Source organism: Miscanthus floridulus, chromosome 11 (genome assembly GCF_019320115.1).
Source record: "Miscanthus floridulus cultivar M001 chromosome 11, ASM1932011v1, whole genome shotgun sequence".
Classification (NCBI taxonomy): Eukaryota; Viridiplantae; Streptophyta; class Magnoliopsida; order Poales; family Poaceae; genus Miscanthus; species Miscanthus floridulus.
Genome location: NC_089590.1, coordinates 56,650,545 through 56,718,403, shown reverse-complemented (window position 1 = coordinate 56,718,403; position 67,859 = coordinate 56,650,545). Strand labels below are relative to the sequence as shown.

General features: G+C 46.3%; 2 protein-coding genes and 1 pseudogene across 2 annotated transcripts; 1 reads left to right on the top strand and 2 right to left on the bottom strand.

The window, feature by feature from the left end:
• Nucleotides 1–21,052: 21,052 nt before the first annotated feature.
• Nucleotides 21,053–39,800, bottom strand: LOC136493346 (BAG family molecular chaperone regulator 1-like; annotated as a pseudogene).
• A 12,464-nt stretch (nt 39,801–52,264) lies between these two features.
• Nucleotides 52,265–54,166, bottom strand: LOC136494787 (BAG family molecular chaperone regulator 1-like). Its single transcript, XM_066490971.1, has 2 exons — nt 53,815–54,166; nt 52,265–52,809 (listed from the first exon to the last, which is right to left on the bottom strand). The coding sequence occupies exons 1-2, from the start codon at nt 54,065–54,067 to the stop codon at nt 52,580–52,582; spliced, it is 483 nt and encodes a 160-aa protein (XP_066347068.1). The 5' UTR covers nt 54,068–54,166; the 3' UTR covers nt 52,265–52,579.
• A 2,788-nt stretch (nt 54,167–56,954) lies between these two features.
• On the top strand, nt 56,955–60,701 carry LOC136491998 (histidine--tRNA ligase, cytoplasmic-like). The gene is made up of 4 exons (XM_066488173.1): nt 56,955–57,020; nt 58,045–59,313; nt 59,435–59,614; nt 60,428–60,701. The coding sequence occupies exons 1-4, from the start codon at nt 56,955–56,957 to the stop codon at nt 60,467–60,469; spliced, it is 1,557 nt and encodes a 518-aa protein (XP_066344270.1). The 3' UTR covers nt 60,470–60,701.
• Nucleotides 60,702–67,859: the final 7,158 nt, after the last annotated feature.

The following is a 67,859-nucleotide window of genomic DNA, read 5'->3' as shown; positions in this document are numbered from 1 at the left end:
CCGAGTCAGGAGAGCCATGCGTGCTTGTCCTTCCCTTAGCCCCCACTTGAGCCTTCGCTCTTTGGCTTTCCGCTTGGGTTTTTGGCTTCTCGCTCGCCGCCGTCGGGTCTCCGGTCTTCGCAGAGCTCTTCACAGGTTGGTTTTCGCTTTGCTGTGCTTGTCTCTACTTTTATTTTTGTGTACTTGTGCTATCGTAGTGCTTTGCTCCTTTCGCTTCTTTAATATTTTTTTGGTTTTGTGGATTTTTGTATGTAACTTGCTCGGATAGATGTTAATTGAGTCATCGTCTGGCGACAATTCATCCACCAAGAGCTCATCTGACAGCTCTAGCTGAGGATCTCGCACCCATTCGCGAAGCAGGTCCAAGCGAGTGATGGCTGAATCACCGAATGCACGGGACGATTAGCGCTATAACGCGTTGCTAGGGTGGGCCAGGCCCTTCGCGTGGTGATGGTAGCGAAGAAACTGACACTGATGTGGAGATTGTGGAGGAAGGTGAAGAGGGTGAAACCGCGGGACCGGTGTCGGCCGCCATCAGGGGCCAACCGGATCTGACTCCGGTCACTTATCGTATAGGCCGTTCGCGCGTCAGCGAAGTCGATCTCGATAAGTATGTTGAGCAAGGTCTCCTAAAGGCTTCGCTTTCGGGCTTATGCAGCGCTTCGGGCCAAGAAAAGGTGCCCCGCCCGGAGCCTTATGAGGCGGTCGTTTTCCGTGATTTCTTTGAAGCTGGGCTACGGTTTCCCTGTGAGGATTTTGTGGGCGAGGTTCTGCAACTGCTTCAACCTACAGATCCATCACCTGACTCCCAATGCTTTCGTGCGGCTGGGTGTATTCGCCATGGCACTCAAGATGTTCGGGTGCGTTCTAAGTGTGAATACTTTCGCTCGCTACTACGAGACCCATCCACACAAGAAAATGGTCAAGGATAAGCACACCAAGACCGAGATGGTGGCCCACTATGGGTCCTATAATTTCGTTCCAAAAAAGACAAAGGGCACCGTGCAAACTATGCCAGCTTATCGGAATAAGTGGTCGCACTAGACCGACTATTGGTTCTATCACCGCGTGTGCACTAATGAGGAGCTAGCTGAAGGATTGATAAATGACCTGCCGAACCCACACATACTGGTCCCAGAGATGACACCAATGATGGGGTTTCGCCTGGCTGAGATTCTGGCTAATGGGCCACGCGACACTGAAGCTGCGGATGCCTTCGCATTGACCTCTCACTGATAGATCAACCGAGATCTGGTGGAGGAGTGGATAGCTTGTGACAGCCCTCCACTAAGTCGTGAAACTCAGTTTTCTGATATTGAGTGAAGGGACAGATATGTTTTTCCACATCTTGGCGTTGCACCAGCGGATGCTTTTTCGACCGATTTTAGCTTTGTCATCGGGGTTTAGCCAGATTTGATGATGCCCCAAGAAGCAACCTAGCAGGCTCATCACCTCGCATCCAGCCATGATGTCGACTAGCTTATCGATTCTTGGGAGCGGATATGGATCTTTCAGGCAACACTTGTTCAAATTAATGAAGTCAACACACATTTGCCACTTCCCGTTGAAAGCACTAGTTTGGTTTTGGTGAATTGATGAAACCCTAAGTGCTAACCTAGTTTATCAAGGTGATCATGAGATAGGTAGCACATTCCAAGTGGTGAAGCAAAATAAAGATCATGACATGATGATGGTGATGCCATGGTGATGATCAAGTGCTTGGTTTGGAAAAGAAAAAAGAGGAAAACAAAAGGTTCAAGGCAAAGGTATAAGTGGTAGGAGTTTTTTGGTTTAGTGATCGAGACACTTAGAGAGTGTGATCACATTTAGGATCGATAGCCGTACTATTAAGAGAGATGAAACTCACATCGAAATGCGGTTATCAAAGTGCCACTAGATGCTATAACTCATTGCATATGCATTTAGGATCTAGTGGAGTGCTAACACCCTTGAAAAGGTATGTGAAAATATGCTAACACACATGCACAAAGGTGATACACATTATGTTTAGCACTTGGGAGCAAGGGTTCAAAACTTCACCGGTGGAGTGTCCGCCCGTAGAGTGCGGACAGTCCAACGGTGCCACCGGAATCCTGTATAGAAAAGACAGGGTTTCACAGAGTGCACCGGACGCTGGTCACCCTGTGACCGGACTCTGACCCTACGTCCGGTCAGTAGCAGTTGTGAGCGCGCGGTCTCGGTCTCGTGACCGGACGCTCAGGTCCTGTGTCCGGTCAGTACTGACATACACTGACGTGGCATTCTGGATATTGTATAGGTCTGATGACGCTGGCATCAAGTAATCTCTGTACTTCTGCTTTTGCCGCTTCTGCTCTCTCTGTGGACATCTTCCTCATTTTTTGCTTTCTTGGTTTCGCCTCTTTTGTTACGCTTAGGTTGTGCTGGGCGAGGTCATAATTGATGCCTTGCAGATCTTTTGCTAATCAGGCGAATACGTCTTGGTTCTCGTGGAGAAAAGCTATCAGACTATCTTTCTCATCTTAGAGAGGTCGGAACCTATGTGCATGCATTTTTCTGGCACTAGTTTTGATAATGGGGCTTTTTGAGTGTCTTCGGCTGCTTCTGCCCTTGGCCCGACTACCTTCTCACTGATTGTTTCTTCGCTAGGCGGTTTCTTTGCTACTTCATTTATGAGGCTGTATCCTGGAATTGGCTTGCCCTCTATTCATCTAGACGCTGCTTAGTCTCCATGTACTGTGATTATCCTGAAAGGGGATGACATCTTCATACATAAGTAGCTTTGCTTTACCACCATTTTGAATTTGCTTAGGACTCCCCTACCGAAGATGGTAGTATATGGATAATCCATGTTGACTATGTCGAACGTTATCGTTTCAGTGCAGACCTTTTCTCCTTCTGCGAAAGAGACCGGGATTGCTTTCTTCCCTAAGGTGTCTATCTTTTTTCCACCAAAGCCGAACAATGAGTTCCAAGCTAGGTTCAAGTGTTCGCTTATCGAGGTTCATCTGCTCAAAAGGTTTGATGAAAATAATGTCGGCGGAGCTTCCGTTGTCCACGAGAATGTTATGTACAGTAAACCCAGCTATGTTTGATGTCGCTACGAAAGACTCTATGTGTGGGAAATCTCACACTTGGAAGTCACTTTCGTCGAAGGTAATTGGTACCATGGACCAAGCTGGCCTGTTGAGCGGTACCCTTGGCGAGATGGTGTGGGCTCTTCTTTCATAGTCCTTTCTGGCCCTCTTATTTTCATGCTCTTGATTTGATCCATCGGTGATTGCGAATATGTGACCTTGGGAGGGTAAGATATTTACGACTTGTTGTTCTTAGACATTTTCTTTCTTTGTAAGTTGAGGTTGGCTGGATTGCAGTTGCTCTTGCTGAACTGGCAAGGACATGGTGGCAGAATGCCCCGGGTGCTGGGCGAAATGCTGATACACCGAGAATGTCCGGCTGTTGCCAGATATACGGGTGCTGGCTATACCCGTGTGAAAAGCTAGGGTGCTAGGGAGCGTAGCTGCTTGTCGCCATGTAGTGGCTGCCGTAACCTTGATTGTTTATAATTTCGCGGCTGGTGTTATGGAACACATGGTTTGATGTTTCGCTGTCTTTTGTGCGTTTTCGCCACACACGACGCAATAGGGTGTCCTCTGGTTCCTTCCCCTTCCTCTGCCATCACGTCCACCATGGGGGCCTCATCCCCCTCGCCCGCCACGCGGAGCTTGATCGAAACTTCTATACTGTTGGTTTGTTGGTGGCCTAGGGAAAGCTTGCTCTGCTAGATTATGCTCTGGTTGTTCTTGCAAATTGTTTATTGCGCGAAATGGTCTCATGTTTCGCTATCCTGGGGTTGGTGGTGGCCTAGGGGCCCTGTCTGCTTGGCTCCACAAGTTACGTGTTGCCTTTCGCTTCTTTAGGTCGTCCTCAGACCTAGCATATTGCCTCATTATCTCGAACTGCTCTTTGACAGTTGTGGGGTAGTTTCTGGTGAAATGCGCTGCGCACTGGCCTATGTCCAACCCTTCGACAGCTGCTGTTATCATCTTTTCTTCTAGTGCATTCGGCACTTGTGCTTTGATTTGGATGAGCCTCTCTAGATAGTCGGACAAGGATTCATCATCTCACTGTATACAGTTCAGTAGGTCCCTTGTGGTTTTCGTTCCTGGGTGATATCCCTGGAATGTGGATAAGAGTTCCACTTTGACTTGGCTCCATGAGTGGATGGAGAGGGGCTTCAATGATGTGTACCAATCGTGGGTGATATCTTCAAGTGCCATAATCAGGGACTTGGTGAGAGTCTGAGCGTCTCCTCCTACTAAGGTGACTGCGGTTTCATAGCCTGCGATGAATTTTCTTGGGTTTATCTTTCCATTGAAAACTGGTATGCGTGACTTGTAGCCCAGGGGCCACAGGGTGCAACTGGAGCTCTTTTGACAAAGGTGAGGTGGAATCGTATGCATCTTCATCCTTGTCTAGCAGAATGGCATCTGGTATTATTTTGTTTCCACCTCCCCGTTCGGCTGCCTCCGCCTGCCACTGCTCCGTGCAAACCCTGGATCTCGCGCATCAGCCTTTCTCTTTCAATCTCGGCTTGACTGATCGCTCGTTGTGTTTGCTCTGTCCTGTTTTGAGCCGCTGCCTGCCTTAGCAACTATTCCTTCTCGTGCTACAGCTTGAGGATGTCCTGCTGATACTGGTCTAGTTTTTTCAGATCTTTTACCTGTTCGGTGATTTCGCCGTCTTCGTCCTCTCCCTGGTACTTCATTTTTTTCTTGGTTGAGCTGGACTTCCTGAACCACTCCTTCGGGCGTCTCCTCTCGACCGAGAGGAGGCACCGTGTTGTCTCCCACCGCCTAGGGAGCTGGTGGTTCCTGCCATTGCCACGCCATCTTACGTGAATGTCTCTGTAGCTATGAAAGCTGCCGCCTTGGATGCTTCCACCCTGTCTGTCGGTGGCTTCGGCGCTTTGTTCTTTGGTGGCATGACAAACTCGAGCGACAACCACGGTGGGTGCCAATGTTGTTCAAGGCCTAAACCTTCGAACACCGGGTCGCCGCAAGGGCTTACTGGAAAGCAGAACAACGAGCGAATAGTGGGTGAGCGAAATGAAGGAACATATTTTATTGATCTTGCTCCTCTGTGTCCCTTACATTCCCTTCATGGAAGCTATTTATACATGTCCGTAGGCCTTTCATTGGACAAGAATGCCCTTACAACTACTACACATTCGAAGAATATTCCCCGACACTCGGGGCTCGTTCGCCATTTGGAGTCACCGCCTGTCTCGGGTAGCACTGGTCCAGCGACGACCGATCGGCTCCGCCTTATGTCGCCTCTTGACCGACCGTGTGGTCCTCGCCGAGCAGAGGCTGTCGGGCCGACGAGGGTGGTGAACTCCTCCCCTGGCGAAACCTACAAAACCGATTAGACAGACCGTCAACTACCATTCGCTCCGGCGAATAGCTCAAGACAAGGCGACGTCGCTAGTCGTGCTAACCCCGACCAGGCTGCTCCCTTCGCCACTGCGAAATGACCGATCTGTGCCCGACTGCACGGCCGCCCTATTCGCCGACGCGAAAAGAGGTTGAACCGACCGCAGGTTAGGTTGGCCCATCGCCAGGGGGGAGCCCATTGTTTCGCACGGGCGAAACGAGCTCGAGGCAAACCGATGCTGCTGTTGCCGCCGCCGTCTCTTCGCCCTGGCGAAATAAGCCCCGCGGCGCAGGGCTCATTCTCCCTTGCTCCAGTGCGCTCACCGTTTCGCTATAGCGAAATGTCGGATGCGCTACCACATGTGACAGGGGGCGGCGTCCGTGGCACTAGGGGGGCGCCCAAAGGCCAGCCCTGCCCCCAACACAACTGTAGTCGCCCGTACGTGCTACGCGGCCTTCAAACTAATCAGAAAACCTACACCACTGTTTTTCTTTTCCCGCAGGGCCGTAGGAAAGTAGAGCCATAAACGCAGCCTATCCGCGTCAAGCGAGCGTCGTTGTCTCCACCCACCTTTTCCTATGCACGGTCCGCCGCGTGTCGTCGTTTTCGCATGCAATGCAACAGAGGCAGCTGAACAACCGTACAGTAGTCTAGTGTCTGCTCCCTCCGTTTAAAAAAAACGTAATTTTAGCTTTAAATCTAGACACGACATGTGTCCAGATTCATAGCTAGAATTACGTTTTTTTTCTCGATGGAGGGAGTAGATGTTTGTTCAGAGCCATCCAAATGGATCTCATGATCTCACATCATTGGTCCCGTTCGCTTGGAGGAATTTTAGAGGAATCTAGAAAAATTTATGAAAGAAAAATACTATTTTAAATAAAAAAAAACAAATCAAGGTTTAAAAACACAGCGAACGGGGCCATTATCGATCCACCGTGCCAGAGTTCATGTATATTCCGCCGCAAGACAGCACGCATCAGTGAGGGCGTCCCCAGCGGTTAGCGATTTCGCCGGCTTATATCCGACGTGGAGCAAAGATAAGATTAAAAAACTACTAGCTAGCGAGATGTTAGTCGCTTATCTCGCACAGCTGCCGAAGAATGCAAGAGTCTCTGCTCCCCCGGACCCGCTCACACTTGCTGCTCAGAGTGTCCAACTTTTTTGTTTTTTGTTCTCTCAAAAGCCAGCTCAGCTAGTGAGACGACCCGATTTGTTGGGGACGCCCTGAGCGGAATACGTGGCCTTTGAGAAGTGAGAACTGTCTGTGGTGTTATCTTCCTTTGTTAGTCGTCAATCGTGGCGACCGAGAAAAAAAAAACAGGAATGCTAAAAAACACATACCACTACCAATATCATTTTGTTACCAGCTCTCAAGTAGCAGAATCGCTTGACCGGACTTTCTTTCCTTCCTTAAATCTTTTTTCGTGAGCAAACCACCCATTTTGGCTTAGCTTCTCTAACAGCTTAAGTCATTTAGAGTTGTTTGTTTTTGTCAAACGAGTTAAAATGAAATACCTCTTCAAAAGAAGCTCTTAAAATCTGATATCACAGAAGGAGAATGCCAGATAGAGCTGAAAATATTAGTTTTTCTTAGCTCTCTGTTCTAGATCTATTATGAAAAGCTGTTTTACGAAATATTTTTTTTTCAAAATAGTTTCAACTCCATCGGTAGAGCTCTGCTTGTGGAGCAGATAGGAAATGAAACAGAGAAAATAAAAAACATGTACGCTCCAGGTGGCCACTAGACAGGTCAGCTGTGCTCCTTTTCATTGTTCTTAGTTTTTTCTAAGGCTTATACGGAAGCCGGGTTCTAAAACTGGTTAGGCTAAGTTTGTGGCAAGGTGATTTGTGCAATCGGAGTGCTCTAACTCTTTGGATGTAGAATTAATTAGATTTGCGTCAACATCTCTCTAATGGCATTGATCATATGCATGGCATGGGTGTTGCCTTCTTGATAACTCTAGATGCTCCGGTCAGGATTGAGTACTCTTTAATTCAACATGGATAACTGCAAATTTAATTGAAAAGAAAAATGTTGAGAAATGGTACAACAATAATGCAATGTGTGAGATGATGATGAAGAGGATGAATGGATGATCTACATCACTGGTGCCGTGGATGCTCTAGTGAGGATTGAGTACTCTTCAATTCAACGTGGATAGCTGCAAATTTAATTCAAAGGGAAAATGTTGAGAAATGGTACAACAATAATGCGTGAGATAATGATGAAGAGGATGATCTACATCACTGGTGTCGTCCATGCAGGTTACATGACTACTATAAGCTTGTCAAGGAGCAAATGGAACCAAGCTAAAGCTAATTGAAACCAGGGTTGAAAGTTTATTTAAATTTCCCAAATTTTGGTAATTTCAGGAGTGACCGAAAGAAAAAAATATATATATGAAATTCCGTATTACACTAACACATGTGCTATATAACTCTATGACTGTTTATGTTGCATATTCTTCTACTCAATAGTTGTGTAGTTATAAATTATGCTAAATTTTTTATTTAGATCTAAAAATTTTAGAAGAAAAATCAAAACTTCATGTTTAAGTCTTTTAAAAACTTCAATGAAATTTCGGCTGAATTTTATGAAATTCAGTAGTTTTAAGGGTGGCCGAAAAAATTCTTATACCGAAATTGAAAACCGTAAGCGAGAACGATATTAATTGGCCAGTCTTCTTTGTCAGGGATACTAAATAAAACTTACAAAATGACGCGATGGGAATCGTCATCGACTTTCTCAAAGGGGAAAATGGCACAGTTCACCAAAAAAAAAGAGAGGGGGAAATGGCTCGATGTGTTGTACACCTGTACTAGTTGCTGTAGTGGAGAAACCAGTGGCAGGTGGTTCTATGTCTCTCCGTGACTTCTGCCTATATGGGGAAAGGTGTAAGATTGTTATAACTTCACGAGGAAGCGTGGGACGCAGCTTGTTACGGTAGCATTGCTGCATTGGACGATAAACCTGATTTGTTGTGAGAAAAAAAACACTGTTACTTTGCTGAAAAAATACGGCTAATAAGCCAAACGATCAGGGTCCGTCAAGAAACTGGTGGGGGCGAACGGCCGCACCAATCCTTCGCCTCCATGGTGTGATGAGGTCGTTTTCTTTGTGTATCCTAGGCAGGCACAGTGGAACAACACTCGGCTCATAGAGCATTTCCGAGAGATAAGCTAAAAATAGATGCCAAATCCTTTAATTTAGCTATTATGTAAAATAGAAAACCACATTAAAAAGAGGAGTGCTACAACAGTGTAGGTAAATTTTTCATTGTCTATATTTAAACCTACCACATCATCAAGCTTTCAAAGATTAGGGGGTCCTGTTCGGCTTACCCTATATTCGACTTATTCGGCTTCTTTTTTTAGCGGAACAGTGTTTTTCTCTCACAACAATTCAGCTGGAACAGTGTTTTTCGGCGAGTTTCAGTCAAGTTTCAGACCAGCGAACGGGGCCTAATCGTTCGGTATTCGTCCGCCACCAAACGAGCCCGCAATGTCGCACGATAGGGCATCCAATCTGTGGCATCTCCGGCTAGCTGATAGCCAACGCGGGCTTGTGCACGAGGCCAACCAGCGTCCGGCCATTGCCAATGGCCACGCAGCTGCTTGGTACAGCAGTAGCTGGCCTTTGGCTGCTCGGTGCAAAAGCGATGGCTGCCTGAAGATGCTGTGACATCCTGAAGTTCCAGTATCTTCAGTCAAGAATGGAGAGAAGGGGCGGCTGCCTGCCGCGGTTACTGGGAACCGATGTCCGTGAGGAGGATGAGGACGTGATATCGCTGCGGCACGAACAGGGAAGTGTCCTCCGAAGCAGCCGCGCCAACGGGGAAGGACCATCCGAGGGAGTCTCGCCGTCAAGGAAGGGGCCATCCGGAGGCGCACGGACGAGGCAATGGACGTCCAAGCGAGCCGCACGGACGGGGGAGGTGACGAATGGGGAAAGAAGAAGACGTCGTATTGGCTGCACGCGGGAAACACACCCTGCCCGCGCGGAAATTACGAGGGGGGCGAGAACGAATTGACGCGGGGAAGGCAAATAGCGAGCGGCCGCGGCGTGCTATATCTAGCTAGCGAGAAACATGGGATAGGTGACCTCTTATTTTGGCTCACCAGATACAAAAGCTGTTGAGGTCTATTTCTTCCCAAAATTTCTAAAATTTGGCTCTCGACAAAGATAGCCCATCTCTTAGAGATGCTCTTACGTGTCCACATGCATCATTGTCTATTTGTCGTGTGGGCTGTGGGCCGTGCCCAGATTTATGGTCCTGCACCAAATGGATACGAGGAAAGACACTCAGCCTGTTCGGTTGACTGGTTCGTATCGTTGCTGGTTCGTTTATGTAAGAAAGAAGTACTGCTGGCTAGTTCATTAGAACAGTGTCCATGTGAGGGGGCCAGCCAGCCCCAGCCGAACACGATGACTAGTGTCAGCTAGCGTAAACAATACGACAGGGGAAAAGGAAAACGGGTCATGAACTCATGATGATGGAGAGAGAGCCGTTAACGGCCTCGTTCGGCTTACTTTAAAAGCCGATTCGTTCAGCTTCTTTTTTCAGCCGAAACAGTGTTTTTCTCTCATAACAATTCAGCTTTTTTGCTTGTTTTTTCAGCCAATTTCAGCCAGAGCCAACGTCTGCCATATTGTGTGTACCTCTCGCCTTCGGTGTTCGTTCACCCACTGCACCCTAGACATGCCACGTACGGCGATCGATCGAGCTCGACGCGGTGAAGTAATAAGTTGGTGCTTTGTACGTAGGAGTATAGTTGGGTGGGTGCATCACGCCGGCGGCCGGCCGGGGTGGCGACAGAGTGCAAAACGAGGCGGGACAAAGCAAGGGCACTGCGGCCTGAGGCGGGTTCCGCTACGTTTCCGCGAGTGACATTCCGAATTTCCGATGGATCATGATCAGGAATTCAGTCAGGATCGTGCGTGCCGACGGGACGTCGAGTCACCGTACCTGGCCACCAAAAGAAAGGGATCCGGATTCGGGACACCCCAGACATTCACACGGCTCTAGAGCCGATCGAGACCGCACGCGTGGCCCCGCGAGCAAGGAAGGGTGGTGACTGGTGGTGGAGGTCCAACCGGCACGGCGCAGGGCTAAAGATGGCAACGGGCCTCCGATATCCGATACCCGACGGATATTTGATCTATTAGGAGACGGGGATGAGATTATATTTTTACCCGTGGACATCTAAATGGGCAAGAATCCATCCCCGACGGGTATAGCGGGTACGGGAACGTTCCCTGTTTATCTGTCCCCGTTACCCATTGGGGAACCCGACTATTGAAGCTGTCATGCGAGTATTAGGCCCAAAGAAGCTCAACATAGGTATTTTGGCCCAAATCTGAAAAATCATATATATAGTTTATGTGTTCTAAGAACCCTAGTTCAATTTTTCCTCACCATCTCCACCAGCAGCTCAAGCACGCCTGCCTCATGAGCGCTCGTGCCCCTCGCTTCCTCAGTTTGGTCTCTCTGCCATCTTTGCTCGTCCTCCTCGCAACCTCGCTCCTTCTCCTCGGCATCTCCGAGACTCCGACACTTATACCCGGATGAAAAAGAAACGTCTCCGATTGCAAAGCTGCGACCCTAAGTATCCTTGTTTATCGGGTATGCAGTACCCGTCGGGTATCTATTACCCGACCGATGCTCGACAGGTACGGGGATGGGCAAGAATCTATACCCGAGACAGTTAGCGGGGACGGGGACGGAATAAATTCTCCGTAGCGGAAAAGAGAACGTTCCGACGATATCCGACGGGTACATTCCCGTTGCCCTCTTTACGCAGGGCGCACGCGTACGCTCGGCAAAGCAGCCGGCCACCGCCGATCGAGTGGAGTGGACACCACCAAAGCGACAAGTACGTAGTGTACTGTACCTATCGCTGCCTCGTCATTCCATTCCATTCCATGCCATGGCATCGATAGGCCGATTACATACACGACACTACGAGTACCGTGTTGCTTTGCCTCTCTTCATTTCCCTTTTGCACACCTCCCTCCCTCAACACGCGACGCCGACGCGAGTTGAGGATGAGCTACTTCGGGCACACGCCGCCTTTTGGTTGCTTTTGGACACTGGACGATGATGCACCCCTAGCTGTTGTTCGTTAGCGCTACTGCTAACTAGGATTACCATGGGTATTTGGATGATGCGAAGTTAGTGGTTTACAGCTACTCCTGCTCTTGTCAAGGTTGGCAAAAGCAGCCGGGGAACTTATTTAATTTGTAAAAGCCAGGGCTTGTTTAGATTGCAAGTTTTTTCACTCTTTCTCCATCACATCAAATCTTTGAACACATGCATGGAGTATTAAATATAGATAAAAAAATAACTAATTACACAGTTTAATTGTAAATTACGAGACGAATCTTTTGAGCCTAGTTAGACCATGATTGGACAATAATTGTCAAATACAAATAAAATTACTACAGTTCAAATACTGATTTCTAACCTCAATCTAAACGAAGCCCTAGGCTGCCAAACTCTGACCCGTGCGGTGGTCTGAGGATAGTTTCTCAGATGGTGCACCGCGGCGGGTTGTGAATGGTGGCAGTCGATGCAGTAAGCAAGATGTGGATCGACAATGCGTCGGGAGAGTCGACAACAACAGCGCTGAGATCTAGCAACAAATACATAATCAGCCTATTCATTTATTAGTTTATTTTTCTTTCATAATAAATCAATATTAGCTGAGCTTATTAGGCCCAGAAACCAATCTAACAGGCAGAATATCTTGAGGTGTGCGCGCGACCATGGCAGATTGCCCGTGTTGTCATGATGCACGGCTGCAGAGCACCGAGAGGTTCACTGACCTGCAGTCCTGCTGTCCCTTCAACGGGGAACACCGGCAAGTTCCCACTCAACTCCCTCCAAAGACGCTGTTTATTATTCTTGCGTAAGGACTAGTACTAGTCTTGTTGGGTGCGCCACTTCATTTGCTGTCCATTCATTCATCCGTAATGCTTCCATTAGTTCTCACTAACAACTAAAAATTATAAGTAAACAAAGACTTCTCAGCTAGTTCTAAATTGTTTTTCTCAAATAAATAAAATAGATCTAGCAAGTTCACATAAGAAATACCAACCTTAAATTTGTCATTCTCCAACAGTCTCATACAATAGCTTACTAAACGATTTTGCCATAGAAACCCCGAAATATTTCTAACTAACCAAACTTAATATTTTCTTTGTCTCTTACTGCTTTCTTATCTGGAATCCTCTATTTTTCTTAATTTACGCATGCGTCCAATTTACTTTGATCCCTCAAGAAAAATACCAATCGGCTGTGAAAACTTACGAGTTATAAAGAATATTTGGCAACTTTTTATTTTTTAAGCCACAACATTTGACGGTGGTACCATATATTTTTTGTGAACACTCGATGATCCACCCCCTATATCTAAATCCTGGCTCTGCCTCTGGCTGCCTCCCTGGCCGCCGGCGGTGTGCTCCCCCACCCCGGCGTCCTCACCCACCGGGAGCGTCCAACGCCCGCGGATCCGGTGGCTCTCTCCCCCACCCTGGCGAAATCCATGGAGGTGGTGTGGCGGTGTTGCAGGGGAGTGGGAACCCTCTCCACCCCCGGCGGCGCCCTCTCTCACCCTGGCGACCGAGCTCCACCCCAACCCGACGACCGGAATCGACCGGCCAGCCTTCTCCTCCCAAATGTTTCAGGCGTTTTAGATGTATGTTGCATTTATTTCATATGGATATTGCAAAAGTAGATCGGAGATGTTGCATATGTTGTAATTATTTCAGATGCATGCTGCAAGCGTATATTTTGAGTGTTTTAGATATTTCAGAGGTATGTTTCATCTGTGTTTTCCGGACGCATGTTGCAAGTGTGTTTATCTGGATGTTGCATATATTTTCACACATACGTTGCATGTGTTTTATTTGTATGTTTGCGTATGGTTGCAATGGTTTTTAAGTGTTTTCAGGTGTTTTTAAGTGTTTCAAAAGCATGTTTCAAGTGTTTGAACTGTCTTCAGACGTACGTTGCAACTGTTGTATTTAGATGTTTCAAAATTAGATCGGGTATTACATCTCTCCTCCCCACCCTCTGCTGTATCGTCTCTCCTGGAGCCGGCAGGGCATCCATACGACGCCACGGCCGGGTCCTTCCGAATCGGAGACGCCGCGCGCCCTTCCCCTCTTGTCGCTCGGGCAGTGCGGGCCCTATGTGAAGCGTGAAACGGAGTGTAGCGCACGAGCGTCCGGACGCTAGCACTTCGGTTCATTCATGCACTGCTAGACTGGTTTCGGCTGGCTGCTTTTGCATATGAATTATCTGTCAACATGTAATGATTCTAGTCCTACCTAGTTAGTTCCTGCAGCCGGGATTCTTCATTCATTCATTCAGGAGCAGGATTCTCGCAGCACAAAAAGTATACCCTTACTTCCGTGACAGCGCCACAAGAATGTGGCCTCGTGAGTCATGAAAATAACTCTTGAATCTTTTATGCAATAATATTCCATCTCCACTCCAGTTCTCTCCACCCATGCACCCCAATTAATAAGTCGCAAGCACAATCTAAGCTTTGCATCTATCCAAATCCAACCAAACCTAGCATGCCATGGCAATAACTAAAGTCCACACACCACACTTGGCACTTGCAAGTGCAAGTAGCTACACTGACACACTAACTCAGATGAAGTAGTATCAGACTAGCGGTATGTCTCACGTGGAGTAGAGTGGTACATAGCACTTGTTAATGGCAGTCGGTCAGCGATCAGGAGCAGCAGATCACATCACAGCATACATACTTTGATTAAGCCGCCAGCATAAGGCTTTTACAAATATTAATAAAACTAGGCAGCGTATCCGTGCGTTGCTATGATACTAAGCACACGGATCGAAATGTTAATAAAACTAGGCAGCCGCCAGCATAAGGCTAATATTTTATACTAAAAACATACGGATCGTACGATAAGATAATGTGGCAGAACCGCCTAATTTAATGCCTCCCAGGAGTGCTCGTCTTCCATTAGACACTAAGCACTCAGGGGAGAACACTAAATTACTCGGTTCCGTCGGGCACACCCCAGGGGAGAACCCGAAAATCCATATTTTTACCATCAGGATCACAAATGAGAGAAATAATTCTTACAACATTCTTAACCATTTCTTACATCTCTTTTAATACACCATCAGAGTATAATATTTATTGTAATACAACGGAATGTAATCACATTACAGAGTTATGAATAATTTAATGCAACAGCGGAATATAAACATGTGATCAGGATTACAGCGGAAATAAATAGCTATTCATGGCATGATGGAGCATTAATAAATAAACTATGACAACAGATTATAGAACTTTCATTTATAAAAACATTTAGTGAGAGTTGTAAGTAAAAACTACGATCACAGCGTAAAGGAATCCTCTCTGAGCCCACTAGGAGGAATCCACGCACAAGAGTCAGCTCTAGCATCCATCTGTTGTATAAAACCCTGAGTACTCAATTGTACTCAGCAAGACTTACCCAACAGGAGGAAAGAAAAGACTCCAAGGATATGCAAGGCTATCTGGCTTGTGGGTTTATTGCATCTGCAGAAAACATTACTAAAAGTGCGTCCTTATATTCGATTTTTATTAACAGCCGCATTAGTTCATTAACTAACCATTCTATGTAAACACTTGTGCTACTTTCAAGCAGGTGATAAGCAATCAGATTTCCCTTTTTCATTTCATCATATTTCATCTTTTTGTTCTTACTACGATGCTAGAGGTAAGACAAGTCGTACCAACTCGACGGCGATTCGCGAACCAATGTGCCTAACTGGGTGCCCCGAAAACACACGCACCGCTTGTACCCAAGGCACAAACAGGACCAATCCATCACCCTCCTGTCCTGGGGTCCTAGGTCCCCGTCCAAACTGGGACTCCAAGCTCCCGCCCCTGAGTCCCGGACTCAGTATGGTGCAACGACCTCCTCCACCAAAAAAAACCCTGACAGTCGGTCCAAAAAGAGCCGGAAGCCCAGAACCCACGACAAGAGAGCAACAAGTCTTCCAAGCGCCCATACCCAAATATGTGCTCGAGACAATAGATCTATGACTTGCCTTGCGTCCATTGCAACGACCAGTCCTTAACCGACCAGACAGGAAAAATAGTGTAACCAAGTCATGCCCCGCATCCGCGGTGACACAACCTCTTACACCCACCAATACCCAAACCATATCCCTGCCTGGTCACCATTTTTCTTTCCACCATTTATATTTTCAAGTGATAATAATACAGTAATATATTTTCTATCTCTCGTGAGTGACAGGCAATCACTCGACTTCTATCAGAGCCCTATAGCATAGCAATCTACACGGTCATGTCATACTAGTAAGACTCATAGGATATATATATATATATATATATATATATATATATATATATATATATATATGCAAGTGTGTTTCAATCAACTCCTTAAAACTTAATGCACAAATATAATTTAAACTATAGAAAAGTAGGGGTTATGCACCGGGACTTGTCTAGGTAAGATATATATTAAAAGTTAGTATTTGCATCTTCAGATCATCCACCATCATCTGAATAGAAAGCCCATTGCATCATCTCCTGAAGAGAATACCATTACACCATCATTGAATTCCCAATCCTCCTTTCAATTGATCCGTTGATCCATCATCGTACCTATATGATATGCATTGATGCAAATGCATAGATGTAAATAATCAACGACAGCCAAAATGCTTAGAAATCCGATCATGCCTTATAAGCTAATGAGCTAGTTCCAACGACGACCGTACTTAGTCTACATATCCATGTGGTCGAATAAGACGTTATTTCCCAACAATTATTTTAGTTATACAACCTAAGTTGTTTCTTTATTTCATTCTATCGATTTAATCATTATTCAAAATAGAGCATCATTATCTACCTAGCAAACTAATTATTATTGAGATACAAAAATTACAGTGAGTATCTGATATTGCTAGGAGCTTACTGTAAAAGTTTTAGATCCAATACTATTACTAATTTATCACAACAATTTCTACAAGTTATCTTTTTACAATATTAAGTACCTTAATTTAATTATATAGCTTCCAAGAATACTATCAAACTATGTGAACAAAATATACTAATAGGTAGATCATAATTTTAGGAGACTAACAAAATTGGTTTCACCATTTTTAGACTCCGATGCTATTTTATATTGATTTTACAACTTTACCTTATAAACTTAGAAATTGCTCTACAAATCGAAACGGCCCGGCGTCGATCAAACTCGGCCTAGCACGGAACGGTGTACGTGGTCCAGTGGCACGGACAGGCACGCAGCAGGGCGGACCAGCGAGCGGTCCAGGCAGTGCGGCACTAGGCTGGCCCAAGCGGTGCGCGGCCGCCGGCCCAGCGCGGACGCGCGGCGGTAAATGACGCGGCCGGCCCAAGTACGCAGACCGTGGCCCAGCCAACCGGAAACGGTCGGCCCACGCGGACGAGCCCAGCGGCGGCGGCAACATATTTTGAATAGATCCCTGCACTTTTACTTAATCCCCCCACCGGACATCAACACTATTCATTTTAGTCATGCATTTCACAACGAGACCCCGGAAAGGCTTCTATTAACACATTCTCACCCTTTCTCCTTCCTCAAAACAGAGCACACAGAGAGGAGGCACGGGACGGACACGGCTGGCCAAATCCTAGCCACTTGCGCACCCGCCGGTGGTGGGGAGACGGCGTGGGGTAGCGGCGGACCCGGCCGCACGCGGTCGCCGATGACAAGGCCCGAGGCGTGGCCCACGACACGGCGGTTGGAACGGGAGCCCGTGTGACCACGACAGGGCTTGATGGCCCCGCACGGAGGTGAAACGGCACAGGTCGGGGCGGATGAGCAATGAAGGCGGAGCGGCGTCGTCCGGGGCGATGGCGGGGCACAACGGCTGCTGCGGGTACGGCGCGAGGCCACGGCGGCGCGTGAGGGCGCGCGACACGGAAAGGAAGAGAGGGGCGCCGGTGCTGTGGGTACGGCGCGGTCAGCAGTAAGGCTCGGCGCACGGGCACGGAAGGAGCGACAAAGGAGCAGCCGGTTTGGCGCGGGCCGTGGGTCCTGCGTGCGCACTCGAGGAGCTGGCGACGGCGGCACAGCCCAGCCGGGAGCTCACGCGAGGCAGCAGGGAGCAAGGAGCAGGGAGCACCAGTGTTGCGGGTGCTCGCCATGATGGGTGCTGGCATGGCAGTGGCAAGCAGAGGGAGGGAGTCGAGCGCGGGACAATGCAACTCGGTACACACGCGAGCAGCGTGAGAAACCGCAACGAAAAAGAGGGGAAAGGAAGAGACAGGTCTGACACGACGTGACTTGGCCCGAAAAACACGCAGAGACAGAGGCAACAAGGAGACGTGTGCGGGCTCGGTTACTTCTTAAACACGACGACAGGACGACCTGGCCCAACGTGGCCGGCAGGGCATGCCGGTTGGCACAGACAAGACCGCGGCCGCAGAGTCAAGCAAGGCAGACAATCAGAGAAACAGAGACAAGCAGTGTGGGAGGAAAAAAAGGAGCGGCTCGACAAATGTAGACAGAAGTAATCAAGTCAGAGAGAGAAGCAAAAGCAAAAGCCAGGAAGCATGGATGAGGAGACTTTGTAATACAGAGAATTGCATGGCCACGATGAGAATGAGACGGTGATCAAAAGCAATGCCAGGCGAGTACGTTGCACGCCGAAAAAATAAACGAAGCTGATGCACTCTCTTTCTCGTCAGTTCGTGCTTAACAAAATAAACCTATGAGTTTATATATATATGTATCATTCTATTTATTCATGGATTATATTTTATTTATAAAAGTTGCTTTTCATGCTTTAAATAAAAAATCCGAGAAACTCGCTTCGAAAATTTTCATAGGCCTAAATCGTGGTGCTAAGCAAGCTCGTAACACCAGACGTGTTACAGATAACAATACTATAAAAATTAAATATCAATATTAAAGTGACATTTAATCCAAAAAATAAAGTGTGTGAAATTAACACAAGTCACGGAGAGCACGGCGTCGTAGGCTCACAAACTCTACTTTATAGATCTTTTCCATGATGTGGCTAAGATAATATTTTATATTGGTCGAAAGAAATCTCCGATATTCATTTCTTTCGTGCGCCAACAATTACCAATGTTGAATATCCAGACTCAGATACAGATAGATCTAAACCCTCTAAACGGATTCGGTCTCGGATACAATCGAAAAATATACGGATTCGGTCTCGGATACGATCGAAAAATATCCGTACTGTTTTCACCCCTACTCATAACAATGCCTAAATAAATGGATTACAAATTACATCCCCCAAGGTTCATATGCAATAGACAAATTACATCCGCAAGGTCCATAGCTCCAACAAGTTAGAAAATAATAATAATAAATCTAGAATTGAAAATTAAATTGTCTTAAGAACTAAAACAAACTAAAGCAGTTTTGCTGAGCCGCTAGTGGTCGTGCTTGTCTAAAATTAAACTACATGCTGATCAATAGTATTGAACAAAATGGTCTATTTAAATGGCCACAGGATACACCGTATGTTTGAACAAACTGTATGAGGTTGATAGCTACTGCTCCAAGGCCCTACAAATGGTAATATGTCAAAGAAAGTTAACCTTCCAAACTAACAAATATGCATTAAGGTAGCGTGCCCGTGCGTTGCTACGGGACAACTAAACTTTTATATTAAAAATACATGGATCACACGATAAGATAGCAATGCTATAAAATTAAATACCGACATTAAAGTGATATTTAATCTAAAAGGCAAAGTTCATGAAATTAACACAGTCACGGAGCGTGGCGTCGCAAGCTCATAAACTCTACTGTATAGACTTTTCCGTGATGCGACTAAGATAATGTTTTATATCGACAGAAAGAAATCTCCGATATCTATTTCTTTCGTACGTCAATAAATCCACGAATAAGTTCTGTCGTATCTTCATACCATCATGTACACAAGTTCGAGTATATATATAAATATTAATTCCTGTCACATGGATAATACTGCGTGTCTTGGAAAATCTCTTATAATACCTTAAGTATGTTATACTCACCGTATAAATATGTGTGGCTTTAGGACTATTTCACGCAGACATATACTATAGAATAAGGTATCCACTTGAGTGTCTATGGCAAAATTCACCATCAGCAATATATAGAAATGGTTAAATCATAGGTATTATTATTGCAAACGACGGATAAAAGTAAATTAGATGTTATCATAATTGTACATTTGATTCTTCCTAGTTTTTTAAGATGATGATGTCCAAGGTAAACTTCAAAATATATCATTTTCATGCATTGTGTCTGGGTACAAGTTAATTCACTATAAAATAATAATTGGAATTTTCTCTCTTAGTTCGAAATTATAAGATATTTTAGTCTTTCTAGATATATTGTTTTAATTATGTATATTTAAGCATATAAAAAAAGTTCTGTATCTAGAAAAGCCAAAGCGTTATATAAGTTGGAATTGATAAAGTAATTTTTCGTAGATTCAATGGTCCACCCTGAATTAGTTAGAAACACTTTCACAAGAAAAAATTATCTGCTCAGAAATCACAAATTCAAGTTTTGCCCCCTTATAACACAAAGGTTTTTAAATTTGCTTCATAAAGTCAATCGTCAACTCTTCATTGAGGCGCGATGGCTGTCAGTTTTACTACCTCCCAAGCACCATCCAGTTCCAGCCAACCTCTAAATGTCTAAAGTTTTCAACACCATGTAAGCATCATTCCATGCTCGATTTCAACAAGCTCTGCTTCTAAACCATCCTCTCCAAACTATACAACCTCCCTGTTGCATGATCCCAGGACCTCACTGCTCCGTGCAAGTAGTTTGGGCACAAAGAAACTATCTGCTCATCATCCAGTCCTAGGAGTAGCATGTAATTCTGAAATCATGACACATATCAGATTCTTGGGACATGTCTACATGAGAACCAAGGCATGAAGGGATGTGATTGGTAAAGAATGTAGAGAGAATGTATGTGGTTGGATAAAAAATTATTCTGTAAAAACTATCCAGACCATGGTTTCTATACGTAGTGTCTATAGAAATTAATATGTATAGCATTGTGACTGCCCTAATACATTATAGAAACACCAAAATAACTATTTTTTTCACAGGTAGAAGTACAAGATTGAGAAGCAAATTGTCAAGCTTGTTTGGCTAATCTATGAGCATCTTATTTAAATATTCATCAATAAATCATGGAAACATAATGTCCAATTAATCAAAATGTACAAGTCAGAGCATGGGCGAGGGAGGGCGCGAGGGCAGAGGCCGGTGCGAGCGAGGGCGAGCTAAGCTGGCGAGGGTCGACGCTATGGCGAGGCCACATGATTTATAGCAGAGGATTGATAGCAGTCGATCTCTTTTCTTTTGTCTTAATTTTCTTTCCTTCTGTGTTAATTCCTTCTTTTTGCTCATTGTCATGTATGCTGGTGCATGCAAACATGCAATGTGTATATGGATAGCACAATAATTTTTTACTTCCTATTTTACAAACATGCAATATTCAATCAAGGAGATAAATCACGGGCTTTCCTTTTCTCGCTCGCTCCTTTCCTTTTCTCGCTCGCCCGTTGGACAACATGGGAGGTGGGATCGATCGCATACGATGACAGACGGACGAGGCAATTATCGCACCAAAACAATGTCTACACTTTGTTCTTTTTAATTGTAGGAGACTAATCAGCTGATTAATACTGCGTAGGAGTATATCTGTTAAGAGAAGCCTGACCAGCTGATGGCGCGATTGATTGATTAGCTCTACTAAGCACTAGTAAGGAAGCAGTTAGCGAGACCGGCGGCAGGCCGTGCCAGGCCCGCCTACACCTTGATGAAAGGCCGGTATGGGCTCTGCGCGGTCTGGGCCGCGAGCGTGGCCCGGAGCTTCATGTCCTTGAGGGCAGGGTCCTCGAGGAGCAGCACTTTGTCCATGTCCCTCACGCCGACCATGTGGAGGTGGTCGCCGTCCTCCCTCTCCTTGCCACTGAACAGCAGCCTCTGCTCCCGTGGCTCAAGCCCCGTCACCATGGACAGCACCGCCTTCAGCTCCTCTGCAACAATTTCGCACGGACACGCGTTAGATTAGATCTTCAGCACAACGCAATTTTGCTTTGTGTTTTTTTTCTTCTGAAGTGTAAATGAAAGAGTTGTTTTTTTAAAAATATCAAACGCAGTTGTCCACAGATAGGAATGAAGGTTCGTTCCACACAGGTCCCTTGTCTGAATGATCATGTGCTGGCAATGGCGAGCCAAGTAGCTAGGCAGACACGCCGTTGATCATTGTGTGCAGGGATGCCCATGTCACTGTTTAATAAATTGTGTCTCACTTTCTATGCATGAACAACTCTGTTACCTAGTGCCATAACTAGTGATTTTGTGCAGTTGTTGAGTGTGACTGGGGTGAGAACACACTCATCAGTCATTTTAGTGCTGAGATGTAGGTGACTTCGCTAGTGGACACATCACATGCCAATGGGCAGAAATGCAAGTGCCAACAGTGCCTCGATGGCAGGATCTGGCTATGTAAACTGGGCGACAGGTGAGCCGTCAACTGGCATGGGCCTGTTTAGTCCTTGTCAAAGTTGATTCTTAATACTTTCAGTTTCAGTATTATTACTAGTATCCACCAGGGGCCAAACTGCAGCTGAACATTTTTTTTGTCGGTGTGTTGGATATTTTTTTTATGAAACGTGTGTTAGATAAGAAAGTCCACTCCAGCCCACTTGTATATATTGCTAACAGAAGATAAGACATTTTTTTTGAGGGACTGATTAAGTAACTTCGCAAAACATTAAAACATGTCTTGAAGGAAATTAATGTACATGTGTATGCGTCATCACAGAACATTAGATATTAGTAAACAAACAAAATTTACCTTCCTGCAGTGACACCTTCCTCACCAATCTCCCAGCACACCATAGGCTTAGAAAATGCACATGGGTTTGAGAAGGTACCAAGCTAGAAGAGTCCCAGATTTGAAAACAACCAATAGATATTTGGTAATGTCATTTGCATACCTACTGTTAAATGGTAAACTCTTTTAAGTTGACGTGAGCAAAATAATGAACCTAAGATTAAAAAACAACTACTTTGCAACCTGAAATTAGGCATCTTCATTTCAACAAAATGTAATTATTGCCAATTCAATTATAGCATCTTGTATGAACCTTCCACATGGATGAACATGGTACCTGCACTCACCAATGCAAAGTGATTTGAGGCCCTAAACAAAGGCAGCAATGCCATCTCTAGTAACTTAAATGGAAAAAAAAGGTGCATATATTTGACAAAGTTTTAGCTCAATGTGGAGGATACAAACTATTAACTGTTCAGTGCTTTTATTGTTCGAGAACGGCGTTTATACTCCACGTATCTCTTCCTTTTCTTGCTTGCACCAGATATCAGTTTGACATTAGTGTCTGCAATTTTAGGGCCTCAATTAATAATACGGAGGTTCAAGGTTTTTCAATCTGCTAAAATTGTTCATAAATATTAAGATATAATGTAAAACCATGGAAACGAAGAAGCATTTCACAATTAAGCCCTTTTTACTGTACAGACACTATTGGCTTACACTTTTCATATCACCACTAATACCACAGGTAGAGCAAAGATGCAGTACCTGATTTTGACAATGGTGCCTAATGCATCCATGTAGACATGAACAACTAACAGGCACTCAAAAATATTGTTTGGAAAAGCATCTTACCAATAATAGTGCAGAATGCCCAAGCCGACAACCTTGATTTGAAGAAAGACCTCTGGATTTCCCAATGAGCTTCTTGCTGTCCCAAGCTGAAAGAGCAACAAAGTCATCAACCCTCCAAAAAAGTAAGAAAACACTAAAATCGACAAAAACGTGTAAGGGAAACATGAAACTAACATCGCATTACCACACCCAAATCAAACTCTAATTAGAGTGAAAGACAACCAAGCAACAAACACCAAAGCTAACAGTGTGCATCCTTAAATTGGTAAGGTCATCAACCTTTTAAAATGTTATCATTAGAACAGGAGCCCCAAAAACACATTAGAATCAGTCTCCACAAAGCCACAGGGCAACACATAGCCCAATCTCATGAATCAAACTCAAAGCTGTAGGAATAGCTAAAATTTGCATCTATTTTGCCATCCCACAGCTTAGAGTTTTATTCCTATATAAGCTGTAATGAGCAGATTAAAGCCTATTGGGAACTCTTGATACTACCACACCAGATTAAAACTACACACACCCTTCCTTCCCAAGCTTCCTGGCACATAATGATAGTAATTATGGTAAAGTAGAAAGGATTTTGGAATTCCACCTGTTCAAGTGTATACATTGGTCCAGCTGCTTGCTCCACATACTTCCAACTGTGCAGTCCAGTAATTAAGCTTCATATACACATGCTGCAATAGGTGGTATCAAATTGGGTCAAATTAAATTTGGCACTACAGGAGCCACTGAAGGTATTGTTCACTTGCCTCGCCATGAAGCTGGCTATGGTTTGCTCTGGTCAGATGGTTAAATGAGCATTTCCTTCTTTTGCGTACTATCACCATGTGACAGATAAAATTCAATCTTGACTTGCAATACATGTTGATTAAAAGAAGGCTAAAACAATATACATAATGAGAGGCAGCCACATATATTGTTGATTTGCAATGGACAACCTAGCACTTAGTTCATACAAATGCACAACTGTAGTACATCAGAATATATGAAGGATCCAGTAAAAACAAAAAAAAAAAAATGTACAGCTTGGTGTTTTGGTTGAAGGCTTCATTTTTAATCATTTTAAGAAGATTACTGCAATATGAATCATGGCAATTGCACAATTTCTCTATGTGTTCCATATCTGCATCCTAATTCTATTCCTACAAAGCAAATAACATCATAGGGCTAGCCTTCTGATGCATACATTGGTTAGTGTGCAATGGCACCATAGATGCAGCCAACAAAATCTTCTTTTTTTTAAAAAATTCTATAGCACTATCCTTTAAATGAGGAATTAACTATCAATCAAAGGATGCTAGTGTACTCTAATGATTTCAGAGGTAACAATGCCATTTTTCTGCTGCTCAATAGACCCAGAAGTCCAGAACATTCGTCGCTGTACATTATTTCTCTTCCTTCCTTCGACAAATATTAGTTGACGATATTAGTGCCTGGAATTTTAGGTTCTTAATTAATAATATGGAGTCTGAGGATTTCGTGGACTGCCACAAATGCTCTATAAACATCAAGAAATACTGTAAAGCACTTTTTTTTTACATATTTTCCATGCCACAGGCAGAGCAAACATGCCAACATGTGGTACCTGATTGGCTAATTGTTTGACGGTGGTGCGTACAGCCTAGTGCATCCATATAGACATTTCATCGAACATCTTCAAGGCACCTCGCCAACATTCAACCTGCAGAGCACATATTGGTAGCTGTCAAATGCATTCAGGGCAGATAAGCTCGGGATGGGGCTGGAGCAGGGGCGCCCCTGGCCGTGGACACGCCATCAACATCCGCCACCTCACCTGCCCGAAAAGTAGAATGGGAGATTTTTTGGTGTGTGCCAAGGAGGACCTAAACGCACGTGCGGCTCAAGAGAGGAAAATGGGAGGATAATGCAGCAGCGCCTACCTGCGGCGCCAACGTCGCAGACGGGAGGGTGGGTAGCGGCGGTAGTCGCAGGGCGTCGTGAGACTGAGAGCCTGTGGCGAGCGCGGCCTGCACGCAGCCGTGGCCCACAGGCGCTGCTAGCCGGCTGGTGGAGCAGATCCAGGCTTCCCCACCCCAAAATGCCCCCTACCGCAGCACGCACCCTCCGAAACGCGTGCGCGCGAGTCGCCAAACCGTCGCCGCGCGCTGTGTGAGCCAAAACCCGCGGCCCAGACCGTTGTGCGCCTGCCTGTCCCCTGCGCCCAGCCTGCTCCCGGCTCCGCACTGCCCCCCGCTGACCAGCCGCGCAGCCCGCCGGTTCCGTCCAGCTGCCCCCGCCGTCTGCTCGCCGCTCCCCTCGTCTGCCCGTTGCGCATCTCACCCCCTGTTTGGATGCAGCCCAGGCCTGGGAGCGCCGGTCAGGCATGCACATCCGACCCGAGGTGCTCAAAATCGAACGCCTGGGAGTGATGCCTGGCTGAGGCAGCTTTCCACGCTGCCATCCAAACAGTGCGCGTGCCCCGTCCTCGCCCCACCCCACTCGCCCTCGGTAGATCGGTAATTCCGAGCGCCCAGAGCGCTCTCTCTTCCTTCTCTTTGGCCGTATGTTTCTTTCCAATACACCTTTTCGCTTATGTCGAAATTTGGCTCAGTGCTGGTTTAGTTCTCAAATTTTTTTTTTCAAAAAGTGCTACAGTAGTTATCACATCGAATCTTACGATACGTGCATGGAACATTAAATATAGACGAAAAAAAAACTAATTGCATAGTTTAGTTGAAAATTACAAGACGAACGTTTTGAGCCTAATTAATCCATGATTGAACACTAATTGCTAAATAAAAACGAAAGTGCTACCGTAGCCAAATTTCTAAAATTCACGAACTAAATACACACTTATATTGATTCTTATGCTAAAATATTACGAGAAAAAATATTATTCTATCACAAAAAAAGTAGCTCGCCATCCATCCCCACCTGTCCTATTTCTTGTGCGCCGTGGTGGTCGTCGGCCGGTCTTCTCGAGCACGTGCTCCTCGCGCTTCTTCTTCGTGATTCAAGGTGAAAATCTTCTCGCCCGATCTCTTTACGTGTCGCTTTGTAGGCGTATTCCTTCGGTCAAATCCTTCCCTAGAGCTTACTGTATTATTCATGGACCCCGTGCTACATTGGGCGCGTTCACGGGTCTGGTCCGGCTGACCGGCCGGCTGCTCCTCCTCACAGCAACTGTCTAGTTTCAGCAGCTACAGTGTTCCTCTCTCACAGCAACCAGCCAAGTTTCAGACCGTTACGTTGTCTCGCTCTAGCGGTTTTATCTTAGATTATTAGATCGAAGGTTTAGCGCTCTTCGTGTTCATGATGTTCTTCGCGGTTACTATTCATGTGACTAGTACCCGGCATTGCTAATCGCAGCCACCACTTGCCCGCAGCCGCAGCCGCAGCCGCAGCCCGTAGTGCACGCTCGCCTTCGCTTTATCTCTTGCGACTTGCGCCATGTCTCTTATACCGTTATCGTCTTTTTTTTTTCAGCATGACTCAGCCGACTCCGAGACCGATGCCTCCCAGCCGTGTCCCAAGCGCGGGAAGCAGCCGGCTCGCACCTCCAATGAGCAGCCACCGAGTGCCGCCGGCCCTTCGCGCCCTCAGCGCAAGGTCGGTGCCTCCCGGAACAAGGCCCTCGTTTCCCGGTCGGCTTTTGATTTGGACCTACCCAATGAGGGTTTTGCCCTTGAGCCGGTGCATGACCGGCTTGTCATGAAGAAAGGTAAGATCAATCCTAACCCTATTCATGAGCCCCCTCGGTCCAAGGATTACACCCGGAATCAGGCAGGGGTGTTTGACCACAGGATCTGTGATCCAGCTGATGATGCGACTGCTGAGCTCATTGACGATGACCGTTTCCAAAGTCTGTTTCAGCTAGATTATTATAACTCTGCTATCTTGTGCAAGAAACATCCTGTGGCTGCCTCAGAAATGGATTGATTGGCAGCATTGTGTTAACCTCGGTTGTCCAGATATGGACAAGGCTCTCGCCACTCTGGAGCGGTGTGGTTTCAAGGATCTGCTCACCATGCAGTATCCTTGGAACACTGAGGTCATTGCTCAGTTTTATGCCACAGTTTGGTATGAGGCCCCATCTGAGGAGCAGCATGAGATTGTTCACTTTCGGATTCAGGGCTGCAACTATTCTGTTTCTTATGGTAGATTTGCTGCCATTCTTGGTTTTGGTCCTGAGGATCTAGCCAAACCTTTGGTGCGGGCTAGTAGTGATGATGTTTTGAGAGGTAGTACTGATGATGTTGATCTCTCTTATTGCTATTATGATCATGCCTCTGAGTCTGATATGTTCACCTACCCACAACATGAAGAAATATTATAGATACATTAACTTGTTGGTACGCCAGGCTATTTGTCCCAAGATTGGATCTGCCTCAAGTATTTTATCTAATGTCAAGACTTTGTTGGTGGCTCTCAAGGAGGGTGATGAGCAGTCCTTGCATTTGACTTTATTTATCGCCAGATCAAGATCACCTCCTTTGAGCCCATAAAGTCATGCGCTTATGCTCCTTTCATTATGAAGATGATTGAGATTGTCACCAAGAAGGAGTTCTCTAACAAGGAGAGGCATGAGTATTACAGGCCAGTCAAGATTGATGAGACAGCTAAGAAGAAGAGAGGTCGCAAGCCTAGTAAGCCTCAGCATCAGTCTCCGCCTCAGCCACAGTCCTCAGGTTCACCACCGTTGTCGCCTCCACAGGGATATGAGACGACTTCCAGAGCCGTCGCTGCAGCTAGTCCTCGGACCCGCCCTCGCCCATCCAGGGGGAGAGGCAAGGGTCTTCTCTTGAGGGCTAGTAGGTTTAGCGCAAGGCTATCGCAGAGCATTCGGCAGCATCAGCAGTTTGTGCAGGAGCAGTTCCACCGCGCTGAGGTTCAGCGCAAGGCTATCGCAGAGCAGGCAGGTGTTCACTTGTCCCCAGTTCGGCCTCCACCTCCACCTCCTCAGCAGCCTGAGTGGTTCCACCCTCGGTACCAGCAGGCCTACCAGCAGCAGCAGACTCCCCAGGACCTCCAGGACCCCCAGCAGTCCGTTCCCCGGGAGCAGTCCTTTGAGCAGCCCGAGCAGCACCAGTCCTTCTCACAGCAGCTTCAGTACGACCCCCACGAGCAGCCTCAGTCCTCGTCCCACGCTCAGCAGGGGTGTAGGTGCCAGCTCGTCCACTGGATGGGCACAAGACACCTATGATTTAGCAGGTTACCTCTTTGACCCTAGCTTGGACGCTCACTACCCCGCCTGCTACCCTTCGACCTCCGGCGGCCAGCAGCATGGTGACATTCAAGAGTCGGACAACGCTGACTTCGACGTGTGAGGCGCTTCCTTCGACATCATCTTTCTTTTTGGTGTTTGACGCCTAAATGGGGACAAATTTGTTATCGTCTCTTTTATCTTAATGGGGAGAAATTTGTTATCGTCTCTTTTATCTTCATATCTTTCTTGTATGGTCGTGGACTTGTATCATTTGTGATGGTGTATGCCTTTCTACTTTTTTGTTGTGTGATATTCATGCTATATGCAACACGGATATTTATGTGACACCTTTGCACACGCATGAAAGCATGTAGTATATGACTTGTTTTTTGCACTTTTACTAAAATTGTGCATATGTGGCTTTTCATGCCAAATTGTTGACTCAAAACATATATGCACATATTTAGGGGAGAGCTTGTCATATATATGGTTTCAAAACTTATTGATTTACTAGGAATTATGCCCCTGCGTTGCTAGGGAAATAGAATAATGCCCGACCACTTTAGCGCGGACTGAGTGGTGGCCAAAGTCGAGGTCAACGAACAAGAAGGTCAATGCTCCATCCACTGTGGCGGAACCGTGCCACTTCAGAATTTGACAACAATGTAGGCAGGGTTGTGGAGTATATGGTTTGATACGATAACTTGAGTTTGAATATGTGTTGCCAAAAAGAGGATACTTTGAGCATGTGGTTGGTAACATTATGTTTGTAGCCAATCATTAATGTTACATGAGTTTTCACGAAACACAAACAATTAGAATATAATTTAAGTTTTGATATGAGATCAAAACAACATAGTTTATACCATAACAACCATGTTTATTATGACCATCTATTATACCATGTTTCCTTTATGTGCCTTGGAATTCCTCAGTGTGGCGTTTAGATACATGGATATAGGGAGTGGGATAGGGAAAGGGAAATGGATGAACGGCTAAGATTAAATGAAGCGTAAAGAACGGATGGCTAGGATATAAATTACCTTTTGGAAGGTGGGATATCCCTATCCCTATCCCTATCCCTATCCCCTATCTCAATCTCTATCCAAACGCCACCCAGAGTAACACACTTCTTTGTGTGGCTTCGAATTCCTCAGAGTAACACGCCAATCTTGGCCAATTTGGTTTTCGTTGAGCCCGGTTGGCGGTCGAGCTCCCTCTTGATCGAATCTAATTGGGATCCCCAGCCTATTCGCCCCAAAATTTTACAATTAGTCAACCTTTTGTTTTTCTATCATACAGTAGAATTATGCCCAGTGTTGCAATGGGGAAAAAATAACACTAATAAAGGCTGATAATTGTACTTTTGCTGTCTTTTATGACGAGCGAGGGAAGGAAGTGAGCGAGTGGATGATGGGTGATGAGGATCGTTTCACGGATGAATAATCGCCATCTGGTTTTACACAGTCGGTTCCACTTGAGTACTTGACTTGTTTAACTTCTCACAAGTTCAGTTTATGACGGACGATATGAACCAGCATCTCAAACTAAACAGCGCGATAGACTTGGATATAGGTTCGGATGGTCCAGCAGACCATCCCAAATGGACCAAATCTCTCACATCGAGTAGAGTGGTACATAGCACTTGTTCATGGCAGTCGGTCAGTGATCAGGAGCAGTAAATCACACCACACCATACATACTCCTACTTGATTAAGCCACCAGCATAAGGCTTTTAGCACTATTAATAAAACTAATCAGCTGATTAGTATCTGTTATTAAGAGAAGCCTGACCTGCTGATGGCGCGATTGATTAGCTCTATAAGCACTAAGAAAGCAGTTAGCGAGGCAGACGCCGCGAGTCGTGACGGGCTGGCCTACACCTTGATGAAAGGCCGGTATGGGCTCTGAGCTTCATGTCCTTGAGGGCAGGGTCCTCGAGGAGCACCTTGTCCCTGTCCCTCACCCTCACCCTCACCCTCACCCCCACCCCGACCATATCGAGGTGGTCAGCAGCGAAGCTAGAGCATCAAGGACCCGAGTGCACACTTCATAAGCATAATGATTATCTCGATACAGCGACAGTACATAAATAGTAGAATTGCAGAAATTCTTACCAAAATGTTGGATCCGAGATATTAATAGTTAATTCAGATAAACACCCAAAGTTTACATGGTCTGCATGACAAAATATATATTAAGCCGAAGTCCTCGATGAGTCAATTACCTATGACAGAAGTACTAGTTAGATGACTAAATATGTCGAGAAAAGACAGATTCAGAACTGAAAAACGATAAAATAAGAAAGTAATGCATCACCTCTAGTATTTGCGATCTCTCATTTTCTTGAAACAATCCACTAAAGCAGCATTGGTAACTTTTCTCTTTCTCCACATAACAAATGAGACTATTACTCATGTACTGATCACCCATACAGTTGCGCAAAGATGTTTTCACTATCTTCATGCCTGAAAAGACCCTCTCAACTGTAGCTGTGGTGACGGGCAATACAAGTACTAGCTTCAATAGCCGATAAACCAATGGATAGGTAAGATGTTTCTTTGTGTCCACCATTTTTTTTTGAAAGCTCAGCAACTGTTTTTTATGTTAAGAAATCTATCAGCCTGTCGCACATCACCAATATAAAGAAAAAGTTCAGAATTCAGATCTCTCAATTGCACGGAATCAAAATAACTTGGGTATAACTTAGCTAGGCTTATCAAACTATCCATGTTGAAATCATGAAATGAATCTCTTGGGTTGAATGCAGTTGAACATACTAGCAATTGAGAGGTAGTCTCATTGAAGCGACTATCAAGCTCTTGTAGCAACCAATCAAAGACTTCATTAAAACAATCAACTTGAAAATGATGCTTGTTGGTAATTCCAGATTTTTTTCTTGGCCTAGTTGGATCAATGTAAGGCTCATCCATTTCTAGCTTGGAAATATCATGTTCATCACAAAATGCATACACTTTCTCCAAGTGTTTGCTCCCATCCATCTTTTCTAACCTTATCCAAATGGCTTCTAGTAGACCTCACACAATTAACAGCATTCACAATATCCTGATCTTTCTGTTGCAATGCATTTGACAAGACATTTGTGATAGTCAAAATGTTCAACATGAGATGCAAATAAAAGACAAATTCAAAAGACTGGAAGTACACAAGAACGCCCCTTGCCTTTCCATCCTTGTCCTCATTTTCCACAAATTCCAACACTTTGATAAGTGTTTGGAACAAGTTAACTAGACTTCTAAGAGATTTATAGTGAGAGCTCCAACAAGTATCTCCAGGTCTTTGAAGACATTGTTCTTGATTCAATCCTGTCCCAGTTTCAAGTAACCCACAACCTAAGGCCTTACCAACTTCTTTGAGATTGATGTCTCTAATCATGTCCCTTCTGTTTGAAGATCCACCCACCACATTCAACAAGGTAGAAATCTTGCTAAAAAATTATGCAATGCATGTATGCTTTCTAGCAACAGCTACAACCACTAGTTGAAGTTGATGAGCAAAGCAATGGACATAATATGCACTACTATTTTCTCTCATGATCAATGATTTTAAGCCATTGAAATCACCTCGCATATTTGTAGCACCATCATATCCTTGGCCTCTCACTTGCTTTATGCTCAGCTTGAACCTAGCAAATAGAGAATCAATAGATGACTTGAGGTTTGTAGAAGTTGTATCCTTCACATGAACAAGCCCAACAAAGCTCTCCTGTACAACTCCACACCTTATCAACATATCTCAGCACCATAGCCATTTGCTCCTTGCAAGAGACATCTCTAGACTCATCAACTAGCAAGCAGAATATATCTTGCCCTATGTCTTCAAGTATGGAATGCAAAATCGCATCTGCAAAACATTTAATGATGTCTTTTTGTATGTCGGAAGACACCAAAAGACTATTGTATGCAGCATCAACTGTTAATGCCTTGGCTAAAGCCAGGATCATGCTCATCTAAGCACTGATAAAACTCTCTATAGTTCCCTCTATTGTAGGATGTCTTTGACTCATCATGACCCCTGAAAAGGCAAACCTTGCTTTAGTAGCAATCTAGCAGTATCAATCGCACCATTATGCATTCTTAGAAGACTCGAGCTGTTTGCGTAAAGCAACATCAATGTGTTGTTCTTTTTGCAACAAAACTTCACATTTTTCAATGCTACATTGTGAGGGCTGCCAACTCCACCAACATGCTCCTTTAATCTATCTTTATTATTCCAACAATTCCAACCATCTACGAAAGATGACTTGTAACCAGCTCCCTTCTTAGTAGGGTCTCTAAACAAGAAACAAGTAAAGCAATATGCTTTATCAGTGGACTCGCTTGTACTCTAGTCAATTTCTAAATTCATCAAACCATTCCGGATTAAACCTTCTACATTTTGCTCCAATCCAAGTCCCTGGAAAATCAAGAATGCGAGGTTGACAAGGCCCATTTAGTAAGATACTTTCTTCTTACTGAATCTCGAAGATTAGGATGATAAGCACGTATATCTTTCCTTTTGTCTGGATCAAATTGGATCTCCTCCTCCCAATTGATTTCCTCTGGAGCTGAAACACGAACATTGGTTTCTTGTTGATGAGGTTCATGAGAAGTATTAGCATTGCTAACAGGCCCCTGATTGCTAACATCATCTGGTGCTTTCCTTTTCAACCATATGTCCATAAGCTTACCTACTATTGCACAGTTATTCCAAAGAATTAAGTGAGAGAAAAAAAACAAATATTTCATTTGATCAAAGATTCAAAGATGCAGAAGCTTACTCGACATGAGCTCCTGGCGCGGCAATCCGGTGGCCGTGATCCGTGAGGCATGAGCCGTGAGCGACGTTTTTTTCCCTCGCGATGGTCGCAATTTTGGGCAGGCAAAGCGACAGCCTCGCCCACTCTATCTCTCCGCTTCGTAGTCGTCGTAGAGCTACAGTCACATGTCAAAGTTTCTATGCGAAGGAAATGATGCGTCATGCATTCAGCATTTAGTCTATTTCCTAGACATCCTAGTTGGGCCGACCGCATGGCAAGATTGGCCTGCTTGTGGCCTATGAACGCATCAAACATTGTAACACCTCTGGTGTTATGAGCTCGCTTAGCACTGAGAATATGGCCTGAGAGATGGATCTAATAAATATAGTGAGTTAGCTTACTTAAATGCCTATATGTGTTAATGAAAAAATCCTAACGCGAAGAGTAGGAATAAGTAGTTCTAAACAATGGCACGTGTATCTTATATGACTCACTTCTATAGTTAAGAAAAATTAAATGAGTGTTGTAAGTTAGTTTATTTTAGGTGAAAATACGCTAATGAGATCCTAATATGAAAAACTGTATAAGTTGTTTTAATTGTTGGCATGAAAAAATAATTTTTATAAACCAAAGTGTAATATAACTTAGGATTAAAAAGTGCCATTTTTGGAGGATTATTTGATACAAAATAATTAAACAATGTCGACATATTTTGTTTCTATGAGTTAGTACGAAGTATGGGCTACGTCACGGTAGGTTTGTTAGTTGAAATCGATAAGGTTTAGACCTTTTAAAAGTTAGGACGAAAGTGTTAAGGAAGATTAGTTCTAACCGAACCTTTGAGTTCTCTAAGTCAGAAATGATAATGGACAGTGCTATTTTGGCACTTAAAATCCAACAAAAATGCCTAAACACTAACTTCATGTTTTCGCACAGTTGGTTGCATCAAAGTGAATACTTGGGTAGGGTGTAGTCCCTGAGTGGGTTGGAGTTGTCGTGGCGTCGAAAGAAATTCTCCAACATCGCTAGAACGCGTTGCGGTCAGGTTTTGGCGCTCCGTTCATGCATCAGCACCTAGCTTGACGAACCTATTTTGGCGTGTCTCTATCTCTCTCGACAATTCCTCTAAGTTTGCGTTTGATGCTCCTTGGGATAGCCTTTAGGACCCTCTTGAGCCTTGGCAAATTGGTTTGGTCTCAACCGAGCTGGTTTGGTTTTGGTCGGAGCTTTAAAATTCGTGCACGTCACTGATAGCAGCCGCTCGACCAGTGTTCGCGGTCACCGTGTGCACACGCGTGGCGGGCACCAGGCTTGGCTATTGCCAGTTGTGGTTTTCTCCTCGTGCCTATGCGCTGTCGTTGCCGCGTGTCAGCCGACGCCACGGCACGCCCCTCGCCTTCCTGTGCCCTCATGCTGTCCTAGCCGCACCATGTCGCCGTGTCGTGCGCTGGGCCAGGCCAGTGCCTTGGTGGTCGCCGTCAGATCAACGTGGCGCTCACCCCGCCCCTCATTCTACCTAACCCACTAGTCTATGCCTTGGAGCCCTATCGTTGTGTCTCAATGGTGTCCCGACCGCAGAAGCGATGGGGCGCTTCTCTGCCTTGCCTTGCCCCGCTACACGCCATGGAGAGCTCGGCTCGGGTTCGGCCGCTCCAAGTTTAAGAGCATCGCGCCAAGTCTCCTGTCCGTCCGTTGTGTGGACTTGCTTGTGTCACAGCCAGTGACCAGGGTTGGCCGTCTTAAGCCTTCCGCCCGTGCATGTGTGCTTCTCCATGGTAGGGCACGACCAGAGCTCGTCTAGCCGCCCTCCAATCAACTTAAGCCCTGGTCCTCCATGACCTGATTCTTTACGCCAGTAGGTGGCTCTGGAAGCCCACTAAGCGCTCCATCTTTCCCACCCCCGGCCAAGGGCTATCGATGACCAATTGAGCATTTTGTCATCGTGGGCCATGGTCACCGCCATGATGGGGAACTAGGAAGATAGGTAGGATTGGAGCGATAGAAGTTCGATTGTTTGAGACCATAAACTCGCATTGACCCCCTCCACTTGGTACTCGTGTTGTTTTGTCCAGGAGGCTCGCCATCGACATGGTGACACACCGGTGCCATGCTCGGCATGCCGCCGTGAGGTGCGGGCGCACATGGCCAGCGCTACGGAGGCCATCTCTGACTTAACCATCACCTCGATCACGTTCGTTGTAAGCTGTTGATGCTCAATCACCGCCCTTTTAGTCCGCTAGTGGCTCTAGCTTGCCTGAACTCTCGCGCCGCCGTGGTGGTTGGTCCACCGCCATGAGCAGAGTGATAGAAGTCATCGTTAGGCTCCCAACCATCACCTAGGAATGTGCACTTAGCGGTAGGCAGAGGTCGGCTCCTTTATCCCCGTCGTAGCGAGCTTCGTGTGCTCAGCGTAGCCACCCATGCTGCTGGTCGCCGTGCCGGCGAACATGGGGTAGAGCAGGGGTCTCCCTGTGGTGAAGGCGGCATTTTCCCGGGTCCTTAGTGCAAAGCTCTTCTCTGGTGTAATAGTGTTCCATAACGTCGTGCGATATTCTGTGAAGCTGGGGGTTCTTCTACAATTGTGCGGGTGCGCGCACGGGTTTCTTATCGCGGGCCGCTTGTTGGGCTGGCCTGCTACACGCACTGCCATTTCCGCGCAAGCTGCTTGAGCTATTGGACCGAATCGGTTGCTGTCGGCCCTTTTTGATTTCTAAAGTCTTTTCTAATTTAGGTCTTAAGGTAAACTTGTAAATTCAAGGTAAAATTGTGTAGATGTTTAAAAATTGTGAAACCAATTTTGTTAGGTTCCTAAAATCATGACATATCTGCTAATGTATTTTGTTCACTTAGTTTTATAGAATTTTTAAGAGTAGACTAATTAATTTGAAGCACTTAAAATGGGTAAAACATGAGCTTGTAGGAATTATTATGATGAATTGGTAGTAGTACTATTTTTGAAATTTTTATAGTAGATTCTTAACATTATTAGGTGCTCACTATAATTTTTGTAGCTCCATAGAAATTAGTTTGTTAAGGTAACTAAATGAGCCCTAGTACGAAAATATATATTTAATCAATCAAATGTCAAAATAATTAGGGGGTTTGTAGAACGAAAACATTTTCTAGAAACGAGCCTCACTTGACCACACGGATACATGGCTTAGTATGTTAGTCATTAGAGCTAGCTCGTTAGCTTGCGAAACGTAATCGTATTTTAGGGTTGCGGATGCCGTTGATTATTTACGTCCCTGCGTTGCATCCACGTATTTCATGATAGAAACGATGTTGGATCGCGGAGTCATCAGGAGTAGCGGAAGCAGATGGATCATGCCACCAAGATGAAATCTAACTTGGTTATATCTTACCTAGGCAAGTCATGATGCATAACCCCTATTATTCTACACTTTATTTTATGCTTGTGCATTAAGTTTAAGGTGTTGAATGAAACCCATTTGCATATATATATATATATATATATATATATATATAACCTATGAGTTTTACTAGTATGACAAGATCGTGTATATTGCTATGCTACAGGACTTCGGTAAAAGTCGAGTGATTGCCTGTCACTCATGAGAGATAGAAAATATATTATTATTGTTATTATATTACTATCACATAGAAAATATATGAATGATAATTGGAGACCGAGCGGAATGGTACTGGATCTGGACTTGGTTTGGCATTCAAGCGAGGCTCGGATTGTGCTTGTTCCGCCTGTGTCGGTTAAGGACCGTCCGTTACATTGGATTCTAGTCAGGTCATAAACTTATTATCCTGAACACATACTTGTTTATGAGAGCAGGAAAGGCTCGTTGCTCTCTTATCGTGGGTTTCGGCTCTTTCCGGACCGACTGATTGGAGGCAGGGATGGTGGAGGTCTAAGCACCACACTGAGTCCAGGACTTAGGTGTGGGGGCTTGGAGTCTAAGTTTAGACGGGAACCTGGACCCCTTGACAGGAGAGTGGTGGTTGGTCCTGCTTGTGCATGGGGTATAAGCGGGGCGTGTGTTTCGGGGTACCGGTTGGGCACATTGATTCGCGAATCATCGGGTAATCCGGTATGACTTGTCTATAGTCTAGCACCGTAGTAAGAACTGGAATATGAAAGATGATAAAATAGTTCTGATTGCTTACCACCTGCTTGAAAGTAGCACATGTGCTTACATGGAATGGTTAGTTAATGAACTAATGATGACTGCTAATGAAATTGAATATAAGGATGCACGTTTAGTAATGCTTCATGTAGATGCAATAAACCCACAAGCCAGGTAGCATTGCATATCTTTGGAGTCTTTTCTTTCCTCCCAACGGGTAAGTCTTGCAGAGTACAATTGAGTACTCAGGGGTTGTTCTACCCTGTTGCAGGTGACAGGAACATGTGGAGCTGACACTTATGTGTGGAAACCTTCTGATGGGCTAAGCGAGGATTTTCTTAACGTTGTGGACATGGAGTTTATTTGAAACTTTCACCCAAAATGTTTTACAATGGAAAAACTTATAACCTGTTATGATGTATATAACGGATCATCATGTTAATGTTTGACTTATCATTAAATGATTTTATTTTCACTGAAACTATGATAAAATGGTTATATTCCGTTGTTATAAACAATAAATATTATACTCTGATGTTGCACGGAAAGTGATGTAAGAAATGGCAAAAATGTTGTAAGCTTTATTCTCTCATTTATGATCCTGTTAAAAAATATGAATTTTCGGGTTCTCCCATGGGATGTGCTCGATAGAACTGTCTGGTGTAGCTCACCTTCGGGGTGTTTAGTGTCTAGTGGAAGACAAGCGCATCGGTAACTATGTTATTTTAGACGGTTCTGCCACAAACATGGACTCACAGTGGTGCACATGTTTGACCCAGGGTGACGCACAAGAGGTAAAATTTACTTCCTGTTAACTTGTATTTTGATTTTGTCCCGGTGCCGGTGCACTCGGGTCAGCCCACATAGCTTCGCTCCTGGAGGTAGGGATGAAAACGGTACAGATATTTTCCGACCGTATTCGAAACCGAATCCGTTTAGAGGGGTTGAGATCTGTCCGTATCCGAGTCCGAATATCCAACATCCGATACCGCATCCGTATCCGTATCCGAATACTCAAATCGCATATTTATGATGTCGATATCCAATCATATCCTATCCGACATAGTTGACACTATCCGTATTTGAATCCGAATCCAGACAGAAATATAAAAACAAATGTAATATCGGTGATATCCATCGGTATCCGATCCGTTTTCATTCCTGCCTGGAGGTGGTCGCCGTCCTCCCTCTCCTTGCCCCTGAACAGCAGCCTCTGCTCCCGTGGCTTAAGCCCCGTCACCATGGCTCCTCTGCAATTGTTTCGCACGGACACACGTTAGATCTCCGGGCCAATTTCTCGTATTTGGTTTGTTTTTTTTTTCCTGACGAAGAGTGAATGAAACAGTTGGTTTTAAAAAATAGCAAACGCATGCAATGCCATTGTGCACAGATTACGAAGGTTCCTTCCGCTCAGGTGCCTTGTCTGAATGGTTATGTGCTGGCAAGCCAAGTACTAGGTGGCTTTATGGAGTTGTTGATGCTTGAGGGTGACTTGGGTGACGACTGACGACACTCACCACACATTTTACTGCTGATGTATAGGTGACTTCGGTAGTGGACACATGCCAATGGGCAGAAGAAATGCAAGTGCCTGGATGGCAGGATCAGGCCGTGTAAACTGGGCGACAGGTGAGTCAACTGGCATTGGCGGCCTGTTTTAGTCCTTATCAAAGTTGATTCTTAATAATTTCAGTTTCAGTATTACTAGTATCCATCAGGGGCCAAATTGCAGCTGAACATTTTTTTTGTCAGTGTGTGTTGGATACTTGCATCTAGAATTAACTTATAGCCTGTTCGTTTCGACTTATACGATCGTGGATTATAAGCTGAAATAGTATTTTTCTTTCGCACCAAAACAGCCAACAGTACTTCTACCTTATAATCCACGATCGTTTCAGCCGAAACGAACAGGCTGTTAGCTAGTCCTCTGCAACCAGCTTATTGTAGACCTATGCAGAATCATAAGGATGCTTGCATGCTAACCGTTCCAAAGCCTTCATAGTTGTTACAGGTGAGCTTTATGGAATATTCATCTTTTTATTAATGGTGTACTAATAAACTCTTTATTTAAGTGATACTAAGTCCCAAAAGCAAAAAAAAAAAAAAATCATGCATGGTCAAAACAACTTTCTAGGACACGCACACAACCAAACTCAAACTTAGAGCAGCCGAGCAGGGCTCTACCGAAAAATAGCGAGCAAATGAGAAGACACAGACGGCCTGTTCGCTGGTCGGTTTTTGGCTGATAAATTCGACTGGTGCTAGTTTATTGGGAGAGAAAAATATTATTGATTGGCTGATAAGCTTTGGCTGAAACCAATAAACAAAAGGCTGAAAATGTTCAGGTTACTGCTCACCAAAAGTGCAGGTAGCCCCATGGAGACGTCATGCCAGGAGAAGCCGGTGGCGACACTGACGGTGATCACCTCCACGTCCGGCCGCCCCTCCCTCTTCTGCACCAGCATCCCTCCGGGCTTCACCTCCCACTCAATCTCCCCACGGCCACGGCCACCGCTGCCGACATCCCCGCCGTCGCTGCTGCTGCTGCTGCCGCCGACGGTGCTGCCCTTGGAGGAGCTCCTCCTGAACAGCTTCTTGGAGCACCTCAGCTTTATCATTGTGGCAAACTCGCCCAAGAGGCTGCTCGCTCCAGCCGCAATGGAGAGCGAGGAGGAGGAAGTGGAGCAGTGAGTCACGCTGAAATGGTGGTGCGGCCGTAGAGAAACTCAATAGGTCACTGTGTATATATAGGGCGGAGGAGAGAGAGCGGAGGAGGGGAAGAGGGCAGAACAGGTGCGCAGGGCGAGGTGGAGAGCAAGATGCGGGGCGTCGTCGGCAGCGGCCTTGGCTCGGGCGACCGTGCGGCGGCGCTGCGACCTGCGTCCACGGGGAGTTGCAGAGGTAAGGGAGAACGGGGGAGCAGAGCGGTGGGCGGCGATGAGCGCGGAGTAGAGAGGGAGAAGGGGAAGCAGAGAGGGAGGGAGCTCGGCAGCGCTTTGTGGAGGTGGAGCAGAGGAGGAGAGGAGAGGGCGGAGCAGAGGGAGAGCACGGGCGACGGCGGCAGCCTTGGCTCCGGCGAGCAGAGGCGAGCTTGACGGCGAGGGCGGCTTCGACGACAGAGGCGAGCGCGGCAGCTGAGGCGGAACTATGGCGTGCTTGGTGAGGTGCTCGTCGATGGCGTCCATGACCGGCCTTTTATCGTCGCACGGCAAGGCGGTGACGAGGAAAATATCTCCGGTGTGCCAGTTCACGTCCTTGCGACGGCCAGCGGAGCGGAGGTGAGCTGTCGACGGGATGGATGAGATCGACAGCTGGGAAGCGACACAGTAGGTCGTTGGCCATGGCGACCTTGGCACAATAAGTCAGCGGCGAGCTATCGATGGAAATATCTTCGACGGCAGTGAGCGTGCTTCACGCGTTGATGCAGGGATGGGGATCCCCGCGGGGATTAAATCCTTGAGCGGGGACGAGGATGGGGAAGAAGTGCTCCCCATGAGCCTTCATGGGGATGGGGACGGGGGAAATTTACCCCCGCGGGGACGGGGATGGGGCAGTAACCCCCGACAGGGAATTCCCCATTGACATTTCGAATTGAAGGCCACGTGCTACTCATGGGGCGGTGAATCCTGAAAAGAGTAGGAAGATGGAGGGAGCAAATGTGCCTACTAGATCCGAGCAAATTTGTTCCAGCCCGGCCGCCTTAGTGGACAGAGCTTGGCCAGAAATGGAAATGCTGCATACAGGCGTCCGTCCGTCCGGATGCCCCTTCGTAGGCCTGTATACCAGCCCAATAAACCTTTGCTCTGCACCTATTCATTTTTTATTATGGTATCCGCGTTCGTCTCTTTCATTGCGCCGGTTGGATAAGAAAAGGAGGAGACCTCCTCCGCACATCGACGGTGACCCTGCCTGCTCCTGCTTCATCGGCCGCACCCGTTGCTCCTTCTTTGTGGCCCACTCCGCCGTCGATGGTCATCCTGCGCTACACCTTCCACTGCTCCACCGTGCCACCCCGCTCCTTCCCAACGCTGCTTCTGCTCTACCACCCACTTTGCCTAACGGTGCGGGCACCGTCATGCCCACACGTGGCCACTGAAGCCGCTACGCAAGGAGAAGCGTCGGGCCCTAGCGCGGGAGCTTTCCAGTCTCACCTCCTACTACGACTGTGGCAGCGGTGGATTCAATGGTGGGGGGGCTCGAGCCCCCCTACCGATACCGGAGCCCTGGAGCCCCATGAATTTTTAGACAAAGTTCTATCATGTTGGTGGGGCTAAGACTTAAGATCGAGCAGCAGCCAGAGGTATGTTGCTGTCACACTTTTATTCAACCCCCCTAAAATTTTTCCTGGATTCGCCGCTCTGCGGCGCCCTGATGCAGACGGTAGAGGAGGCCGCACCGAGATACGATGCATGTTGCAAGTTTACATTTAAAATGTTTTAGAGGTATGTTGCAAGTGTTTCATAAGGATATTGCAAAAGTAGATTGGGATGTTGCACATGTTGCAACGGGCTATATACGTATGTTTCAAGTGTATGTTCCAAATATTTCATCTGTTTCAGACGTACGTTGCAAGTGTTTCAAGTTTTTTTATACGTATGTTGCAAGTGTTTCATCTTGATGTTTGCATATGTTTGCAATGGCTACACACATGTTTTCAAGTTTTTTCTGGTGTTTTGCAAGTGTTTCAGATATATGTTGCTAGTGTTTAAGTTGTTTGAAAGCATCTAGGACCCTAGTTGGGTTTTAGTGATTAATGACAATACGAGATTACTATGACTAACGTATATTTTGCAGAGGCAATTTAAGTTAGGTCATGGTAATGGCAGTTGATTGGGCAATCATGATTGTCATGCCCCTACGATGGAAATCATTTTGATTTTCAAAGGATGGACAGCAAGGTTAACGATGGACTAGTTCTAAGTGTCGTTTGGTGTTGAAGAGACACTTAGAATAGTTTAGAACTTTGTTTTTCCTTTGGCCACACTATTAAGGGGGGTATGAACTAGTAGCTTGACCTAGGTAAGTCTAGTGAGTTAGGTGTGATGCACACTTGTCAAATCTAGCACTAGGTAGCTCTGGAGTAGCTCTAAGATCAATTGGAGCAAACTTCATTTACATATGATTTTGAGTTCAAAGTGAATGGAGGGTCAAATGACTGACCGAACGCTGAGTGAAAAGTGATCAGACACTGGGTGCTAGAGTCCGGTCAACTCCAGAGGGGTTCCAGAGAGGGAAATTCCTGATCGGACGTGTCCGGTTAGTGCTGACTGGACACTGGCCAGGGTCTGATAACTGACCGGATGCTGAACAGCGAAGTGATTGGACTCTGGGCGCCAGCATCCGGTCAACATTAGGATGATTCCAGAGAGCAGTTTTCATGATCGGACGTATCTGGTCAGTGCTGACCGGACATAGGTCAGAGTCCGATCAGAACTTAACTGCTCTTTCTAACACAGTGGCGGGGATAATTGACCGGAGTGTCCGGTGACCCCATAGAGCGATGACTCAATCTCCAAACATTATGTTTTGAATGAGGGGGTATACATAATTACTCCACTCATCCAAGGGAGGCCTCTTGCCCATTTGTTCAGCTAAGAAACACCCTTGAGAGTGCAAAGGAGAGCAAGAGCCTAGTTGATTGAGATTTGAGAATCCAAGATTAAGGCCTTATTAGTGCAAGAAGAGTAGCAAGTGTGCATCCATCCTTCTTATTAGGCTTGCTGCGGTCAAGTGAGAGTTCGTGCTTGTTACTCTTGGTGATCGCCATCACCTAGATGGCTTGGTGGTGATCGGGAGTTTGATGATCATCCGACGGAGCTTGTGGATGACCCAACTTAAGTTGTGAGCGGTTGTGGATGATTCACCATGACAAAGTGTCGAAGAATTAGCCCATAGAGAGCACTTAATCCTTGCGTGGATCAAGGGGGAGCTACACCCTTGAGCGGGTACTCCAACGAGGACTAGTGGGGAGTGGCGACTCTCTGATACCTCGGCAAAATATCGCCGTGTTCCTTCTCCTCTCTTTACTTTAAGCATTTACATTTTAGCAATTCATTTCTTGTCTTTACATTCTTAGAATTGCCATGCTAGAGTAGGATTAGAACCTAGGGTGCAAAACTTTTGTATGGTAGAACAATAGGAACACATTCTAGGCACAAGAGGTGAAGTGGACTAAGTGTAGGGTTTAACTATTGCAAAGAATTTTAGAATTAGCCCAATTCATCCCTCCTCTTGGGCATCTTGATCCTTTCATTGTTTTAGACGTATGTTACAAGTGTTTCATCTGCATGTTACAAAAGTAGATCAGGTGTTGCACATGTTGCAATACGCATGAGAAGCGGAGGGGGCATGAGCAGTCCCTACGTGCGGTCTGGCCCACAGGCCCCATGTGGACCTACGAAATGCAAGCTCGGTGCGGGAAATGGGAGTGCAGCACGCGCATCCATCTGAACGTCTAGGCACTAGCACTGCCTCGGGCACAAATCCCACTACCCAAAAAATTGTTTTCTCGACCCCAAATATTTCTTTTAGCTATTTTACATTGTAAACTCCACGGATAGCCCACCAAGGCCCTGTCTGAGCCTGACCCAAAAATTTGGCCCGGCTTTGCTCAATGGGATGGTTGGTCGTGGGCGAGGATTTTTTGGGGCTTTTTTTCTTCTAGTGCCTAATACAAGCATGATTACTCAAGTCGGTGTGCCAGGATACGATGTCAAAATAGCCCTGCAAAACCATCCATCAGGGGCCATTTGAATATCATTAGATATTTAAGAGCCATAATATCGAGTCTTATGATTGAGGGGTTGTGTAGTTAAACCTTCATATGATAGAGGTTATGCGCTAACTATAATGTCAACACCTATGTAATATGACATGTTAGTAAAATCGCCTCAAAGAATTATTTAAATGATTTTCAATACTTTAAGGGTGTATAATACCTGATATTATAGATGGAGTGAAGTAGACAACCGCCAATGTTTTGTTAGACTACTACTTCCTTGTGTGAATACACAGCAAGGGAAGGCGGCATCGAAAAGGCCCCTGTTGAGATACTGTAGCCGCTGTAGAGGCAGACGCCGAATGGCTCACCTGCCGCACTATAGCCACATGCAGGGATAGGTGCAGAAGTCAGTCCTGCTGTGTTATCTAGTTACTGTTACAGCTTGTGCGTTGTAATAGGACTAGATGGATAGAGTTATATAAATAGACTACCATAGCAACTCAGTAAAGAGAGTTCAGATTTACCATCTCTTATACAGGGCTTTGGCCAACGCCGGTGCCTATACTGTGTGGGTATGCTCTGTTCTCCCTCTTCTTCAATCTCTAGCCATAGTGTGTGGGGACAGATAACACTTGTTCGTGGTCGGCATAGCTAGTGGGTTCTCGACAACACTAGCGGGTGCTCGGCAAGACTGGTGAGTGGTCGACTCACCTAAGCCAGTGATCCTATGGGCCAACACATGGTATTGAGTCCTACAGTGCTGTCGCCGGACTAACCGCTGGCGATGACGAACGGTTTAGAGATGAGCGACAGCAGTGGCACTGTTGTGGCTGCCCAGCCACGGCCGGAGGTCGTTGTTCACACGGTGCGGGAGGTCAGCGGTACTAGTTGGTCGACGCTAACTTACACCAACTATGGAGAGTGGTCGGTGGCCATGAAGGTCAAGCTCAGAGCCTGACAGCTCTGGAATGTTATTGATAAGGGCACCGACAATGAGGAAGATGACATGTCAGCATTAGAAGCTATCCTCACTGCTGTACCGGTGGAGTATAGGGAGCCATTAGGGGCAAAGAGCTCTGCTAAGGAGGTGTGGGAGGCTATTGCGGCAATGCGCGTCAGTTCCAACCGCGCAAAGAAGGCGACGGCCTAGCTTCTAAAGCAGGAGTACGCCAACCTCAAGTTCAAGGATGGTGAAATGGTGGAGGACTTCTCCCTCTGCCTGCAGACGCTCATCAGCAAGTTGAAGAGCCACGACATCACCATGGACAAAGAAGAGGCAGTCCCCAAGTATCTCCACTTCATGCCGGCAAAGTACATCCAGATCGCTCTCTCCATAGAGATGATGCTGGACTTGTCCACCCTTAAAATTGAGGATGTGATAGGCCATCTACGGGCGATGGACGAGCGCCTAGAGTAGGCAATATCAACAAAGGATAGCAACAAACTACTGCTGATAGAGGAGGAGTGGGCTGCTTGGAGGAACACCGGGAAGGCAGCCTCCTCCAGCCGTGGTGGCGATGGCAAGTGCCACGGTAAGGCTTCTTCAGAGAAGAAGTAGGTTGACCCCAATGCCTATCGGCGCTGCGGAAAGATGGGCCATTGGGCACAGAAGTGCCCAAATCTCAAGCAGGAGAAGAAGGCTAAGGCTCATCTGGCGCAAGCTGATGATGATGAGGCCACTATCCTGATAGCGATGTTCTGTGCACTGCATGACGTTGAGGCCAAGGAGAAGGAAGAGGTGACGATAGTGGAAGGACCTAGGAAGGCCCTGAAGACTATCAACCTCGACAAACCCTATGCCCAAGTCCACCTCGAACGTGTGGGCACCGACCAGGAGCAGCGGTGGTATCTAGACTCTAGTGCCAGCAACCACATGATGGGCTCCAAGGCATCCTTCTCCGAGCTCGACAATGATGTTATCGGTATGGTGAAGTTTGGTGATGGCTCACGGGTGACAATCCAAGGGCACAGCACCATCATCTTTAGGTGCTAGAACAGGGAGCACCACACGCTAACAGATGTATATTACATCCCACAGCTGCGTTCTAGCATTATCAGCATTGGTCAGCTAGATGAGCACGGTAGCGAGGTACTGATCAAGAACAGAGTCCTTAGGATCAGAGACCAGGAGCAGCGACTTCTTGCCAAGGTGAAGAGGTCCCTGCACCAGTTGTACCTGCTCGACCTGAAGGTAGAGGAACCAGTGTGCCTGGCGGCAAGGCACATCGAGGAACCATGGATGTGGCATGCCCGGTTCAGACATCTCAGCTTTGACACGCTTGGTCAGCTGGAGAAGATGGTTCAAGGGCTACCCCACATCAAGCATGGAGGTGAGCTATGTGACAGCTGTCTGGCCAGGAAGCAGAGGAGGCTACCATTCCCAAAGGCAGCGAAGTATCGCATGGAGGACGCTCTCGAGCTCGTCCACAACGACCTCTACGGGTCGATCACGCCAACCACAAATGGTAGTCAGCGGTACTTCCTCCTGCTCGTGGATGATTGCAGTCGCTACATATGGCTATAACTCCTGATGAGCAAGGAAGAAGCGGCGGCGGCGATCAAGAAGTTCAAGATGCATGGAGGCCAAGAGCGGCAAGAAGCTCCACGTGCTGAGGACTGATCACGGCAGCAAATTCACTTCGGTGGAGTTCGCTGCATACTGCACGGATTAGGGTGTGGTATGACACCACACCGCGCCGTACTCACCACAACAGAATGGCATGGTGGAGAGGCGGAACCAAACGATGGTCGGTATGGCTCGATCCATGATGAAGGCCAAAGGCATGCCGACAAGGTTCTAGGGTGAGGCGATGACCACGGTGGTGTTCATCCTCAACCGCTCTCTAACCAAGGCCCTGACGGGCAAGACGCCGTTCGAGGCTTGGTATGGGCGCAAGCCAAGCGTGTCTTTCCTCCAAACATTCGACTACATCAGCCACGTCAGGAAGACAAAGCCAATCCTCACCAAGCTAGAGGATAGAAGCACACTGATGGTGTTCTTAGGCTACGTGGAGGGTACCAAGGCGTACTGGCTCTATGACCCTCATGGAGATAAGGTACTTATCTCGCGCGACATAGTGTTCGACGAGAAGACGGCTTGGGACTAGACTAGTCCGAGCATGGGGGAAGCTGGCGGCTTCACCAGCACCTTTGTCGTTGAGCACCTAGTCATCCATGGTGGTGGAGACGCTAGGGAAGAGGTGCCGAGCACTCCAGGAGGGGTGTTGAGCACTCTAGCAGTAAAGCCAAGCACTCCTAGGGCAATGCCGAGCACTTCGAGAGGGATGCCAAGCATGCCAAGAGTGGTGCCAGGAGGTTCTGTAGTGGTGGCGACCACTCCAGGACGGGTGCCGAGCACTCCCATAGCGGAGCCAAGAGGTCTTGCAGTGGTGTCGACCACTCCAAAACTGAGGCTCAGCACTCCTACAGTGGTGCTGAGCACTGTAGGTGTAGTGACGAGCTGTCTAGAAGTAGTACCGAGCACTACAACCAAGGTGCCAAGCACTCCAGGTGCTACACCAAGCACTCTAGTGGAACAGGAAACTCCATCGACGCCGATCGAGTTTGCCTCACCTCCAAGTAACATCACTGAGTTCATGGATGCCTTCCACGAAGGTGAGGAGGTGCGGTTCCATAGTCTGGATGACATTGTCGACGGCACAGGGCCCTCAGGATTGGCTAGTCAGCTGCTCAATGATCAAGAGCTGCTGCTTGTCAGTGCTGAGGAACCACCCACGTTCGCGCTGGCTGAGCGTGATGGAAACTAGCGACGGGCGATGCTGGAGGAGATGAAGGCAATCATGGAAAACGAGACATGGCAGCTCGTCGATCCACCTCTAGGATGTCGTCCGATCAGTCTAAAGTGGGTGTACAAGGTCAAGCGAGATGAGCTCGGCGCCATTGTCAAGCACAAGGCGTGCCTCATCGCCCGAGGCTTTGTTTAGTGCAAGGGAATATACTTTGAGGAGGTCTTTGCGCTGGTAGCGTGCATGGAGTCTGTCCGTTTGCTACTAGCCTTGGCAACAGCAAAGGACTGGCGCATCCATCACTTGGACGTTAAATCGGCCTTCCTCAACGGTGAGCTGGCGGAGACGGTCTTTGTCAGGCAACCTCTAGGTTTTGCCATTAAGGGAGAGGAGCACAGGGTGCTCTGACTGCGCAAGGCGCTCTACGGGCTACGGCAGGCCCCACGAGCATGGAACACCAAGCTTGACGCCATGTTGGGTGAGCTTGGGTTCCAATGGAGCGCAACCGAGCATGCGCTCTACATGCGACGACAGGGAAAGGAGGAGCTCATCATCGACATGTATGTGGATGACTTGATCGTCACCAGCGCACGCACGGAGGACATCAACAGCTTCAAGCGTGAGATGGCGGCTCATTTTTGAATGAGTGATCTTGACGCACTCTCCTGCTACCTCAACATCGAGGTGAGACAGTGGAAGGAGGAACTCACGCTTGGTCAGAGCGCGTATGCCTCCAAACTGTTGGAGCGGAGCAGCATGGCTGAGTGCAAGCCATGCGTAACTCCGATGGAGGAGCGATTGAAGCTGACGAAGGCCAGCACCGCAGCGAAGGTAGATGTAACATTCTACCAGAGCATCATCGAAGGTCTGTGCTACCTAGTCCACACGAGGCCGGACATTGCGTTCGCCGTGGGCTACATTAGTCGCTTCATGGAGGATCCCATAGAGGATCACTGGGCTACGGTGAAGCGGCTACTGCGCTAGGTCAAGGGGACGATGGATCAGGGGATCATCTTTCCCAAGACCGGTGGGAGTAGGCTGCATCTCACTGTATTCAGCAATGCAGACATGGTGGGGGACATTGATTGGCGGCGGAGCACATCTGGAGTGCTCGTCTTCCTCGGGCCAGCTCTAATTTTATGGTTGTCGCTGAAACAGAAGGTGGTGGCTGTAAGGAAAATGGACCCTTGGCCTATTTACTTTGGATTTTAGTGTTTGATGACTAACACAACTAAATTGGACTAATGAATTTGCAAGTGTTTGTTTTGTAGTTCAATAGGGTGCAAGACGTAACTTGGACGAAGGCGACGTGATGATCCGATGATCAACACCTCAAGCAAGACTTTAGGAGCATAAGAGAAGACCCAAGAGATCAAGCAAAGTCCAAGCATGAAGATTGGAACCAAGCCGTATGCAAGATCGTGAAGAAATGAGCTCACTGTGGTGATCGAATGCTGGACCGGACGCAACGACCGGACGCTGGGCAAGTGGCTCGGCAGACAGACGATCGTACGCTGGACCGGACACTGGCGGCAACCGACCGGACGCAGGACAGCAGCGTCCGATCAAGTACAGTAAGGTTTCAGAGCGGCAAATCTGCGACCGGACCCGTCCGGTGGCAGGCGACCGGATGCTGGCCAGCGTCCGATCAGCACATTGCCGGCTCAACGGTCGGGACGACTGGACACGTTCGGTCTGGACGATTCAGCGTCCGATCAGTAGCAGAATTGCGGGAGTTCGACCCCAACGACTACTTTCTCAGTGGGGCTTATAAATACACTCCCAACCGGCCATTTGAGATGTGTGGAGCTGAGAAAACATACCAAGGGTGTTGATACACCATTTTAGTGATCTCCACTTGCATAGAGCTTAGTGATTCATTATAGGTGATTAGCGTAGGTGCTTTTCGAAGTGCTTAGGTTGATTAGACCACCGCTTATGCGCTTGCTCTAGGTTTAGGCCTAGTGTTTAGTGAGGTTTGCATACCTCTTACCACTTGGTGCTTGCGAGCACCATTGTTGTACATCAGAGGGGCTTAAAGTCTTGCAAGATCATACCAACCGCGTTTGTGGTGTGGCCGCCACCGTGTACCGGAGGGAACAAGACCCGCGATGTTTTGGCCAGAAGCTTGATAGTGAAGACGGTGGGGAGCATCTGGGAGAGGCTTGCCGAAAGGCACATCAGAGACCCACTTGCGCGTGGGGAAGGCCTGAGGCTATCTATGGAGTTACCCGACCGGGAGCTTGGCCCTTGCGTGGGATTCCTTGCGAGGGGCTCCAACGAGGACTAGGGGGAAGCTTGCGCGCTTCTCGATACCTCGGTAAAAATACCGGAGTCATCGACGGAAGTTTGCATATCTCTACCTTGCTCTTTAGCTTCCACATTTACATTGTTTACATTACTTGTTTCGTGGTAGAGATAGCAACTCACTAGCAAAACCGTAGTTGCACATTTAGATAGTTCATCTATTGCATAGGTTTTGCAAGAGTTAGAAAAAGAGGCCTTAGTTTTGAAGTAGAATTTTTAAGTTGCCTAATTCACCCTCCCCCTCTTAGGCGTCACGGTCCCTTTTAGTGGCGCTATCTACGTGCGAGGCAGAGTATGTAGCGACGGTCATAGCGGCGTACCAAGTTGTGTGGCTGCGCCGGCTACTGGGCGAGCTGACCGGTGCGGAAGCTCACCCACCAGCACTGATGGTGGACAACCAGTCCGCCATCGCCCTCACGAAGAATCCGGTTCTGCATGACCGGAGCAAACACATCGACGTGAAGTTCTACTTCCTCAGGGACTGTGTCGATGAAGGGCAGATCGTCATCGAGTTCGTCGAAACTGGTCGGCAACTCACGGATGTCCTCACCAAGCCACTCGGACGTCTTCGACTTACGGAGCTGAAGGAGATTATCGGCATGGAGGGGTACAAGGGATAGCAGTAGGATTAGGGAAAGAATTGTTAGATAATCTACTGCTCCCTTATGTGAACACACAACAAGGGAAGGCGGCACCGAAAAGGCCCCCTGCTGTGATATTGTAGCCGCTGCAGAGGCAGGCGCCGAACGGCTCACCTGCCGCACTGTAGCCACATGCAGGGATAGGCGCAGAAGTCAGTCCTGCTGTGTTATCTAGTTACTGTTGCAGCATGTGCGCTGTACTAGGACTAGATGGATAGAGTTGTATAAATAGACTACCACGGTAAGTCAGTAAAGAGAGTTCAGATTTGCTATCTCCTATACAGGGCTCCGGCCAATGCTGGTGCCTGTACTGTGTGTGTATGCTCTGTTCTCCCTCTTCTTCAACCTCTAGCCATAGTGTGTGGGGACGGACAACGCTTTTTCATTGTCGGCATAGCTAGTGGGTGCTCGGCAACACTAACGGGTGCTCGGTAAGACTGGTGAGTGATCAACTCACCTGAGCCGGTGATCCTGTGGGCCAACATGTTTATGGGGTTAAGTAGGCCTTTTCTGATCTTTTTTAAGAAAATAATTGATACTCATGAGTTGATCAACCTGGTGAGATATCCCAAATGTACCACTAGCTAGCAAGCAGACCTGGATCCTCCGTAGAAAATAAACAACTGATCATCATCGACACAAGGCGTCCAATTGTCCAGCGTCTGAACTGCGATTGGCTTCCAAGAAGTTCACCAGCCAGCGGCTCATGCATGTGGTTAGTACTACAGGCTGATTATTGCTGAACGTGCGCAGGACATACTTTTTTTTTTTGGGACAATAACAGGAGGGGTTACCCACTACTGGTCGCATAGATTAGAAAAAAAAAGGTTGTTGTCAAGTACAAATTCAGGATACAAGTTGACGAGGATGCTCTTGCTTGTCATTACGCCTCGGAATCCCCGTTTTTCTTCGAGCCAAAGCATCCCTCATCTGTCGCCGTGGCACGCGAGGGTGGAGACCCACATGCGGCTTGCGTGGATCGGGATTCCCCGGCGTACGGGGCGACGATCTCCCATAATCCCATGCATGGAAATGGCGTTCCGACTGTCACGCCACGCCACATTAATGCAGGTTGGTTTTTGGGCTGATTTGGGCTGGCTGGTGCTGGTTTATTGTAAGAGAAAAACACTGTTGGCTGGCTAGTTTGGGCTGGCTGAAACCAGCCAGCGAACAGGATGTTTGTGTAGGTGCAGCTGCAGCGATCGACATGAATGAGAGGGGAAGCTTTGGTAGTACGGTGTAGGAGTATATGCATACATACAGCATACTCCTATAAGATGCCACCAGGACAACAGTGCTCTGTTCATGCTGCTTTTGATCTACTCTACAGAGATAACAGTTGAGTGTCCGTTAGACTGTTGGTCTGTAAATTCACAGATGTCAGTTCTGTGGAAAATGTAAAGCCAGACACCCAATTTCATGGACTGGTACTGGTATGGTAGCAACATGGCGCCTAGACTTTGAAGCAAGCATCTGATGATCAATTTGTCAGTGCCTCAGGATATAGGACAATCGAAGTCTTTATCGCCGACGAAACTGTACAACCCAGGAGCAGGAGAGTGAAGTTGTAATAAGAGGCATCGCCCAAAACGGAGGAATGTCTGTCTCTAAATCATCATCAGTTGGAGCTCTGGAGGCCCTTCAGAGTCGAAACTGTGTGTGGAACTTGCTAGGCCAGTAGGCCTGCGTCATCTAAGTGTGCATTTTCTTGACAGCAAAGCTTAGCATGCATATAGGATGACAGCCACACTCAGCAGTTACAAGTGCATTTCTACCTACAAATGAGAAAACACACAACTAACAAGCAGTGGTACTCTAACTCTCACATGAAAGGGGGCCGTTTCCTTTGCCCATACCATACATGGAATGGTACTCGGCACTGATTAGCAGCAGGCAATCACCAACCAAGAGCACAGCAGCCGAATGGTACTGGTTTACTCTATCAGTTAGGGCGGCGTCAGACCGAGCCCGGCCGGGCCGGCCTACACCTTGATAAAGGTCTGATACGGGCTCTGCACGGCCTGGGCCGCGAGCGCGGCCCGGAGCTTCATGTCCTTGAGGGCAGGGTCCTCGAGGAGCAGCACCTTGTCCATGTCCCTCACCCCGATCATGTGGAGGTGGTCGCTGTCCTCCCTCTCCTTGCCCCTGAACAGCAGCCTCTGCTCCCGAGGTTCCAGCCCTGTCACCATGGACAGCACCACCTTCAGCTCACCTGCAATCATTTTATTTGCACGGACACGCGTTATTAGGGTGTCGCAAATTTGATTCATTCAGTAGTATGTAACGACAAATATTTATTATATTTATTAAAAAAAATCAAACACAATTGTGACAGCTCATCTCAAGCTACTAGGTGGCAAACTGACAAAGAACAGGAAGGTTCCACTCAGGATCGTCATCGTGCACTTGCAGTTGCAGCTAGCTATGCAGACATTGATCATTGTACAGACTACAGACTGTAGACATGCCCATGTCATTGTTTGTGTTTTCTATTACTACTACATAGACAACCCAGTGATATAGTGCCATACTTGTGGAGTTGTTGAGGGTGACACACTCATCAGTCATATTACTCATTTTATTGCTGAAGTAGGTGACCCCGCTCGTGGAGTGAGGAAGGAACTCACAAGGGTCAACAATGCCGTCATGCCGAACACAGTGCGTGGATCTGGCTGTGTAAACAAAACTATAGGTTGTGTGAATTTGTAGTATTGACCTGTTTAGTTCGTGTCACAGCTGATTCTTACTTTGAGTGTTCAGTATCCATCAGGCACCAAACTACGACTGAACAAAGGAGGCAGGGCCTCTTCAAGTGAACTCGATCGACGCACAATCATAGCAATGCCGATCGATACACAGCTTTAACGATGTACGAAAAGATGGCTTTCGATTCCTTTGGACTGTTGAGTCATGATCCAAATTCAGTTATGTACAAGATAAGGGTTAACTTCTGTAAGCCGTCGTCTTGGGATACGAAAAGTTGTAAATCCCCGACGTTTGTAACCTCACTCGATATAGTGAAGATTTGTTGGCCGGTGCCCGTGGTTTTTCCCTTCTTCCTTGAGAGAGTTTTTCACGTTAAAATCTCGTGTCCCCTATATTTGATCTGTTTTCTTAGTCGTTTATATTACCTATCGTTTCTAACATGGACAAATACGGGAGATTTGGCGAGCAAATGAATACAGTAACAGCAAAAATGCAGAGCACGAGTACTCACCAAAAGTGCAGGTAGCCACAACGGAGACGTCGTGCCAGGAGAAGCCGGTGGCGACCCTCACGGTGATGACCTCCACGTCCGCCCTGCCGTCCCTCTTCTGCACCAGCATGCCGCCCGGCCGAACCTCCCACTCGATCTCCCCGCCGCGGACGCTTCCGGCATCGCCGTCGCTGCTGCCGCCGCTGCTGCTGGTAGTGCTGCCCTTGGAGGAGCTCCTCCTGAACAGCTTCTTGGGGTACCTCAGCTTGATCATCTTCGGAACTAAGCTCGTGCTGCTCAGCTAGCAACCTAGCTAGCTCTTGCAGTTGCAGCAATGGAGGGCAGAGCAGAGAGCAGCAGTGCGTGTGGTGCTGAAAACCTGAAATGCCGATGTGGCCGTAGAAGAAGAGTTCATTTTGCATATATAGAGGGGGAGAAGTAGAAGGGGTTGGCCATGGCCTGCAAAGGACAAGCTTTACAAGCGTGCGTTTGTTTAAAAGGAAAAGGGCGCGATCCTCGCAAAGTTCCAAAGTCCAGAGCGGCTAGCAAAACTCAAAAGTCCAGAGCTCACAAAGGCTCAAACAACTTGGGTCCGATTTGCACAGGTCTGACAGGTGGGCCGGCCGCCGGTTCTCGCGCCTTCCATGTCCTTGCTCGAACACTGCGTAGCAGCATGCAGACAAGTTAAAGCTAAAAGAACCGAATGCGTCAATGTGAATCTTAACGAACCAGGTACTTTTACTGACAGAAATGCATGCAGCATGCTCGCGGAACAGCAGCTTTACCGCAGTTCACACAGAGATGCTTGATGGCTGATCACCGTTAATTCTCATGCGATTTCACATTGTTCTTCATGCTTAGGAGATGTCAGATGTGATTGGCATTTCACATTTGGGCCTTGCTGCTGGGTAAAGAGGGTGAACCGGCTGGATGGAATATTGCTCTGCATGCGTGCGCAACGCGACGAGCACATGGGAGTTGGGAGTTGGCAAAGCGCATGCATGGGGCCGCCCGCAATGCATGGCATGGCTTGCAAGAGCACGATGATTAGGGCGGTCGGGTACTCGGGTTAGTAGGCCGCGAACCTACCGGGGTTATTCTAATGGCCGGCTGTTGGGCGCAAGGCGCAAGTTTTCCGGCTGGTGTTCCGCGCCCGCTGCTCGCCACTGATAGACAAGCACACGTTTGCATGATTGTGCCTAGCATTGAACAGGGAAACCAGAAAAAGATGATGCTCGTACGTGCGCTTCCGGCCTACCTCTAGCTAGAATCTACTCCCTCCCTCCAGTTTGCAAATTCTCTGGTTTGGACAACTGATAGTCCTCAAAACATAGTTTTGATCACTATTTCTCTATTAGAAACAAATATACATCCAAACAAATTCATGTGAGAAATATATCCATACACTCTTCAGGTTTATATAAACTACTACTCCAAAATGTCCATTAGAATAAGGCTCAATTTTAGGCAAAACTTTTTAGCAGTTTAACCCAAATTAAACTTTCTTGCATTGTCCAAAATGTCAAGTATTTACAAGCTAGAGGGAGTGGGGGAATACTCATTTTGATCCTTCAACTATCGCGCAAGGCTCGATTTTGTTCCTAAACTTTTAAAATGGCCACGTTAGTCCTTGAGTTTTTATTTTGGGCTCAGTTTCATCCCCAAACTATCAAAGTGACCAATTTAGCCCTTAAATCTTATATTTTAGGCACAATTTCATTTATAAACTATCAAAATGCATTTTAGTCCTTAAACTTTCTTTTTGGCTCAACTTTGGCCTTTGTCCAACACTGCCCACGATTTGAGATGAATAGTGATCGTTAGGTAGCACACTTCAACATTTATATCCATTTCTAAAATGAATATAAATATAGATCTAAATATTCTTAAATATCAATTATTTTTTAGCCTATGGATAAAAAATATTGTTTTAATTCACAATTGGTTATAAGTTTTTTTTAACAAGGAACTGGTTATTAGTTGAGCCAAACGCTAGAAGTACCTAAGGAAAAATTATAGATCTACTGTTGTTTCAATATATCCATGTATTCTTAATGTAATAAATATCATTTGAAGCAACTGTAATTGCTCCCACAAAAATCATTTTATTGGATATATATAAACGATATAACATTAAAAATAACAACTTAGAATTATTAATGGCAACTAAAGAGTTTTTGGATGAATGTTATTTTTCTATCTCCAATCATCGGTGGTGCTGGAGCTGACCAGGATCAACAGTGCAGTGTTCATAGTAGGACGATGGACAAAGTTGAGTTGAAAATAAAAGTTTGAGGATTGAAATGCACTTTGATAGTTCATAGATAAAATTAAGCCCAAAATGCAAAGTTTGCGGATTGAAATGGTCATCTTAATAGTCCTCGGATGAAATTGAGCCTAAAAGTAGAGTTTGAGGACTAAAACGGCCATTTTAAAAGTCTAGGGATGAAATTGAGCCTCGAGTAATAGTTCAGGAGCCAAAATGGCTATTCCACCTACAATATATAAACAAACCCCTGATAAGGTTTATCAGCAATAGTTTATTGTTATGGTTCAGGCTTTAGGGAGCTTTAGCGGTGGTTAAGGCAACATGTGGGGCTAGCAGCTAGCTTGACAGGCATGTTTTCCTTAGGGGTTTGGACTCAGGTCTAAGTCCAAGACATCTATCTAAAATAAATTTTAAGTTATCTTTTGCGCCATGCATGCACACAGTTGTGATGATCTTTGTGAGACAAGCATATGTGTCAGTAGGTGTTCGTAGTAGGCCGGCTGGTTGGCTTCAAACTGAAAGCATAAAGACGAATTTGTTGTTAATTTCAAGGTCAACAACTTATAATCGAACATCATATAGCTACGGCCTACACGGCACAGGCGAAAGGGCGATAGATAATATACATATGCTCATCATTAGCACAGCTAGCCATCTGAGGCACTACAAAAGATTTGTCGTTTTTTTTTACGAGTATAGTGTCTACATCCCACCCAATATCTCCCAAATGGTCTAGTCTAGTGTGCAAACGGAAACAGATGGTACGTGCCCCTCTGGGCTCTGGCTCACCCTCAAGCTCGAGGGAAACACATCATGAAACTCTTGAGAAATGGTAAACTTGGTGACAAGTCCCAAGCAATGATGCAATTAGCTATGGCTATGGCTAGCCGGCATGGACCCTCTAGAGAAAATGGACACCAAACTGTATCATACAATGCTGCCCAATGGCCCACCCATGGTCTGAACAGTTCTTAATGGCTTCTCCCAACAAGCTCAGCGGCTCTGCATGTGGCTAGTAGCTAGCTAGAGCTCATCATCCGTCCTGACTCCTGGGCAGACGGGCCGGTGCACGCACGTACGAGTGCACGACATTGTTAAACAGGGGCGCTCTCTTGTCGTGATGCCTCGGAATCCCGCCACTATTCTTCGAGCCGGGCCAAAAGCATCTCCGATCCGTCCCGGCCGCCGCTCCCTCCGTGCCCGTGCAGTGTGACGTCGACACGCAGGCTCCCGGCGCACATGCCGCTTGCGTGGATCGGGATTCCCCGCCGCGCGTGCCGACGATCTTGGCTGCCGGTCCTTGTTGCCTTGGTCCTTCGATCGGTCGACGACCTACTACTACTAGCCCGTGCCGTGCGTGCAAATGGTGTGGCATTGGGTGACTGTTGCGCCATGTGATGCATGCCCACCTGGTGCGCCCAAGTGAAGATTGTAATTTGTAAATGAAAGGACGCTTTGGTTAGGCGCCGCGGTCGACATGAATGAATGGAAGGGTTTGGTTGGTGGTGAACGTGCAACGCTGTCCTGTGGTGCAGTGCCACTTGGTCGTTCACCGATCATCAGCTAGAACAATATAGTAGAGGGACGCCTCCTTCATCTCTTTCTAAGTTTTTATTAATGAACCATTTCTAGACATTTTCTAAAATCTCAAACACCCCTAGATTATAGGATACAAACATGTGACCGCTTGCCTTGTGTAACGATCCCTTTTAACCACCACTACAAACTCATTTTGTGAGTGAGTATAGTGTGCTACATTTAGGGAAAATGGTGTTCTTGCCTTTATGCAGGAGTCCAATTATGATTTTGTCCTTGTTTTTTCAACTTTGTGATTTTGCCCTTGCTATTTTGAATTGAATCGTCCGTTTACCCCTGGTTTGGATGCCGTCAGATGATCATGGAATAAATGAATTAAAAAATTCAAAATCTGAAAAAAAAAACAAAGGCAAAAAGACCAAATTACCCCTTATCCTTATATTCAGCCTCAAACTGTGCTCACGGGCCAGCTGCATCGACCGGGGCATCGGGGCATCCGGCGGCGGCGGCGTTGGCAGCGCACGGCGCACGGTGCGGCAACGGCTCCCGGCGGCGGGTCCCGCGCCGCCGCGGCGGTGCTGCTGAACAAGCTGGTCCTCACGTCGTCCGACTCCGCCTCCGCGCTCGTCACCGCCGCCCGCCTCGCGGGCTCGCTCGACCTCGCCGCCGCGCTGCCGCTGGGCGACGAGGCCCCGGTGGCCGCGGCGTCCGCGCCCGCCGCCGTCGCGCTCGCGGCGCTGATCGACTGCTGCGCCGCGCCGCTGGCCCGCGTCGCCGATGCCGTCGCCGCGCTGTCGTGCGAGGCCGCGCGCGGGGACGCCGCCGCGGCCTTCGACGTGCCGGCCTCCGGCGACGGGCTCTCCTCCAAGGATGAGGCCGACGTCGCCGCCGACATCAAGGTCCTCGTCTTCGGCTCCAAGCTTGTCGGCGCTGCCGCCGGGGGCGCCCCCGCCGCCGCCACGTTCGCCAAGGTGCCCGCCTTGAACGGGATCTTCCGCCAGGCGGTGCGGGCGCTGCACGCCTTAGTACGCATCGAGCTCAACGCGCCCGTGAAATTGGGGAAGAGGGACGCCGGTGAAACCGGTGAGGGAAAGGAGGAGGCACTGGTGGTGCTAGCCACGCAGCTCGCTAGAGCTGTGCAGGCACTGTGCAAGCTGAGCGTCGCCCGGGCAAGGCTCTGTGCGGAGAGCATTGCTGATGCCGAGCTTCGAGTGAAGCTTACTGGTGGCGTTAGCGTGGATGATTTGAAGGGGATGCTTGACAAGGTTTTGATTGATTCAGATGCTGTGTCGGTCTTGAAGGGGGTGTACAACCACTTGCTCAAGTTCAGGGACTTTCTTGCCTGGGAAGCAGCTGTGGCCATGGTAGTAATTGGAGCAGACAGTTCAATTGAGAAGCCACAAGCTGCTGCTGAGAATGAAGCAGCCAGTTCAACTGAGAAGCCACAGGCTGGTGGGGACAAAGCAAAGGGTGACAAGAAGAGCAAGAAGAAGAAAACTTTGGGGAAGGGTACTTCTGCTGGGCTGATGCTGCTTAGGGATCATGTGACAAATGGAAGTACTGTTGCTTCTGTAAATTCTGTGTTGGTTGCAGAGTGGGCAACCTCTCTCTCATCGCTATTTGATCCCAAATGTCTCGGATTGGAGTCCCTTGTGGAGAAGGTGAAGGAGATTGTTGAGAGCAATGAAGTCAGGAGATTGCCTAAAATTCCAAAGGTGAGAATCATACTATTCGCAGATAGTGCTGTTTTATTTGTATGGTCTGATTAGTAGTATTCAGATTGTAATGTTGTTCCCTTTCCTCATTTTTCTAAATGTTTATGCTTACTGCTGTTAGGGTACACGTGACTTTGGGAAAGAGCAAATGGCGATAAGGGAGCGAGCATTTTCAATTATAACTAGTGTATTCAAGATGCATGGTGCTACTGCACTTGATACACCAGTATTTGAGCTGAGAGAAACCCTTATGGGCAAGTATGGTGAAGACTCAAAGTTGATATATGACCTGGCTGATCAGGTATTGTTTCAGTGTCCTCTCACATTTTAGCTTGGTGAACAGGTGTTACTTGGCAGAAAATTCATATTCGTGCTTTGATTTGTCATGTACTTGTTTTTTATTCTATAGATTATGCAGAAGGCTAATGATATCATTGCCAGTATATGGGGCACTCAGCCTATTCATTTGTTGTAGTGTTTTTCTTAGATGGTGCCCTCATAATTATGGTTTGATGTCTTACTGTTAAAATAACTTGCCAAGGAGGTCTCACTGCTAGTCAAAAGAGAAGGCTCAATTCTTCACAACATGGATCACAAGAAGACAACGATGACCCAATATAAGTCATGGTTCTATTGGTGCTCACTTCTACTCGTGGCATAATCTGATAATATTGAAATCATGTTTCCTCTCTTTTTAGTGCAAGTGCTACTGGGAGGGGAAGGGGAAGAGAAAGAGGAAGAGGAAGGGGAAGAGAATCAGGAGAGGACAATGATGACCCATGGCGTATAGTTGAGATAGCAGTGTAGGCACTAGTGTTTAGTAGGTCCTGCTAGCATTGAAGTAATGAACTGTGAATGCCTGGCCCATCTTCTCTCGCTCCTCGGATGTCCTGTTCTCATCCTGTGCCATTCATAGCCAATTGGCCATGGGATAAATGGATCTAAGGTTCAAATGAAAATGACACAGACCTTTTGGTATTTGCAATTGTTAGTTATGCCTGCCAACCTATCATAGTTTGCTATTCTCTACAGTAATGTAATTACACACTATCATGATCCATGCACTTATTTGTTGATGTAATCATTACTAATCAACATGTTCAATGCTTTTCAGAGGGAGGGGAAGAGGAGGGCGAACAGGAGGAAGGCTAGCTAGTTTGTTAGGTCTCTAGGTGATCCTTGAATGAGATGGATGTAGCTTTTGTGCACATGTTTACATGGTGCAGACTTGTTTCTTTTGTGGATATGTTGACATGGTGCAGTTGCTTTTGTGGACATGTGACATGGTGTAGATCTGTAGCTTTTGTGGACATGTTTTTTTCACAACTTTTGTGGACATGTTGACATGCTGTATGGTAGACTTTGAAATGCTGTGGTTCTCCATGATTTTTCTTATATGTTTTATATGTGCTTCATATTGTTGTCATGATGCTAGCAAAATATAGCAAAGGTGTTGCCAAAATTTTGAATATTTATCAATATTAAATCAGAGTTCAAATAATTGTAATAAGGCATACAATAAAAAAGTCTAATTCCAAATCAGGATAAAATCACAATTAGGCATAACAAACAGGGGCAAAATCGCATGGGCATTTATGTCCTTTTGTACAAAGTTTAACACCGTTAGGGGTGGATGACGGAGCAGGGGCAAACTGGTGCTTCGTGAATAGCACAGTAGGGGTAAATTCACAAAGTCAAAAAATAGGGGTAAAATCACAATTTCGATACAAAACAAGGGTACAAACGCAAGAGCCCCTAACATTTAATAATCTTGTATTGAATATTTTAACCTTTAAAGAATTTTTTTTAAAAAGTTTTAACTACAATTTTTTAGATTGTGTCGAGAACTAACTTTGGCATATATCATGTCTCCGGACGAGATTGTTTAAAAATTTATAATCCTAAATCTCCAAATCTGATAGCTTAAAACTAATATGGGATACTCTAAATGATCTCAAATAAAAAAACTTCTCAATTATAATTAGTATAGACAATGTCAACGTCTAAGATCATTTCAAAATTCTAAAAATTGAATTTTATAATCTTAGAACTTAAAACACATATTTGGGACTCTAAATGACTCCAAATTATAAACTTGTCAACTAAAAAATTGTAGATCAGATTGACAATTACAACTTTCATATAGACCATGTCAACATCCAAAGTCATTTGAAAATGCTAAATTTTAAATTTTAAAATATGAGAACTTAAAACATACATTTGAAACTCTAAATGGCTTCAAATCAAACTTGTCAAATACAAGTTGGAGATCTTGTCAAGTACAATTTTAGTATAAAATTTGTCTCCATCCAAATTCATACGAAAAAGTTATGAAACTTTTAAATATCGACTTTTAATTTAAATATCAACTTTTTAAGACTGCCATCACAGCCCACCTATAAAATTCATCATTTACGAAGGCCATAACTGCTCATGTATTGGTAGAGACGACATTGTAAGGCGACTGTCTTTGTAAATAATTAACAGAGACATATGTTTATTTGTCTTCTATTTTTCTTTTATAATAGTGTTTTAGAACTAACGACGCAGGTCAATTAGTTTTGTTATAAATCTGGTTGCAGCCACACTGCAGATCGCCAGACATGATAATACATCCATTCTAATTTGGAAAAAGTCTACTCCACCCCCTCCAACTATAGGGGTGGTCTACATAACCCCTCAACTATGAAATGGTCTGATTTACCCCCTGAACTTTCCAAAACCGTCTATTTTACCCCCTAGGTGGTTTCCAGCGATGGTTCTGCTACAGTAATATGTTTTTTTGCTACAGTAACATCATGTTTGCTACAGTGGTAGGGGTTTTGTCTTTTTCTTATTTCCGCTGAATCTTTGAAAAATCATAGTAAATCATAGAAAAATCATAAAATGGAAAATCTAATTTTGTTGGACTCTACATGAGTAGATCTACACAGTGAACATATAATATGGTACACTTTAGCACAAAACTTTTACTGTAGATTTATATTAATTAGAAAATCTAATTTTGTCTGTAATTAATTGGAATTTATCTATAACTAAGTTATACATGGTCGAATGAGTACAAAATTTTTACTATAGTTTAAGCATATAATAATTAACCTACCATAAAAAAATTCACCACAATTGAACCATAGAAGCTGCAGCTATGAATTATTCTAATTAATTACAGACAAAATTGGATTTTCCAATTAATTTAAAGCTACAGCAAAAACTTTGTACTAAAGTGTACTATATTATATGTTCACTGTGTAGATCTACTCATGCGGAGTCCAACAAAATTAGATTTTCCATTTTATGATTTTTCTGTGATTTACTATGATTTTTCAAAGATTCAGCGAAAATAAAAAAAAAAGATAAAACCCCTGCCACTGTAACAAAACCGCCGCTGAAAACCGTCTGGGGGTAAAATAGACGGTTTTGAAAAGTTCAGGGGGTAAATCAGACTGTTTCATAGTTGAGGGGTTATGTAGACCACCCCCATAGTTGGGGGGTGGAGTAGACTTTTTCCATTCTAATTTAGGATGTGTTTGGTAGGGTTCTAAATTCTCAAAGAAATATTTCGAATCTAGATCCTCTCAAGAAATGTTTCTAGTGATGAATCATAATCTCTTCGTGAAACCGTTTGAATGGTACACTAGATTCTGATTCAAAAAATATTTTGCCATAAAAACTATATAAATAAAATTATTTTAAAAAAATCAGAACTTTTTTGTGGGCGAAGAACAATTTAATACAACCTATTTAAACTTATTTCACATATAAGGAACTAACTAAAAAATTATTGTTTCTAATACAGAAGGGAAGTAAGAATCAAAATCCTGCGAAACCAGCTAACAGGCGTTTCTCCTTGCTAGGCAAAAAAAGAAAAAAAAAGAAAAACATTTCTAGTGATTCTCAAGTGAAATGTTTCTCATCTAACCCGTTTGTTAGTGATTCTACCGATACTCGTAAGAATCCGAAACGTTTTTGTTTGCCAAATGGGGCCTTATTAGCCATTCTGACTTTGTTCTAAGTTAAGCTTATATATGACTTGGATCTAGTTATGAAAAAATATTAATATTATGATATCAAATAAATATATTATTAAGAACATATTCCATGATGGTTTTGATGAAACTAAATTGACGTGGTAGATGGTGATACATTTTTGGTGAATACACTGTGCTGCGAGGAGAACACTGTTTCCCACTTGTTCGCCTACCATCTGTGGATGAGTATAAGTTGGATAGTGGATCCTGACGCCAGCGATGAACAATATATACTACAAAACAAACGATGTATGAGTTCTTGACAAAACTGTCCACTAACAAGGTAAGCCAACATTATTCCATCGAGTTGCCACACTCCTAGCGCCTGGATGTCCGGACGAACGCATGTGGCTACAGTCTGTTTTCCCTCGTCCACGCATGGGCCCGCGTCGGCCGAACATTGCTCACCCATGCCTGCGTCTCACGGCCATGGCCCACGCCGCGTGCCCGCGGTGACTGCTCGTATCCCCTCTAGCTTCCCACGCGTATCTCATGTGCAACACCCGATCTACTTTTGAAACATTCGGATACAACACTTGCAACATACAAAAAAGTCAGATGAAACGCTTGAAACATGTGTCCGAAACACTTACAAAAACACTTAAAAACATTGCAAACATACACAACATCCAGATAAAACACTTGAATATATGTGTGAAAACATATGCAACATCCAAATAAACACGCATGCAACATACGTTTGAAAAACAGATAAAACATTGGAGACAGACTCTTGCAACATATGTGTACAACTATTGCAACATATGCAACATGCATCATATCCTAGTGCGGCCTCCTTCGCCGTCTGCATCGGGGCGCCGCAGCCGTAGAAGCAGGTGAGGTGGGAGGGCTTCCATGCTAGGGTCTAACGCTTCTCCTTGTGTTGGCGGCGCCTGACGGCGTCGTCGGGCCGGGCAGGTGGCGGAGCAGGGAGATGGGCGCGCGGAGTAGGGACAGGAGCATTGGCAAGAGCAGCGGGGCGGGCAATGGAGGAGGAGCAGGAGCAGCGTGGGACGAGCGTTAGGAGTAATGGAAGGGGGCGCTGGCGGAGGAGTAGAAGTAGGAGCAGCGCGAGGCGGGCAGCAGGAGCAACGGAAGGGGACGAACGCAAGGTTTATTAGGCCGGCTTGTGAAAGGTCCTAATATGGCTAGAGGGGGATAAATAGCCTATTTAAAAATCTACAAGATCACTAGAGCAATTTGATTAGTATATCAAATAGCGAAATGCAAACTTGCTCTAGCTCTACAAGGGTTGCAAGCCACCTATCCAACAATTCTAGTTGTTATGATCACTAGGCACACGAGAGGCTAAGTCACTACTCACTAAGAGCTCTCATACTTGCTATACTAAATAGCTCCACTAGATGAACTTAGACTACAAAGCAAGCTCTCAATTCTAGCTATACTAAAGAGCTTGCTATAACTAGTTTGTGGGAATATAAATGAGTGAGTAGAGTGATTATATCGCCACGTAGAGGAGTGAACCAATCACAAGATGAATACCAATTCAATCACCGGAAGAATACCAAAGGACAAGAGACAATCAATTTTTCTTCCAAGGTTCACGTACTTGTCGGCACGCTAGTCCCCGTTGTGTTGACCAACACTTGGTGAGGTTTTACATGAACCTCATCCACACAATTGGACACCACAAGAACCTACCCACAAGTGAGGTAACTCAATGACATGAGCAATCCACTAGAGTTACCTTTCGGCTCTCCGTCGGGGAAGGCACAAGGCCCTCACAATCATCGAGAGATGGCCACGAACAATCATCAACTCATGCCAATCCTCCTCCGCTGCTCCAAGTCGTATAGGTGACGGCAACCACCAAGAGAAACAGGAAATCCACAGCCACAATGATCCCCAAGTGCCACTAGATGCAATCACTCAAGCAAATGCACTTGAAATCACTCTCAATCTCACTATAATGATGAATCAATGATGGAGATGAGTGGGAGGTGTTTGCTTAGGCTCACAAGGATGTCAAGTATGTTAAAGTGCCAAGAGAAGTGCCTTGGAGACGGCCAAACACTATTTATAGACCTCCCCAAACGAATAGAGCCATTAGAGTCAAAGGGGTGCCCACTGCGTACTGACCAGACGCGCCGATTAGGTTGACCGGACGCGCCAACGCTAGCGTCCGGTCGCGTGGATCATGCCACGTATCCACGATTCAAATCCCAGCCATCAGATCTCGATGGTCAAAACTCTGATCACTCGCGCTGTTAATGATTGACCGGACGCGCTCCTCCACCGCGCGAAGCCGAGTTCGGTCAGATCCAGTAAGATTCTAGAGAGGATTTTTTTAGACCCGACGTGTCCGGTCGCAAGTGACCTGACGCGCCCTAGCGTCCGGTCAGTTCAACGTTCCTCTCCGCGCGCCGGTGAGCTAATGTCTGCGTACGTTAGCACTTAACCTAACACGGCCCCTGCGCGTCCGGTCGTGCTAAGTCGCCAGCCTCCAACAAGTGACTGGACGCGCAGGTGGTAGCATCTAGTTGCTCCTTAGCCCTCTCGGCCAGCTACGCCTCCTCGCTTATAAATGACCGGACGTGCCGAGGTGAGTCCGGTCTCCCCGTGGCCAGCGTTCGGTCATGGACTTTCTCTCCTTTCTCTTTTTCTAAGTCCACAACCACTTCCCCCTTGCTTTCAACTTGCTAACCACAAAGTGTAGAACTTGTGTGCACGTGTGTTAGCATTTTTCAAAGCATTTTACAAGGGTCAAAGTTAGCACACTAGGTTCCTAAATGCATATGCAAGAATCATGTCACCTAGTGGCACTCGATAAACCGTTTAGCCAAATATTTCTCCTCTTTATAGTACGACTATCGATCCTAAGTCACTCACACCCTCTATGGTGCCTTGAGTGCAAAACAAAAACCTATCATATACCTTTGCCTTGATCTTCTCGGTTTTTGTTTTTCTCTTTCTTTTTTTTCCAAGTTAGAGCTTGATCATCATCAACACATGTCCACCTTCATCACCATGGACCTCATCTTGCTCTACCACTTGGATTGGACCATCTTTTCTAATTCACACACTTAGATCAAAGGTTAGTCCTAGGTTTCATCAATTATCCAAAACCAAACTAGGGCTTTCAGCTTGTCCGCAGGCCCAGGCATGCGGTGTCCGGACAGATGGACTGACGCCTCCTCGCGTGTTACTGAAAGGATCTAAACAATGCCTAGAGGGGGGGTGAATAGGCGTATCTAAAAATTCTACACAAACTCAAAGTCAAATGTCAGCAACTGTCGGAAGTCCCGACAGTTTGAGCTAGAACTTTCGGCTGCTAAAAGTTCCGACGCAAACAGCCGAGAGTTTCAATTCCTACGTGGATTTTACTACAAGTGCTAAAATGAACTTTGAGTTCGAGATTTCTTACAACCCCACTTCCAAGTGGTTAGGTAGACACGTAGAGTCACTCCCTTGATGTCGAAATGCTTCCACTCTATAGATCGAGTCCAAACCCTAAGAGGTGCTTGAAGAGAAGAGAAACAACCAAGAACAAATATGATAGCTCAAATCACAACAACAACAAGCACGCGGGACACAAGGATTTATCCCGAGATTTGGTAATCCCACAAAGGAGCTCCTACATCCTCATTGTTGAGGTAAGGTCGGAGTCTCTTTCACCTCCTTGCCTCTCTCAAGACAACCACAAAGGTCACTTGAGCTTTCCAGTAAGAAATCGAGGGTAATAAAAACTTTCCAAGGCTCTTCCATGAGATGAAAGCTATTGGGCGATGCCTAGTCGGCTAGGGGCAAAGCCCCAAGAGTAATAGAAGCAAATCCAATCGGCTTGACGAAGAAATCAAGTGCTCAAGCTTGCCAAAGTGATTCTCTCACTCAATCTACTCTCCTTTCACTCAAAACCCTAGGGGGATCAAAGTTGGGAGCAAAGCCGAGAGAGGAGGGGAGCCTTGAATGCTTGGGAGCTCTTTTGGATAGAGTTAGGTCGCTATGAATGAGTGGGTAACTATTAGAAGAGAGGAAAAGATATTTATCCTCATAGGCAAAATCTAACCGTTTAGATCTGCGTCGGAAGTTCCGACACAGATCGCTGGAACTTCCAGCGCCAAATAAAAACATTATTCATACGCGCAGACAGCTGGGCTAGCTCGACCTGAGTCAGAACTCCCGGCGTCTGCCGAGACTTGCGGCAGCCAAGACTTCCGGCTCCTGTCGAGACTTTCGACGGCTAGCCGAGCCTGGCGACTAAGTCCAGAGCACCGGGACTTCCGGTGGGAGTCAGGACTTTTGACTGTCATAACTCCCAGCAAACGTCGGAACTTCCGACGGCCATAGTCCCAAAAACTATATCTAAGTGTTCGTGAGGTGCTTAAGTGTCTCTCTATTGATTTTATTTTTATGCTTGAGCACTCTATCTTCCTCAGACCACTTAAACTTGCATCCCTCTTTATAGTACGGCGAACCTAAACTCAAAACAAGAGATAAAAACTTTAGAGAGTGTTTTGAGTTCGTCCGCCTTTTATACTTCAAAAATTGAGGGACACC

Excerpts from the sequence above, each read along its gene's own strand:
- LOC136491998 (XM_066488173.1), top strand. The coding sequence starts at position 56,955 with ATGGACCCTCTAGAGAAAATGGACACCAAACTGTATCATACAATGCTG. Across the intron at positions 59,314-59,434 it reads GATTGCCTAAAATTCCAAAG|GGTACACGTGACTTTGGGAA; the intron begins GTGAGAATCATA and ends TACTGCTGTTAG. Across the intron at positions 59,615-60,427 it reads TATATGACCTGGCTGATCAG|AGGGAGGGGAAGAGGAGGGC; the intron begins GTATTGTTTCAG and ends AATGCTTTTCAG.
- LOC136494787 (XM_066490971.1), bottom strand. The coding sequence starts at position 54,067 with ATGATCAAGCTGAGGTACCCCAAGAAGCTGTTCAGGAGGAGCTCCTCC. Across the intron at positions 52,810-53,814 it reads TGTGGCTACCTGCACTTTTG|GTGAGCTGAAGGTGGTGCTG; the intron begins GTGAGTACTCGT and ends AAATGATTGCAG.